The following is a 71,830-nucleotide window of genomic DNA, read 5'->3' as shown; positions in this document are numbered from 1 at the left end:
TTCAGGATAAAATTCACACCCGTAACCTAAATAGTTAAATTCATACAAAAGCTGTGCAGAGACCACCCTGAAAGTTACAACGGATTCTCTAATATGCTTACACTGCATGTCAGTCAATCCTTCACAGCTATTATCCTTCATGAGGGGCAAAAATGGAAGGTCACAAGGCTACTTGCTTTTGCATGTTATGCATCATATTAGTTCCTCTTTTAAAAATAAGCTAACTTTTGTTACGTTGGCAAGGGAACAGGGACAAGTCACCGCTGGTGAGTCAAAGCTGTTTCATTCAGCATGAAACTCTCAAAAGTTCTCTCATCCAGGGCTTCTCTTGTTTAAATTCAGTTTTTTCTCCCCTTTCCCAGTTCAGCTGTGGTTTTCCCTCCCTTGCTGCAGAGATTTCTAGGATCCATGGGCTGGGGAATCCATGGCTCTGTCCCATTCTGCACTCTCCCAGGCCCTTCCCTCCTCAGGAGACAATTGCGAGAAAAATCAGTAATGTTGTTTGCCCTGTGCCCACCTTCCATGGGAGAAGAGGATCTAACTTAGCTGATTGTATTTTATGTTCAGCTATGACCATAAGAGATTGACCCTGCCTTACTCACAATTCCTAAGCTCCCAGTAGAATCAATTTAGAATCATGTTCTCAATGTTTCATGATAGAATGAAGTTTCAATAGGGTGACCAGACATCCCGATTTTATCGGGACTGTCCCGATATTTCCTTGTTTGTCCCGCGTCCTGACCGATGTGCGGTTGGGACACTGGACAAACAAGGAAATGCTCCAGAGCCTGGAAGTGCTTGCGCCCCCCCTCCCCCCGCCCCGACTCCACCCCCTCCTCCCCCATTGGCTCCCTCCCCGAATCCCCGCCTCTTCCCCAGGCTTGCCATTCCTCCTCCCTCCGCAAGCGCTGGAGGGAGGCCCGGGAGACACAGGGGAAGCGTGGGGCCGGGGTGAGTGAGAGTCCGGCCTGGCCCCGAGCAGTCAGGACTCAGTTGGGTGGTAGGGAGAGGAGGGGGGCGGCCCATGGGGCCAGGCAGCGGCTATTCTCCCCCCCGGGCAGCGGGACTCGCGAGCAGCTGCTGCTGCAGCTCCCACTGCCGCGGGGGGAGAAAGCGGCTGATGGCCAAACTCGGCGGCTGTGGCTCTGGCGCCCGGGCCCGAACCCCCTGAGCCGGGGCCTGCTGCGGGGACCCAGCAGCGCGCACACTGCGCCCAGCCCCTGGCCAGTCGTGTCTGGGCTGCTGCCCAGCTGGTGCTATCCCACGGCGGCCCCGGAGTGGGGGCATCGGCAGCCCAGCCCCGTTCGTTCCCCTGCGGGACCCAAGCGGGACGGGGGAGCTGGGGCCTGCTGCCCCCACTCCGGGGCCGCCACGGGATAGCACCAGCTGGGCAGCAGCACAGACGCAACTGGCCAGGGGCTGAGCGCAGCGTGTGCGCTGCTGGGTCCCCGCAACAGGCCCTGGCGCCAGAGCCGCAGCCGCCAAGCTTGGCCATCAGCTGCTTCCTCCCCCCACGGCAGTGGGAGCTGTAGCGGCGGCTGCTCCTGAGTCCCGCTGCCCAGGGGTGGGGGAGAACAGCCGCTGCCTGGCCCCGTGGGCCGCCCCCCTCCTCTCCCTACCACCCGACTGAGTCCTGCCTGCTTGGGGCCAGGCCGGACTCTCACTCACCCTGGCCCCGCGCTCCCCTGCGTCTCCCGGGCCTCCCTCCAGCGCTTGTGGAGGAAGGGTGTTTTTTGGGTTTTTTTGTCCCGCCCCCCCGTGTCACCCTTCCCCCCTCTCCCCGCGTCCCGATATTTGACTTGGGTGATCTGGTCACCCTATGTTTCAATAACCAGGGGAGGGTTTGGACAAACTGACTGTCACGCTATCTAGAGTGGCTCATGAGCGAGAATACCAACCTCAGGTACACCATCAGGGGCTCGTTCACCTGCACATCTACCAATGTGATATATGCCATCATGTGCCAGCAATGCCCCTCTGCCATGTACATTGACCAAACCAGAGAGTCTCTAATCAAAAGAATAAATGGACACAAATCTGACATCAGGAATCATAACATTCAAAAACCAGTAGGAGAACACTTCAATCTCTCTGGTCGCTCAATAACAGACCTAAATGTGGCAATTCTTCAACAAAAAAAAACTTCAAAACCAGACTCCAACGTGAAACTGCAGAACTGGAATTAATTTGCAAACTGGACACCATCAGATTAGGCTTGAATAAAGACTGGGAGTGGTTGGGTCATTACAAAACCTAAACCTAATTTCCCCAATACTAATTTCCCCCTACTGTTACTCACACCTTCTTGTCAACTGACACTCTCATTACCACTACAAGTTATTTTTCCTCCCTTGGTATCCTGCCGTTAATTGAATTGTCTCATTAGACTGACCTCACACGCGGTAAGGCAACACTCATCCTTCCATGTATTTATACCTGCTTCTGTATTTTCCACTCCATGCATCTGATGAAGTGGGTTCTAGCCCACAAAAGCTTAGGCCCAAACAAATTTGTTAGTCTCTAAGGTGCCACAAGGACTCCTTGTTGTTTTTGCTGATACAGACTAACACAGCTACCACTCTGAAACCTCAGGGCAGACTGTTAAGAACCAGGACACAAACCCCCAACTGGTTGTGAATTCTATACTTAGATTTCACCAATCAAGTCACAAGTGTAAATTCTTCAGGCATTATACAGCCTTACCATGGAGTCTCAGACAGTACCCTTGGGCACACTGGTCTATCTTGTCACCCAAGCATGCCTGATTCTGTGATAGATGGTCACTTTACACCAAAGATCACTAAATAGTGAGAACCAGTCACTTATCCCAGGTCACCTTAGATCTCATACCAAAGATAACACTGGTAGCCAATCCTGTAACAAACTAACTAAAAGTTTATTAACTAGGAAAAAGAAATGAGAGTTATTTACAAGATTAAAACAGATAAACATACACACAAATGAGGTGCAGTCTTAGGTTTCAGATGGTGATAGAGCTGTTGAAATATGTTACTCCGTATTTCCATTAGGGCTAACCCAGGTTAGTCCTGGGGATCTCTTGCTTATGTTAGGAATCTGTGCCCATTAGAGTCCAAATAACATAAAAAGACCCCAAATTCCTTCTGTCAGGGATTTTTTTTTTTTTAATCACCATCACCCGAGAGTGCAAGCTGATGGGATGTGGGGTTCTGCGTGTAACCTCATCATGGGTGGGTGAGGGGAGCAATCAACAAAGTCTGATTTACAATGGCCCATTTGGATTCAACAGTCCTTCCTGCTAGGCAGGAGAGAACACTTTCTGTAGGAATCCAGCATTTTGCATTAGGTGAAGGGTTGGTCCCCCCACCCCCTTTGGTGAGTTACAGAGTTTCAGAATAAACATTTTACAGTTATAGAGCAAACACCTTATAGCATGGGACCCTGATATTATAAGTAGGATTAATACATGCAGCATCCTACAAGCATTCCATAAAGTCTAAACACATTCTTATAACACTAATATCGGTTTTAACTATAGTAACACACAGGTAAGCCACGCTGGTTTCCAGCTATTCTTTTGTCAGTGTTCAGTGAGGCCCAGGGCCTTGGCATGAGCTGGCACCTGGTCTGCCAGTGTCACACTGACCAGAGAAGAAAATGAAATCTGCAGAAGCAGGGAGGAAATTTTGATATTTGTCAGAGGGGAATAGAAAGGGAAAATTCTTCTAGTGTAGTCCATATTTTGAAGAAAGAAAAAATACAGATTACACTGCCCCTGCAAGTTAGCCAGTTTCATCTCAACAACTCACTTTTATGGTGTATTTTACAGTTTACGTGCTCATTAAATTCAATATAAAAAGGTTGGAAATGGTTTTAAAAATAACTATATATGTTACTTGAGTAATGACCTGACACCAGTCAAACGATGTGTGTGTATGGTGGGGACAAGGGGGTGTTTAGTCCAACAACTCATGCCCAAATTGGACCCATCTGTCACAGCCTGTTATTTAACTGCCTTGACTGTTGCTAGAACTGCTAGTTTCCTCTGGAAGAGACATTCCAGTAATGGGGAACATCAGGGTATGCAAGGCTATGAAAAACATGGTCAAACACTCTTGCTGAATGTGTCTAATGTGGGGGTTTTATCTGTGCAAGAACTGCAGGACAATAGTGATCTTACACATAGGTGGTCACCACGGGCAGCCAGTGGAGCCCCTTCTGCCCACACCCCTCAGCCAGAGTCCAGGGAGATTACTGATGAACCTGGGAAGCTGAATAGCACATACCGCCTCCTCAGCTGCCCCAGAACCTGCATGGGACATAATAAAGCAAAAACTTGCCCTGCCAAACCCCTGCAACTGGGCATTTGGTGGCAGCCTCCCCTGGGGGTCACATAGGCCTCATCTACTCTAGAGAAAGTTGGTGTAACAACTGGATATGCATCAGCATGTGGTGACTCAGGGAATTTCCCTGGGAATTATGGACTACGTCTCCCACAAACCTCTGATGCTATTGGCGGCTTCCAGAAAGCCTCTAGAAATTTAAGAGCTACTGGTTCAAGGAATCATACCAGGAATGGTGGCAGAGTAATAGCATGGTTCAGCACAGCCGTGGACATGGGAAAAAATATTAACTGAACCAGCACATTTTGAGCAGGCCCTGCCTTGTTGATAGTTACATAGCAGGTTGGTGCTGTCCTAAAGATTCAGTTCTCTAGTGGAGTCCTATAGTTGGGGCCTGGCTCATTCAGGAGGACAACCAAACCATCAGCTCCAATGCCACTCCAGTACTCGCCAACAGCACAAACAGTTTGAGGCTGTTCTCTTATCCAGGGCTTGTCAAGTTCTGTTTGTTCTCATCTGATTCTCCTTTCCCAGTTCAACGCTACTGGCAGGCCTCGCTGTTAAAATCATGAGTCAGGCTCCAAGAATTATGAGATATAAAAGAAGGTTGGGTTCTTTTTTATTTGCTTTCTGAGTTTTAAGCCTTTAGGATTCACATTTTCAAACTTTTAGCTGCAGTCTGGGATGGGGGTTGGTAGTAGTGTTGCCAAGAACTTTCTAATCGCATAAAACCTAACACCGTGGCCTCGCCTCAAGGCCACACCCCTTCTCCAAGGCCTTGCACCCACTCACTCTATACACACCCCTCGCTCTCCCTCGCCCTCACTCACTTTCACTGGGCTGGGGCAGATGGTTGGGGTGCAGAAGGGGTGAGAGATCTGGCTGGGGGTGTGGGTTCTGGGGTGGGGTCAGAAATGAGGGGCTCAGGATGTAAGAGGGGGCTCTGGGCTGGGGCCAGGATGATGGATTTGGGGTGCAGAAGGGGGTTCCAGGCTTGAGCCGAGGGGTTCAGAATGCAGGAGTAGGCTCAGGGCTGGGGCAGGGGTGTGGGCTTTGGGGTGGGGCGGGGAATGTGGGCTCCAGGAAGGGGCAGGGGTTGGGGTGCGGGTTGGGATTCGGGATGCAGGCTCCAGCCGGGCAGCGCTTACCTTAGGCAGCTCCCGGTCCGTGGTGCAGAGAGGCTAAGGCAGGCTTCCTGCCTGCCCTGGCTTCGCGCAGCTCCCAGAAGCAGCCAGCATGTCTGGCTCCAGGGTCCCTTTTTGACCGGACGTTCCGGTTGAAAACTCGATACCTGGCAACCCTAGTTAGTAGGATTGGGGACTTACTTTTTTGAAAAATGAAAGCTGACATTCTCAACAAATATCCTTCACAGATTCTTGAATGTATTTATCACCTTCTAGCCTGTCTGAAGGGTGGAGCAGCTATCACAGACCAGAGAGCAAACGAACAGACAAAGTGGGCATCCCAAGCAAAACAAGGGCTCCCCCGAGCAATGGCTGCCAGTGATTATTGTATGTGATCTGCTCATATTAACTAACACAAAATGCTGCAGAACCCAGAGTGGGCTGTTCTTGACTCTGCCTACTGCTGGTTTACATTGGATCTTTACCAGCAGGAAAAGCAGAAATATAACATTTGAAAAATAAATAGCACCTGAAGAATTGAGTGCATGCACTTGTGGGGTCCCCTTTTGGCCTAATCTACCTTAGTAAAGATTAAATCTGTTAAGAGCAGGGTTACAAGACACTGTTAATGCTGATAGCCCATCTAAAGTAGGTTTCAGAGTAGCAGCCGTGTTAGTCTGTATCCGCAAAAAGAAGAACAGGAGTACTTGTGGCACCTTAGAGACTAACAAATTTATTAGAGCATAAGCTTTCGTGGACTACAGCCCACTTCTTATGCATCCGAAGAAGTGGGCTGTAGTCCACAAAAGCTTATGCTCTAATAAATTTGTTAGTCTCTAAGGTGCCACAAGTACTCCTGTTCTTCTTTTTTCATCTAAAGTAGGGTTCCCTGTATTCCCAACAGCAGGTTGAAAACCAGCGTGAGGAACAGTGAACGTTTTTAGAAAGTGCCCCTGTTGGTGCTAGAGCCTACATGACTACCGGGCTGAGAGTACTGAGGTTTTGCTACATTTATAGGTGAAATTAAGATATCAAGCCATTTGCTAGGAAAAAAAATATATAAAGGTCTTAATCAAGCAGAGAGGAAACAAGATACAGTTGAAAGCAAACCTAATTACAACATCTGAACTAGAACATACAGGTGATTTAGGAAGATTTAGTATAATCCAAACTGGTAACATTGTAATCTGACTCTTTTCAGACTATGGAACAAATGGAGGAGAATAGGCAAAAATATTAGCCAGAGTGTGCTCATGCCATCTAGCTGGGTGCCAGAAATGATCCAATATGGTTAGAGAGCAATGAGAGTTGCAACTCTCCACACCAGCAACATGCCTTCCTACCCAGCATGGACTGACTCGCTTTTGAGGCAAGACAGATGGCATTTCTGCCATCACACTGCCTCGGTGCCTTGGGTTTTCTGCCAGCGAGGGGAGGATTTAATTCCTAGGAGCTCTACTGGGGGAGTGAATGAATCAGGGAACTCCCTGGTTGCCCTGCGCAGTGCCTAGTACCAAAGCTGCCTGCTGCCCTAATAGACTTTCTACTGACAGTTAAACCCTGGAGTAAATCCATCATTTTAACCTCCAAAACTAGCTCTTCAGACCATTCCTTGTTCCTTTTTATCAAAGTTATTCAGGAATAACAAGCTACTTCAGTTAGGAGGATGATACAGTGGGAAATGAAATACAAAGGTGAAGCAAGAGGATTCAAATAAATCACATTAATCACTTTGCTCTTTTGTGACCAAAAGGTTTGTGGGTGTGGTGTTTTTGTTCTTGGGTTTTTCCATTTCATTCTCTCCAATGGAAACCTGCAATTGAGTAGGAGGGAACAGGCTTATTATACTACAGTACAGTGCATGTAAACTACTCAAATTCAAGTGGTGATAAGAGTCAATTATCTCAGGACTGGAGCCATTAAAACAACAAGGAGTCTGGTGGCACCTTAAAGACTAACAGATTTATTTGGGCATAAGCTTTCGTGAGTAAAAACCTCACTTCTTCGGATGCATCCGAAGAAGTGAGGTTTTTACTCACGAAAGCTTATGCCACCAGACTCCTTGTTGTTTTTGTAGATACAGACTAACACGGCTACCCCCTGATACTTGGAGCCATTAAGTTTGCAAAGAAAGGGGTGTTGGCCTCCCAGCAGGGAGGAGAAATTTCTTTCAAATGCAATTTCTCTACACAAGATGCACCAAACAAAGGGAGGAATCCATTCTGCTAACCTCATGTTGAATCTCACATAAAAGGGATGGATTAACCCCTTCTACATGATAATTGTTGTTCACCAAAATCTTGGTTTATAACAAATTCTTTCTCCGCAGAGCCCCCCTACAATTAATGGGGAATAAAGCTCACAAAATAACCTGGTCATAGATTCTAAGGCCAGGAAGGACTATTGTGATCACCTAGTCTGACCCCTTGTATGGCACAGGCCATAGAACTTCCCCAAAATAATTGCTAGAGCAGATCTGACAACTGGCATTTGTATAGGGTTTAGATGGATGGCCATATTAGATGATCCCTTAAGCTACAGGCCCTCAAAGGCATGCCTATTCTTTTCACAATATAAAAAAAGGCAGTCAGACACCCAGCCACTCCCAAAATCATGAGATTCCCCCTCCCCCGATTCAGTTGTGCTTTTTGGTCTGTTTTTTGATTTAACTTCCTCTGCCCTCCCCCAGTGCATGGGTGAGAGACAATGTGGGAGCTGGATATACTCAAACTCATCTCCTAGGAGGTTTACCAATTTTCCATTAGATAAGGAGAACTTTGAATCCCTGCTGAGATGGGCAGCAGTTGAAGTAGTGAGCTACAAGTGAAAGGCTTAGTGGCTCATTAGCAGCAATGAGAACCATTCCCCCATAAGTGCTAAACTTACACTGACAATGAGGCTTGCTTTCTAGAAAGGTACATTTATTAACTCACTTTTTGACCTTTAGAAATTTATGCCAGCAGGTCTTCTACTCTCTGGACAGGCAGCACAGACAAGAGCAGTGTGGGAGATTTTGTCTCAGCCACAAAATTCTGCCACACCTAGTTCTTAAAAGGACAACTCCCATCAGGCTACTAAAAGCAGCAATGCAACAGTAAAACAAATTAGCACATCATCCAAATACCATGCTGTGAAATACAAAATCAATCCAACAATTACTTCAAAGTTCTTACATTAACTTTTATGCACAGCTGTATATTCTTCAGTGTTGCCAACTCTCATGATTTTGTCATGAGTCTCATGGTAATTATTGTTTTCCTTAAAGCCCCAACTCCTGGAGTCAAGTGGATAAGTGATGGTTTCAGCCTTCATGCTTAAAGAAAAAAAATGTTTCTCGCTCTCATGGCTGTGGAGAAAGCTTCAAAATGTGAGCCCAGTGCACCCTAAAGGCTCAAAAAGCAGAAGGCAAATAAAAAGAACTCCAAATCTATTACTGTTACACAATCTCATGAGTTCAAAGCCCATCTCATGATTTGTGGTGAGCCTGACTCATGAGTTTTGAACATTTGGGATTGGCAGGACTAATTCTTGCACCTCATATGAAGCAGAAGCAGGGTTTGAACCTATAGCACAGATAACTTCCACACTAGATACTGGAGTAACTGGTAGTGGGAAAAGCATATTTTGTGGACACGGCCACATAGGGAAACACCACACATGTTGTCAGTGGATTAGACAAGTATTTGCTCATATCTTTTGCAGCATATCTGTTGAGGCTGTTTTTCATAATTTCACACCAGTTTTTATTAATTAGGCAGCATAATCAGGGACTTTGTCCAGCCACAACAAGAAACTGAGACAAGTCACATGATACTAGTCTCCAAAATTGACTGTCTGAAAAGGCACTGGCACTGCAGCAACTACACACAGATATTCAAACTTTGGCACCGAAAAAGTGTCCTGATTTGCAGAGCTGCTCCTATTAGCTGAATTTTATGGGATTTACAGAGTTACTCAACTTAAAATATCATGCTCTGTGTGGGGAGAAGTACAGAAAGGAAGAAAATGGAATAACTATGTTAATTATGATAATCTGATGCCTAGCACTACAACAGGGAAATCAGTTTTTTCATCAATTATTTACTGAGCAGTGCAAGAGCGTCTGCCAGGAAGTTATTTTGTATTGCAATACAGGTTTGAACAGTTATGCTCTCATTCATTCAAACCTTCCATTTCAATTATCTTATTTTGAAACACTCTTTTGTTGCCATGCATTTAACCCTTACCTCTACATCTTTGTTTTCCCATTTCCATCAAGCTGGCCCTTCGAGGGATCTCATTTCCTTATCCCACAAGCTGACCCTGCCAGTGGTGAGGGCAAACTTCCACCCTGCCTTCAAGAGTTCTGATGAGTATATACTCAAGGGACTCTTTCACAATGTGAGAGATCAGCCTGCTTCTCTGGAGTCCTCAACAGGTGGTACTGCTGTAATGGGTTCCTCCTGGGTGCCACCTGGAACTGGGGTGCCACTTAGCCCTCTGACCCACCAGCCTGGGCCCCCTCTCACACTGTGCTGCTGTGACAAATTGCAACGCCCTCCAAGCTTGCACTTTCACCAGCAGTCACACATCCAGCTTCCCAACCTAGGATGCCAGAGCAGTACTGTCCTGTGCTGGTCAAATTTGGCCAGTATATGGGTTTGACACCCGGTCCACCTTTCCCTCAATGTGAAGAGGACCATCCACACTTGTGGTAACCAAGCTGAGATTTTCCCGAGACACTTCAGTCAAAATGCACACCGATTTGGATTAAAACATAAAATAAGTTTATTAACTACAAAAGGATAGATTTTTAAGTGATAGCAAACAGATCAAAGCAGATTACCTAATAAATAGCAAATAAACTGCAAACTGAGGTTAACATACTAGATAGGTAGGATATGAATTAGCAAATTCTCACCCTGAGCTATAAACAGGCTGGCAGATTCTTAAGGCAACAGCTGCCTTGGCTTTTCAGCTTGGGTTTTCCAGGTTTTCATACACAGGCTAGCAATCCCTTAGCCTGGGACCATCACTTCCCACAGTTCAGTCCTACTTCCTCAGGTGTTTCCAGGTGTGTTGTAGGGAGAGTGAGGTACCATCATGATGTCATTGTCCCTCTTTTATATCTTCTCCCCACTTGCTGAAAAGCTCTTTTCCTGTGACCTGGGTCAAACAGTTCCCATTGTGTAGTGCTATCGCGGAGAGGTTTCTATTGTACACAGTTCCTTGGGTAATCCTGGTGCTTGTGTGCATTTCCTCAGTAAGCCATTGTTTGGTCTTTTTACTGTTGTACCTGAAAGGCTGCTTGTGGGTGTTTTCAACCTCACAATATGTTTCGGTAACATACATAGCCAAACTTCGTAACTTCACATACGATGATAGCACATACAATCCAATGGGATATTGTCTAGCAGATCAAGACTTTTAGAAGGATTCCTCAGAAAGCAAACTTTGTGCAAAACATATCCTAATTACATGAAAATGATGAATATTGGGGTGCCAGGGTGTACAACTGCATTTTGAACTACTCAAGCCAACAGCTGGTATTTGGGTCCTTGCTTAGCTCAGCAGAGTCAAGGATGTCCCAGCATGAACAGGAAATTCAGATATTCAGTTGGCCAAATATTTGCTTTAATTCACATGAATGTATTTAGCAGATTACTCCCTAAGGGAATTCTGCAACAAAAAATTAAAAATTATGCACACAATATTTTAAAATGCTGCATAATTCTGCAAGTTTTATTTGTCAATAAATAAATGTGGCTCTGGTATAGCAGTGGGGAGCATAGGCCACTGGCTACACTGGGGTGGGAGATCACCATGAAGCTCCCACCTCCCCCAGTACAGGGACTCAGCAGTGAGGCTGCACCTGACCCTGACACAATGCAAGGACCGGGCCTGCCCCAGAAACACCCCAGGGCCCTGCCTCTCAGTGCTAGGTGCACCAGCTGTGGGCAGGCTCAGCCCAGCAGGATCCCAGTGTGGGGGGATCCAGGTGTGGGGTGAGAGGTTTCTGTGTAGGGCAGTCTGGCTGTGGCCAGCTCAGTGGGAGATTTGGATGCACAGGGGCTCATTGGGGGGTTCCAGGTATGGGGCAAAGGGACTCTACAGGGAATCCAGGTGAAGGTGGTTGGGGCTCAGCAGAGGCTGTGTGGGAAGATGGGGCTCAGTAGGGGGGTCCAGGTGCAGCTGGTTGGGGATCAGTGGGATGGGGGTCTGGGTGTGGTAGGGCATGTTAGGGTGAGGGTTTTATAGGACAGCTTAATGGGGGAGCCCCAGCTGCTGCATGCCAGGATCCCGCTTCCCCCTGCAATTCCCCTATCCCCCTCCCCCATTCCACCCCTCCCCCTGCTTTATTCCACCCTCCTTCCTTCCCCACTGCCTCTTCCCCCCAGCCCCTGTTGCCCCCCTCCCTTATTCCACCCTCCTTCTTTCCCCACTGCCTCTTCCCTGATCCCCCCCCTTAACCCAGCCCACCACAGGCACTCTCTGTTGCACAGAAAACAGGAAGGCTCCCAGCACACAGAAGGGGAGCACAACTGGCATTAGGATCCAGGAGGCAGCGTTCAGCTGCAGAGTCAGCAGAGACAGAGCCTTCTGCAGCTGGGCAGCTCTGTGCTTGCAGAAATGAAGGGGGGCAGTGGACTGTCACCCTGTGGGCCCCCCAAGCCCCCTCTGTTTGGGGGGCAATCCCCCCAAAAACTGCATCCATGGTTGTTCCTCCCCCACTCTCCCTGCATGTCTTCCCTTTGCTTTTCTGCCGGGAAGCACAGAGTGGGGGTGGTTTCTGCAGGTGTGCTGTCATGCAGAATCCCCCCCCAGAAGTAGCAGATGTAGCTAGTCAACACCCAGGCTCTCTCCCTACCTTGTCTACTGCTCAAAAGCAGCAGCCCTTTCCAGCAATCTTCACACCATCTACAAGGCCCAACCCACAGCTGATAAACACCCCAAAACAATGCAGGGACTTCTTCATGGTGAGAAGGACAGGGTAAGAATGACTGGGTTGCTCGAGGGTTTTGTCCACACTAGAAAAAAAGCTTTTTAAATAAAAGCAAATGAGTTTTAAAATCTTACAGAAGACCATGCTGCTTGTCAGGTGAAACCCAGCAGGAACCTAGTATTCACCTGGATCAGCTACAATGTTAAAATTACAAAAGGCCCCCCATCAGTACTAGGGTTAAATGTGGCAGCCAACATACCTTCTACCCTATAAATAGATATACCGAACGGAGGAAGAGAAATGATGGAGATCCTATTCCACTGATCTACAAACTGGGGGAACCCTCCCATGGAGATACAGCAACTAGGCCCCTCCTTGAGAAGGATTCTAACCAGAAGCAGGCATCCCCTACCCCAGCTGTGGGGATAGAATAATTCTCCAAGTACCTTTATTCCATGAATCCCATTCTTCTGGTTTATACACATAAAAGATTCCCTCAGAAGCTTGGCAAGAAGGGCAACTGCCTGCTATAAGGAATGAAAAGTTGTCTACTCCCCCAAAGAAACCTGGAGAAGATGCTCTATATGCCAGCATTACTCTTCTCCCACTGCTACATGCAATCTGACTCTCAAATTCATTGGTGCTCATGTGAAACCAATGTGCTTTAGCTAAGTAAGGTTATCTCCATTCTGCACCTAAACTAACTGACAGGGCCCCATTTAAATCAATCTTTTTCCAAACAACACAAGTGTCAAGAGGCATTACTTATTTCACCAGAGAATGTTTCCTCTTGGGAAACTGACTTCCTGGCCATGGCAGTGTCTTCTGGCTCATGTGCACCTGCAACAATTCCTCCTCATCATGCAGTGCAAAATAATCTGGAAGTGGTTTGTATAATACTTAGCACTTCAGTGCTCTACAAACAGTGTTTACTACACCTAAGAGGTGGGTATTATCCTCATTTTGCATCCTACTTTTGGCTAGAGATTTAAATTTCAGAACAGTATGTGGGACCTGAAATCCAGCAGGGAGCAGTAACTACCTCAGGGAAGCTAAATCCAAAGTGAGTTTATAATAGAACCTCCCTTCCCACACAGTATGATCTCAGAGAAGTGCATCTGAGTATATGCCTGCTACAAATGAGAGTGTACAGCCATTTGTTCCATCAGAAAGCTGAACCTGTAATTGTTTAGTGTACAGTAAGTTCTGTTTTTAGAACAAAGTAACTTCTGAACAGAAGTTCACTCAAACCAAGTGTTATTAAATATGAATTTCTATCTACATAGGGAATCCATTAAGTCTTGGAGGAGATCTACAGCTAATTTAAAATTACTAGTGGTCAGTACACAGTAATACAGGAAATACAATTATTTTTTTCCCTAGTGTTTTCTTGGGATGACTGAATACTGTACTCAGTTACATAAACACCATATCGTTCAAATATGAGTCATAAGCAGCATCATATAGAGGTCTGCCACATTACTCTTCAGACATCCCTCCATTCCTTTTTAAACGTACTGCAGCTCTATAGGCTGCAAGGCCTCCTTGTTTCATCTCCTTAGCGTTCTATTCCAAATATTTGTATTTCTTCTTTCCAATAAGTTGGTTCTTTTGGAGGATCAAATCGAGGAGTACCTCCGTGTAGTTCAAAACTCAGCATGGATACACCTGAAGACTTTTCAAGAACGTCTGCTACGAGAACATGTGCACACTCAGTTGTTATTGCATTGGCAGATTTAACTGGAACAAAGTTAACACACTGTGGCATCCCCTTATCTCTAGTACAGATGGGTGGTAAAAACTGTATATGGGCTAACAAACATTCATCTGCACACAGGCTCCTCACCTGGGGCTCTCTCCTAGAGTAGGGTTTGCACTAGCATAGCACTTCATTCAGCAAAGCCTGCATCTCAAGTTAGTCTCCTTTATCACCATAGATTCTTCCTATAGTTACTACACAAGCACATTTCAAAGTAATCATACAGCAATCCAGTTCAAAGAATCTTGCTCTTTTTAAAAAATATATTTATTCAAAGAGGAATAGGTTTAATAAAACACTCCACATGGTTTCAGCATTGAAATATTAAGTTTCACATTTTACACATGTAAATATATTACAAATTCACTTTTCATCAAAGTTCAGTTAATGTTGCAGCATTTTCCCATTGTCTTGGTCTTTCAGGCCATTTAATCATCATCATCATCCACGGTAATCAAAAAATCAACTTTTTTGGTAATCCTGAAAAATGGTAAATTAATTTTATAGTGTAAGTATTTAATTTGTATTAATACTGATAAATGAGATAAAGGTCCCAATCCCCCACTCAAAGTTTTACTAGTTATTTAGGGTATGTTTGAACAGCAAAAGCTGTGAACAGGCTAGCTTACCAGAGCCAGCTTGAATCCAGCTAGCACAGGTAATAGGAGCAGTGAAGACAGCACGGACGTCCATATGGGCTCATGAGCTGAGTATATACCCAGCCACTGTACTCAGCTCTTGAGCCCACACTGCTCCCTACACTAGCTGGATTCAGGCTAGCTTGGATAAACATGCACAGCGTTTGCTTGTAGCTTTACCCTAACTACACTGTAGGCCCTGTCTAGTCTTGGAGCAGGCTCATGTAAGAGCAGCTAAAATAGTGCATGAAAAAAAGTTGTCCAGAACATCTCTCTCATGTTTACATGAAACATGTAATCCAAAATTAAACTATTTATAGAAAGCCGTTTTGTACTCCTAAAAAGTTTCCAAGCTATCTTTGTGCAAGGCTGTGTGACATGAAACATTTTAGACACCACCTGTCTTTCCTTCCATTTGATATAAAAAGTTACAGGTTTAAAATAGAATTAAGCTTAGGGGAAAAAAAAAAAAAAAAAGCAAGTGTCAGTGGGGTGGGTGGTGGTATTGTAATAAAGATAGTAAGTTTTCTAGTTTCGCAGTAACTGCAGCATGTTGGTACAGTGGAGGAAAAGAAGAACCTTTCAATGTCTACTTAGCGGTTTTACTAGACTTTTATTTTAGGTTCTGCCCCAGAGCCTGGCAGGATAGCAGCACTACTCCATTCCTCTTTCCTGAGGTCCACCTACACTACAAATGTGACCTACTAAACCTAGGGTTACCATATTTCAATAGTGCAAAAAAGAGGACACTCCATGGGACCCCGCCCCTGCCCCAACTCAGCTCCCTCCCCTGAGCACCCCACATTCCCTCTCCTCCCTCCCACCCCCCAGCTGCTGCTGCGCTGGGGAAGTTGCTTCGGCCCCTGCCGCGGTGGAGAGCAGCGGGAGCCGGGAAAGTTGGAGCCCGGGGAGGAGGCGGTCCCCATACCAGGCCTCCTTATTTTCCCGGATATGTTTGGCTTTTTGGAAATTCCTCCCGGACGGGGATTTGAGGACCAAAAAGCCGGACATGTCTGGGAAAACCCGGACGTATGGTAACCCTACCTCTGACACTCACCTCTCCCTCCACTGGAGGGACTCTCCTGTCCATACCTGTCCCGGGGCCTTCCTTTAAAGGGGCATCCCCATATCAGTGGGGTCTACTTGGAAGAGATAATATTTACTCCCTTGTGGGGCTGAGCTGGGCTGTGACAATCCAACCCATCATGAGTACTGTGAGAAATGGGGCACAACACTAACCAAGGCAGCGTCATTTTAGGGACTGTATGGGCCTCGAAGTTCAAACAAACAAGCTATATAAAGTCATTTTCTTTACTGGGAAACCAAATGGAAGTTTTTCTAGAAGGGTATTTTTAGAAATCTCAGTATAATGACAAATTTCAAGCTCAGTTAAATAACTTTTTTGTGAAATGATGCAGAGCACAATTAGTACAGAGACATGAATAGTGAGAGATCCAAGCTGGTTTGCCTGATATTGTGTAAAAATGTGTGTAACTTTGATATAGAAGGCCTTGCCAAACTAATTATCGAAGCATATGCAATCATCATCGTAGACAGGGACTTGTTTATACTGCTCTATATACTATACCAGTGTTTCTCAATCTGGGAGTCATGATTTATTTGATAATTTATATGGTAAAAATGAGAAAATAAGCAATTTTTCAGTAATACTGTGCTGTGATACTTGTATTTTTATGTCTGATTTTGTAAGCAAGTAGTTTTTTAAGTGAGGGGTACTCAAGACAAATCAGCCTCCTGAAGGAGGTACAGTAGTCTGGAAACATTGATAACCACTGCTCTAATTGACCTGGATCAAGAATGTCTTTGTTTTACTTTCTATTTCTATAGTAAGGCTATTGGGATCTCAGCATTAAAATACAGTCTCAGAAGGATTTTTTGAATCATGTTTTTAAGAAATTTAATAAATGGACCACTGCACTTCCCCCAAATTAATGAGTCTGATGTTTCATTTTTTAAGACCAAAGGTCCCTGCAACTTCGAAGTATTAGAGTGAGCTGTTTTCCAGAAACCCAAAGATGGAAGTTCATTAGCAATCTATTTGTGTGTAATCCTTTTTATTTGTTACTATAAAATGTAAGTCACAACTGGTCTAGTCAAGTTTGCTTCCTGCCCCTCTAGTCAGGGACATATCTCCCTGCTGTCAACAGTTCTCTCTGGAAACAGCAAAAGAAAGATCCCAGATCAATCTATGAAGCTGAAAAGGGTATTCCCAGAAACACTGAGAAAATGAATGCCAAGTGCTTTTGTTACACTTTACTAGGGAGATCAGGAGTGAATGCACCAAACCGAAAACTCACTGCTGCGGAAATAAACATTCAGGGATAGACTCTGCTTGGAGACAGCAGAATCTGCTACCATTTGCTGCTCTGAGGTGTACAGTGCTTCACAAAGCTGGAGAAAGGAGGCAAGACCGTGGCTGGCAGTGAAGGAGAGAGTAAGGTGCATCGCTGGCCTCCCCTCTGAGCTGCTATGGTGCCAAGCACCCCCCTCGCCGGGCCCCCCAGGCGGGGGGTGAGGTGACACCCCCACGTGCCCCAGGCCGGGCCAACCTGCGGTGGGGTCCCTGTCACTTTAAAAGCGGGGCTGGGCTGAGCCGAGCCGGTGGGGATTGCTCCACTCCCGGCTGATGCCGGAGCCTGGGCTGAAAGCCAGGCTTGTCTCCTGCACCAGCTCCGGGTGAGCCTTTGCTGCGGCTCCCCCAGTCCCCCCAGGCTGGGCCGCCGCATGGTAGGGGCGGGTTGCATGAGGCAGGGCAGGACCCGGTGGAGCCGAGGGCTGAACAGGCCCGGCAGGGCGATGCGGGGCTGCTGGAGGGGGAAGCTGGGGAAGGGTGGCACGGCCTCAACCCCCTGGGGCTGCCTGCCCCATGGAGGAGGCAGAGGGGCGCAAGCCGCAGCAGGACCCCAGCCCCCTGGGGGAGGGGATCTGGGGACAGCCCAGGGAGGCAGGAGCAGCCCCAGGGGTTCTGGGTGTGTGCAGGGCAGAGCCCCGGGAGAGCCCCAGCCCCCCAGTGGGCAGTGCTGCAGAGGAGGAGCCCGCGCCCCCTGGCAGGAGAGGGGAGCCCCAGGCAGGGGGAGCCGGGCCGCCCACACCCGCCTCTCGCGGTCGCTCCATGCTGCTCCCAGTACCGCTTTCCGCCGGCGCGGCTGCCCTGTCAGCCGCTTTTGGGTCTTTAAATAGCAGTCCGGGGGGAAATCCCAGACATTTTTAGCTTTTTACAAATTCCCCCCAGATGGCTATTTAAAGACCCAAAAGCCGGACATGTCCGGGGAAACCCGGACATATGGTAACCCTATTAAAACATGGTTGTCTCCTAGCATCCTATAAATAAGCTGAGGCTTTGTTTAAAAATGGTTTGGTCCCATCTATGCTACAAGTCACTGACAACCATGCTCACCAACTTATTTAATGCCAAACTGCACAAGGAGTTTTAGACAAAACATTTTCCCTACCACTGCTCTGAAGAATTTACAATTCATTAGTTGTATCTGTAGTATAGAATAGGCCAAGATATTAGATTGCTTTCCTACCCTTTGTTAAAGCTCAGAGAAAAGCCACAAAAGAACTTAGATCTTGCTTACACTATCACTTAGGGTATGTCTACACTGCAGTAAAAACCCATGGCTGGCCTATGTCAGCTGACTAAGGCTTGTGGGACCCAGGATGCAGGGCTATAAAACTGCAGTGCAGATGTTATTTTCCCCTATGCAAGACAAATAATGGGAATGTTCTTAAATCTACCATATCCAGAACTTCAGAAGCTTGACTCAAAATGACAAAGGTGCACAATTTAAGAAAAAGAGTCTGGAGACACAGGGACAAGGCCCATTGATTCTCAGCCGGGGGGGGGGGAGGGGGGAAGAAAAAGAGAAAGTGGTGGAGGCCATATCATCCTTTATGGTCTTAGCTCAAAACATCTGGTACTATAAGGCTTTGCTTGTGCAGCTCCAGAGGACACTGCTGCCCAGAAGGTTCTCAAAGCTGAGGATCTCTGAGCAGGTACATTTTACACAAAATGTGTAGAGGCCAGTAGTGGGATGAAGTTTGGCTATAAAATTAAGAATGTGCAGACTAGAGAAGTAAATATTTAATGTACATCAGAGTCCTAAAATGCTCAGCATTTCCAATGAATTCAATCAAATGTCAATTAAAATTTAAGTAATTCCCTTTATATAAGGATTTGAGAGAACATCTCAAACAGGTAATAGTCATAGGATAAAGTGTATTAATACTGTGAAATAGTTTTGGATATTGACAGAACTTGTGATACAGAAGTTTTTCTACACCTTAGAATCTACATGGAATAGAAGATATTTCTTTTAACAAGGTACACCTCTTGTAAAAAGAATACTACAAGTCACCAAGGGGCTTAGGTTGGTGTTATGGGCTCAGATTTGGCCAATTTACAGAGCAATATTTCATTTGGTAAGATAGAGGACTATATATAGGTCATATGTCCTTAAACACTGGAACAGTATCATATACTTACCATGCATCTTCAGTTTAAAATTAAAAATATAAAATGCAAAGATTTAGAAGAAAAATTACCTTGATCTATTCCTTCTGTTCTCTTCCTTTTTAAATTTAAAAGTGAATTTTGTTGTTCTTTTAAGGCTTCTGCAGGACAGTTTGGTCTTGGCAATTGACTTCCTGGTGTTGGTCTTGGTCGATTACTAAAATACTTCTGTTTCAATGCCTTAAAGATAAGGGGAGAAAGCTGGTCAAGTTAATAGTGTGCACAAATTGATCTGAAGGTATATTCTTTCCTTTTCTTAAACTCCTTGCTTATAACTTATGACATTTCTAGGGGTTCTAAGATTGCAGTTCTAAGACTGGAGTTGTACTCAAGAGTTGCTACAAAACCCAAGATTTCAGATTCTCTCAGCGACTTCCATACAGTTTGCTCAATTTACAAGTTGAGATAATTTGTCTAATCATCTGTATTACAGTAGGTGCCTAGAGTCCCCAATCAAGATCCCGACCCCATTGTGGCAGACGCTATACATGTACACTAAGACAGTTACAGCTCTGAAGAGCATACAGTCTAAATACCATAGACAAGACAGAAAAGGAAAGGGTCACAGAGATTGACTTTTTCAAGGTAATCAGCGACACCTCTGGCAGAGCCAGGAATTGAAGCCAGATTTCTGGAACACCATCCTTATGTTGATTTACAAAGTAAGTTGGGTTCTGTTCTACTCTTCCCTAATCGCTCTGATTCTGCAATGTCAAAAGAAAGAAAAGCTTGTTACTGAGTACACAGAGGACCTGAACACACAGGAAGCAGATATGTAAAACTGATACTTATTTTATGTAAGTTAAATTATATCCTCCCCACCCGTCCACTTTAAAGCAGATTTCAGTTCCACAGCTTCTAGAAGCCACAGTTCAGGAAATAAATAAATAAAGCAAGCAAGCAGGTGGAACTGCCAGGAAATGTTTTTGCTTATCCTAATTATAGTGTTCAGTCTCTGCTGTAAGTCAAGCTACATCAGGAAGAACTCAGGAGTTTAAAGCAGAAAACTTGCAATTTTTAAAATGGGTTATAAAATGTGTCTGTCACGGAGGTCAGGGAAGTCATGGATTCCGTGGCTTCTTGCGACCTTTGTGACTACTGCAGTGGCCAGTGTGGCTGACCCTAGGGCCACCACAAGCAGCTGGCCCTGGGACCAGCTGCTCAGGCGGCTCTAGGGACAGCCACACCAGCCGCTGCTTGAGTTGCCACAGCCCTGGGGCCAGCCACACTAGTCAGTGCTCTGGCAGCCCTGGGCAGCTGGCCCCGGGACCACCTGAGCAGCAGTCCCAGGGATGCCAGGAGCAGCTGCAGCAAGACTGGCTCCTGACAAGATTTGATCAGGGTGTAGTTATGGTACACCTCTATCCTGATATAACGCAACCCAATAGAACACGAATTAGAATATAACACAGTAAAGCCGTGCTCCAGGTGTGGGGGGAGGGGGGGGAGGAGGGAAGAAGGGGAGGCTGGCTGTTGTGTACTCCGGCGGATCAAAGCAAGTTCAATATAACGCAGTTTCACCTATAACACGGTAAGATTTTTTGGCTCCTGAGGACAGCGTTATATCGGGTTAGAGGTGTATAAGTCAGACAGGTAACTGGCCGTGATTTTTTGTTTTTTGCCCGTGACCTGTCCATGACTTACTAAAAACACCCATGTTTAAATTGTAGCCTTAGTTATAACGGTCCTCCTGCTACAGTATTTTAATTCATATTTTGCAGCTTGATCCTTGAATATCAGCCTATGAAAAAGGACTTCGTAAGTAGCCTCCAGTATAGCATTCTATTTTACTAGAAACTGAACGCATACTAAAGCGTATATCTGATAAAGAGGCTATGAAACGCTATGAAAAAGTGTTGTTGAAAAGGCTACCTAAGGCAGTTAAAACTCATCTCCTGTCCTATCCCCAAAAATGTAATCTTTTGAGTGGTAAGGGGAATTGCAGTGATTAGGTGATGGGACACCTTTGTTCTTTGCAGCAGTGTTCCCTCTGGCATGCAACAGTGGGAGAGGGAGAAGAAATAGGTATACACTACATTTTGGGTTTATTGTGTGAATTGTTGTTATTCCCCTGCCCCACCCCCAACATACTCAGAACAGGAGCTGACTGACAAATAGCAAGAGCTTTCTTGCAAAAGTATCAAAAAAGTATGAGGAAATTTGTCTCACTTACCCAGAATTCTGGGTAGGGGGATGGGTCCATAAATTCAGTAGTGATGGGTTCTTCAATCAGATGTTTTAACTGGCTGGGCTGACCCTCCAGATAACTTCCCCCACTGAAAAGCCCCTCTGAAAACTTGCTTCCAAAGCTGCTATTATGAATAAAATACTCATTCAGATATTAACAATAGCAGAAAATCTGCCCAACAATTAAGAACTGTCCAATCTGGAAAAAAACAAACTGGGACAATCCTGAGGGTCATCAATTAATTTTAAGAGCATGGTTATCCATCCACTCTTCCCTAAAGCGAGATCAAGCGCACAATTGACCAATCACCTTCCAGAAGAAGTAGATAAACTACAGGGTCGGGATGAATTTATGAACCCATATGCCCTACCCAGAAAGAAAATTTGTCTCACTTATCTGGAAATTTTCATTCTCATTTCAGGGGATGGATCATAAATTCAGAAGTGCTGGGGTTTTTGTAAAAACAACAAGGAGTCTGGTGGCACCTTAAAGACTAACAGATTTATTTGGGCATAAGCTTTTGAGAGTAAAAACCTCACTTCTTCGGATGCATGGAGTGAAAGCGTAGTCCTGCCCTCGCTATCAATTGTTGAGTGGGCTAAGGGTAGGCTACAGCTCACAGAACTCCTGTCAAAATCTGCTTCATCTGACCAAAGTCTATCAGTCTTCTAGAATTTAGTAAACATATGTAGGGAACCATCAGCCCATGAGGCTGCATTATCTTATTGGCTTTAATCTTGAATGGGGGAGATTACCTCTTCTTCCCCCATTCCCTTCAAAATCACACACACTTTGCTGTGGAGGATCTCAAAGCTTTCTGTCCCCTAGCCCTGTATTAGAATGAACTAAGCAGATGTTTTACTGAGAGACTTTGTTCTCTAAATACAGATGCTGATCCTGCTGTGTATCGCAACATGCACCAGGAATAAAATCTTCTATTACTGTATATCAAGAATTGGCTGAAAACTCTCTGGGCTTGAGTAGGATTGAGAACAAATCACTGGAATTTACTAGTTTGTGGGTAGGGGGTTATGTTTATTTATTATTTTTAAAGTGACCTCTCAATAATCAGGCTGCCAGCTTCTGAGATGCTGTGATGGAGCAGATGTTCCTATGATAGCAGATCCTGAGTGGATCGTAATGTTGATGAAGGGGTCACAAACATTTCCATGATGTCTGAAAACCAGGGAAGTTTGGGCCAGAGCGGTGCAATCAGAATTACAGCCTGTCGTCTCTGTTAGATGCTGCATGTTATAGGAAAAAGAGGGAATGCAGAGCTGTTGGCCATATTTAGGAGGTCACTGATTCCCCTGGCCCGACGATCTCATTTCCTGGTATAGGAGTTGTTTTTGGCATTGGAGCCTCCATGTTAGTTTCCCAAAGGTCTGGGCTATGGGTTTGAACACCTCTGGTGAAGACATGATTAAGGCATAATTTCCCCTGCTCCGAGCTTTTGCAGCTGAGCCAATCGCTGGCATTCAGGTGCCCTTTCATATGCCTGGTTCAAAGTGACAATGTTTTTCGCAGCCCATTGGAAGAAAAAATGTGGCTTCTGCTTGTAGCAGGCTCAACCATGTGCCCCATCTGTTTACATATGCTATGGCAGTCAGGCTGACTATGAATACAAGTATGTGTCTTGAGTTTAAGGTGGGGAGGAATGCCTGAAGGGCTAGGTGAATCACTTGCAATTCCAAAACAGTTTACGGCGTAGTGAGATTCTGTCAGTGACCCTGACTTTGTACCATGTGTTTCAAAAGATGTGTCAGCTCCATACCCTTCCAAGCTGGCATCCATCATTATTGCATCTCTGTGGTTCTGCCAAGCAGATACAGTCTGTGAATCTTGTTGTAATTGCCATCTAAGGGTCCTTTTACTGTGGAGAGAAGTTTTCTAGTGAGAGTTGAAATTGTGAATGGTTTCAGAGTAGCAACCGTGTTAGTCTGTATCCGCAAAAAGAACAGGAGTACTTGTGGCACCTTAGAGACTAACAAATTTATTAGAACATAAGCTTTTGTGGACTACAGCCCACTTCTTCGGATGCATATAGAAGTGGGCTGTAGTCCACGAAAGCTTATGCTCTAATAAATTTGTTAGTCTCTAAGGTGCCACAAGTACTCCTGTTCTTTTTGCGGATACAGACTAACACGGTTGCTACTCTGAAACCATTCACAATTTCAACTCTCACTAGAAAACTTCTCTCCACAGTAAAAGGACCCTTAGATGGCAATTACAACAAGATTCACAGACTGTATCTGCTTGGCAGAACCACAGAGATGCAATAATGATGGATGCCAGCTTGGAAGGGTATGGAGCTGACACATCTTTTGAAACACATGGTACAAAGTCAGGGTCACTGACAGAATCTCACTACGCCGTAAACTGTTTTGGAATTGCAAGTGATTCACCTAGCCCTTCAGGCATTCCTCCCCACCTTAAACNTACTTGTGGCACCTTAGAGACTAACAAATTTATTAGAGCATAAGCTTTCGTGGACTACAGCCCACTTCTATATGCATCCGAAGAAGTGGGCTGTAGTCCACAAAAGCTTATGTTCTAATAAATTTGTTAGTCTCTAAGGTGCCACAAGTACTCCTGTTCTTTTTGCGAAATTGTGAATGTGAGCAGGGAAGCTGAGTGGGCTGTACTGCAGGCACCAGAGATGAAATTTTGCCCATGACAGTAAGTATATGCATGAAATGAACATGCCTAGAAAATCTTCACAGAGTAGTATTGACTGTGAAGGATCTTATAGGTTTTCTCCAGAATCTGGACTTGCCCGTTTTCAGGGAGGAAGGTCCTGTGAAGTGTAGTGTTCAGCCCCAATCCCAGGTGTTCCATTGTCTGGGTAGGGACAAGCTGTCTTTTCTTCACATTGATTATAAATCCATGTTTCTGCAGGGTGTGCACTGGTCATTTGGGTGTACTTGAAAGACTTCTGTAGGAAGGAGGCTCTTTATCAGAATGCCATTGAGAAAATGATACAGATACTGTTCAGAGATGCCCCTAGTATCTGTGACTACTCTGGGGGCAGTGGCAGTGCCAAAAATGGGCTTTGTACAGCATGTGCAAACCTCAGGTACCATCTGTGTAAGGATGGAAAAGTGACGATATGGTTCCTTGAGGTCGACAAAGATTAGGAAATCCCCATTGTGGTAGCTAGCATGACAGACAGGAGCAGTGTCCATTTTGAACCTATGGAAATGGATCAGCTTGTTGAATCTTTAAATCCAGGACATCCCTGTCCTTCATGATTGCCTCACAAATCAGGAACAGTATGGACTATAAGCCCCAATACTGATCCTGGTCTGGGACAGGCTCAATCACCCTGATATGGAGAAGGCTGTCTATTTGCTGGAGCATAGCCTTCCTCTTGGATGGACTGGGCAGCCAGGGGAAGAGAGGGTCTTTTAGACCTGCACCCTCACCCCCAGGGAATATTGGCTGGAGGGAGTCACTTACTGCTCTTAGAGACATTCCTGTAGAATGAGTCACCTCTGCATTTAATAGGCCTGGTATTCTCCCATCTATTCTTAGAGAATCTGTCATCTCTCCTACCATTATCTATATGAAGCTCCATAACCCCAAAAGGGATGCCTAAAATGGTTTAAAGTTTGTACTGTGCTTTAGATCTCCCTTTTTATACTGCCCCGCCCCCAAACATTTTGCTCCCACGTATAGGCTTGCTACCAAAAACCTGTCTTGAGGAAATATCTACCTTCCACACCCACAGTCATAGAAGCCTTCTTGCCACTTGCTAGAGTCCTCTATCTGGTGGAGGACCTGAAAGCATCAAGTGAGGTGTCAAAGTAGAGCAGATGTTAGGGAAATTCTCGAAGGATGATCCCAACTCCTTGGCCCTTTTCACCTTTTTTGGAATGTCAGAGAGCATGTACTCAGAAGAACGAAGTACTGCTCTGGCAAAAAAACCTGACCATTGTCAATTGTACTCTATATGCTCCTGAGAATTATTTATAGTCTCTTCAGAGAGCTGATTCCACCCTTCTGTCAGTGAAAAATTTGGCGGGGGGGAGGGGGGAAGGAGGGAGGAGGAGAAGGAAGACTTAAGTCACACTCTGTCTTCACTAGGTTTATCATCCCACCTTAAACAGGATGGCCAGGAAGGGATTGCAAGGATCAGTTTTAGAGCCAATTGGAAAACATTTTTAGCAACTCCACACACTAAAAGAGTAGAGAGGCTCAGGAAAAAGAAGCTGGGGGAAAAAACAAACAACAAAAAGAGGAAAAGAAAAAAAAATCAGGTTTTGGACAGCCTACAAAGGCCCTCACTCTTAGCCTGCTGCATCTTTGGAGGCAGAGAAAATTCTGGAGGGGCTCTTTTTACATTTCAGGGCCTGAAGGGACCATTGTGATCATCTAGTCTGGCCTCCTGTATAGCACAGGCCACAGAACTTGCCCAAAATTGCCTAGAGCAGGTCTTTTAGAAAAGCATCCAATCTTGATTTAATAATTGTCAGTAATGGACAATCCACCACAACCCTTGGTAAACTGTTATGTTCCAATGGTTAAATACTCTCACTGTTAAAAATTTCCAGTCTGAAATTTGTCTGGCTTCAACTTCCAGCCATTGGATGGTGTTGTACCTTTCTCTTCTAGATTAAATAGCTCATTATTAAATATTTCTTCCCCATATAGCTACTTATGCCTAATCAAGTCACCATCTACCTAATCAAGTCACTTCTTACCCTTCTTTGTTAAGATAAATAGATTGAGCTCCTTGAGTCTATTACCATAAGGCAGTGGCTCTCAACCAGGGGTCCAAGGTCCCCAGGGGGGCTGGGAGCAGGTTTCAGAGGGGCTGCCAAGCAGGGCCAGCGTCAAACTCACTGGGGCCCAGGGCAGAAAGCCAAAGCCCCTGCCGCATGGGGTTGAAGCCCAGGCCTGAGCCCTGCCACCCGAGGCTGAAGCCAAAGCCTGAGCAATGTAGCTTTGTGGCGGCTCCTGTGGCACGAGGCCCCAGGCAATTGCCCTGTTGCTAGCCCTGGCTTTTATATGCAGAAAACCCATTATTGTGACAGAGGTGATCTGTGGAGTTTTTAATAGCATGCTGGGGGGGCTTCAGAAAGAAAAGGGTTGAGAACCTCTGCTACAAGGCATGTTTTCTAATCTCGTCTCTAAACCCTCTCCAATTCATCAACATCTTTCTCAAATTGGGGGCACCATAACTGTACACAGTATTCCAGGAGAGGTCACCCTAGTGACCAATACAGAAGTAAAATAACCTCTACTTCTACTCCTCATTCCCATTTATGTATCCCAGAATCACATTAGCTCTTTTGGCCATGGTGTCACACTGGGAGCTTATATTCATCTGTTTATCCACCACAAGCCCCAAATCATTTTGGGTCACTATTTCCCAGTGAAAGCAGTTACCTGGAGAATCAGCCCAGCCAATCAAAACATCCGACTCTGCCTCATACAGCACGGAGGCTGAAGAACCCATCAGTACTAAATATATGGATCCATCCCCCGCAAAGTGACAAAGAAAAGTTGTCACAGCTAGACTTTTAGCAACAGATTTGATATGAAAATTCTGGGATAAGGCTCCCACTGTAAAAACCAAGGAGGGTCAAGAGTTTCAACAGAAACTGAGAAAAACTGAATTTTAATATGAATTTATTATTTGAACGTTTACAAAATAAGGGATGGAAGGTCCTGTATGAAGGCATGTAAAGCTCAAAGTTCACCAGGTAGCTGAACAGTGTACTGATACCACAGACTACCAAGCAGACCCATACTGTCTCATGGTTTCCTTGTACTCCCTCATCTGTCTGTATCTATCGTCTCTTGTCTTATACTTAGACTGTGCATTTGGGGCAGGAGCCATGTTTATGTTCTGCGTACAGTGCCCACCACAATAGGGTCCTGACCAATGACTAGGGTTCCTAGGAGATATGGTAGTGGTACTGCAAATAGTGTTGCAAAGGTAGGGTGTAATGAAAGTGTCAAAAAAGCCTAGGAGCCACAAATCTTTCGTCTTCATAACTTCAACCTAGATCCGTAGGGGGAGATTTTCAAAGACAAGTGGCTGACAGACATCTAACTTCCAACTGCCATTTATGCCTTTGAAAGTCTCTTCCATAGCATGAGAAGGTTTTATAGTAGTTATATGCTCAGAGCAAGATGACGTTCTGGTCCATGCCAGGGACTCCTATGTGCTATAATAAAAGTGTCATCTTATTTATTCGATCTCAAAACCTCAACTATCACTCCTTGTATCCAAGAGATATTGAACTGATGTTAACAAGAGGTGTTAGAATGTACACAACCTATAACATACAATACAAACATTCTACCATACCTGTGTAGCTGTGACCCTAGTACAAGGATTAAATATGAATAGACCTTGGAGAAGATCTAGCAAGTCATCACCAGCTGCACTGAAGATATGTTGAAGTGGCATTCCAGGGAAACTTTTAAATGTTACATAATCTGGAAGACTAGACATGCCCTATGAAAACAAAATGGGAATCAGATTTTAAAACAACAAATAAAGGAAAGCTTATACCCCAACTGAAGGAATTGCCACGATCAAGCTTATGGATCAGAAGTAACATCAACTTTTAAAGCATACTGTCAATATGAAATTGAATCAGTTTAATAAAAACTATTACATTAGTTTCAGGTAACAAATTTATCAATGTTGTGGTTTTACAATCACACTACCCTTTCTAAAGGATTTTTCCTACTATGCAGGGTAAAGACCTCCACAAAGCGGGAAAGTAAATGACTATAGAACGGAAACAACAAAAATGACTATCCCTAAGAGGGTCAAATACACTAACAAAATAGAAAAAAAAAATTCCCCTCTAGTCTCTCATTATTGTAATCCTAGGAGTGATTTGCAGTAAAAGAACACAAGATTTTCAGACAAAAGCAATTTAAGTTGGCCTCTCTAACATGGAAGTCATTTGCATCAACAATGTGGGAGACTATGTTCTGCATAAGTAATACTCTGCAACTGCTTCTGCAGTGGGAAACTGAAGAACTTTTGAAAAAAGAATTGAGCCAAATAGATTAACACCTGTTCAAGTTGCAATAATGCACATCTTACTGTTGCTTTCATCCAGTTTGCAAGTCACCTCTCTTCTTCCCCCAATATCATACAAAGTTATATTGATAGACTTAAAATAGCCAAATGATGCTAAATATTTCTAGCAACATAATTTATACTGCAATAAGTTTTAACCAAGCACACCACAGCATGTTAAAGTGGCAGTAAACATGATGAATGAATGAATGACATCTCTCTTGTATAGTCTATACAAGTGAGGGAATTAAGGTTCTTAATTTTGAAGAGTTACAAGATTTGTGAATTAATTTCAGAATATATCCGCTCTTTTGGCCAAGTATCCTACAAACAAGAATTTCTTCAAGGTTAAAGTTTTCATTAAGCACCAAGAATATGATAAAATATTGCAAGATTCTTTAAACACTTCCTTTTGAATTCTGGTATGACCGCATACAACTGTTCTGAATCAAAACACATTTGCAAATGCCTACAAACTACGTGGCTATATCAAACAAGATGAAACAAAAAAGCATTAAATTATCACTCCTCTGTGTCCATGGCTATCATCACATGATGAAAGTCTATCATGGGAAGTTTTATTTTCACTCTTAAGTTACCACATGCTATTATACTAGCAGGTATCTGATCCAAGTAAGTTTTGGAAACCCGGACTAGCTGCACTTTGTTTTGTAAATTCAGCTAACAGCCTTTTTGAAGTAATTTCCAAATATTTTGGTACAACTTTAAATTTAATTCAAACAGTTAACAGTAATATAAAAAAAGAGAATGTTGAGATAGGTTTGTTAACTAAAGGACTTACAGGCCACTGTTCTTCTGTTGGAGTCCCCAGCGTTTCAAATATTTTTGTCAGCTGATCAAGATCAGAGTCTCCTGGCAAAAAAGGAACCTGTAAGAAGGCAAATGCAACAGCCATTCTGATTTAAAGATTTAATCAACATCTGAACTTGGACTCCCGGGGAACAATTTTGATTTTTCCCTTTGTGAAAAGTATTCTACTGTTATAGTAACATGGCTTTGGATACCAACTATCTGTAGATGGGCACTGATGGAATGCTTGGGGCTTCACCATAACGTCTAAATAGGTTTCAAATGCCATTTACATTTAGGCATGACATCATTAACCTCATCACTAGATTTTCCATTATGAAAATGAATAACCATTATGTAAGTGAGATAATACAAAGGTATGCCTCTACTAAAGATTTCTAACCTACTAAAGATTTTAAACATACCATGTAAAGTAACCTAAATCTGTATAGTTGCATGTTTTAAATTTTTCCTCAATAACTTTGTGATCGTTCCAATGCCCACAACTAGTGAAGAAAGAGAAAGATTGATATTGGAGACCATCTAGGTTTTGTATTCAGAATGAATTCGGTGATGACAATACTAGGAATTAAATGATCTCTACTTAAGCAAAAATAATGGGGTACTGATTCACTGGGTTAGAACTTGCCTAACCAGTGCTTGTCAAGTTTAAACTACATTGGAAGTAGTGGGAGGAAATTGGCCTAATTCAGTCTACCATGTACTTACAATACACAAAAGGCAGAAGAGAGTTCTGGGACAGAAGTTGAAGAATAAGGTGACTATTAATGTGTTAAGCGTGAAGAATTAGATAACAATATTAACAGTGAGGGTAACTGAAATCAAAACTGAAAAGCCAGTGTAACTAACATATTCATAAAAAAAAATCAAGGCAAAGGGGACACCCAATGTTTTTGTGAAATTTAGTTTATATTTTCCTCTCAATGTTATCTGTTTAAGAGACATTTTGGATAAAAGTCTCTTAAAATAGTCTAAAATTAGACAAAGTAATAGCAAGTGTGCTGTAATGCAGTATCCTGTATTGCAGGATTGGATTAGATTGTCCAATAGGACCCTACCCTTTCCATCATTAACCCTCTTAAATATCAATATCATTTCTCTCAAGCTTATCCTACTTTAAAGAGAGTTTAGCTTTTTGAACAGAAGTGGAAAGAATTTTACTCTCTTCCTCTACCTTTTTTCCTAAGGAACTTTATTGTAAGGGGCCCACTTAAAGGAGTTAGTCACTGGGGGTGGGGGGAAGGATGCAAGGAAGAGCTATGAGCCATACACAAAATCTGAGAACCACCACATTAAAGGTTAGACAGATGTTGACATTAAACTTTGTTCTACCGGTCCATGGTTAGTAGGGGAAGGACAACACATGGAAAGTTAGTACATACTTTTAACGTTGCTAGACATTGTACTTCAGTGCATATGGAACGAGAGTCACTAGTGATATACATCTCTACCCTGATATAACAAGAATTCAGATATAATGCGATAAAGCAGTGCTCCGGGGGGGTGGGCTGCACATTCCGGCAGATCAAAGCAAGTGCGATATAACGCGGTTTCACCTATAACGCGGTAAGATTTTTTGGCTCCCGAGGACAGCGTTATATCGGGGTAGAGGTGTACAAGCAATTCATGACTTTTCCAATAAAAAAAGTGATGTGAGATGAGATGTCAGATTTCTGTTGATTAAAATAGATAGTATGAGGTTATAAATGTCAAAGGTTAAAATACAAAAGATGGAAGTACATAAGAACCTATGTACAAGAGCTACATTATGTTATAGATAAACACAAATATTTGTGTTTGAGGCTTACCCTAAGAAGCAGTTCTGCTAAGATACAGCCAACAGCCCACATATCTACACCTACACCATACATTCTAGCACCAAACAGTAGCTCAGGTGCTCGATACCATCTGAAAAGCAAGCAGGAACACTTTCAAGCAAGGATAATTTGTATAACACAGCATGCAAATCAAGTATTTAACTGAGCAGAAGTGTTACAGAATGTTTATTGCTCACTCCCTGGATATTTATCATCAAGTTAATGTCTGAAAAGATCTATATCTTGGAGAGAGCTTTTTCCCCCCCTTTAAGGATGTGGTTCAACATCCTGATGTTGTACACACTTCCCCAAAACAAAGCGAAATGGCAGAGCATGTTTGCACTTAGCAAACAACTGGACTGCAAACTTGAAAGACAGAAGATGTAACTGGCAGTCTGAATAAATGAAAAACAATCAAGGTTATTTGTCAGGAACCAAAATAAGTAGGCATTAAAATTCCTGCCAATATCTAGACACCTCAAAAGTGACAGTGACAGCCACTGATTATTTAAGTGCTGAGATTCTTGTGTAGAATGAATCCTAGCAGTTACTATTAACGCAAAATAGCTAGTATCACTGCTTAAAACAATTCAGTTTACCTTACACATGAAGATAACACTTTAATTAGATTCCACTTGCAGTGATGAATACACTAGTATTCGAGAACAGCTTAGTAGATGGAAGAAATGAGATGGTTCCAAATGTTGGCAATTATGCCATTCATGAAATATCTAACACAAATCCAGCTTCATTTCTTCCATTAGAAGAAGACATTTAAAATAAATCCCAACTATTCATATTAGTATAGACAAATGAAAAAAATATTCTGGAAGTTCAGTTGTGCTTTGCACCCCACTCTGTTTTTAGAAGTGTGTATTAAATATTACAAAAAAAACCAACAGATTTATCTGATGTCAATTAAGACCATTTAGTTACCCTAAGAGACACATGAGTGAGTGGTTAGGAATACTACATTCAGGGCAAATAATTTGGTTAATATACAAGAGAAAGAGCCTAAGCCTTGTTGTTTAAGAAGTTAATTACAACCAGGACTTACAAGACTAGTGTACATACTTCCTTGTGTTTCTGGAGAAAAGGCAACACCTAGAGTTACAGAAGATCGTATACAGGCGTGTATTCCATAATCCTTTTTACACAGACAGTGGGTGAGGTAATATCTTTTATTGGACCAAATTCTGCTGGAAAGACAAGTTTTCTAGCTTACACATATGACCTGAAAAACAACAAGGAGTCCAGAGGCACCTTAAAGACTAACTGATTTATTTGGGCATAAGCTTTTGTGGGTAAAAAAACCCACTTCTTCAGAGGCACCTGCATGTGACCTGAAGAAGAGCTCAGTGTAAACCCAAAAGCTTGTCTCTCTCAAGAGAATTTGGTCCAAAAAAAAAAAAAAAAAGAAAAGGTATTACCTCACCCATCTTGTCTCTCTAATAGTTCTGAAAAGCAATTAGATAACCTTGCAAAGCACTGGGGTCAGCTTTTATAGCAGTTATTCAGGTTCCCATTGCCACATTCATATAAAGTTAGCTCTTGGGTTTGTGCACAGAGCTGATTTTACAAGATACCCATCTATCCAACAGCCAAGCAGAGTGCTTTATATTTCTTACCTTGTTACTACCTGGTGTGTATAGACTCTATTTGGGCTTCCAAAAGATTTTGCCAAGCCAAAGTCAGCCAATTTTAGAACCCCATTTTCATCTAGTAACAAATTGTTTGGTTTGAGATCCTGTCAAGAAAGGGACAAAGACAATAAAACTGACAGTATCAATAAAAGCATGACTAATAACGAGCTCCCCTGGCACTCTTGTATTAAAGTTATTCTAGGAGAAAAACTTCTATCTTTATAGAAAGCCCTTTTTGCAAAAATAAACTCTGCATTACACCTGTGTGTGTGTGTGTGTGTGTGTCTTTGGCTGTCGTACTTCTACTACTTGACCTGCAAATTTTCCAAACACCTTTAAAAAGCTGATTTAAGTGTGGCCATATCTTCGCTGCCAAAGAGCCACAGTTTAGTTTTGTGGCATTACTCTGATAGTTACAATAAAAGTTTTAGAGATGCATTTGCTCCCTGAAGTGCAGTACACTAGTTTTATTTAAATATATTAACTAGAAAGTGATATGCAATTTAGCAGCCTTCCACTACACATTTGAAACCAGCCCTTTTTATTAATCTCCATTTTGCCATTTATTTCATCACAATAAGTTGGTACTTCCTAGTTCAGCCAAGATAAGAGTTGCAATCAAAAGATTTAAAGTACCATTATATATATTAATGTTATTCCACAGTACTCTATTGCAATTTTGAAATGGAAGGCTTTCATAAGTAAATAGGAATACTTTCCTAACTGTACAGTGGATTGGTATTGTATTCTTACTTACCCTGTGCAGAATCCAGTGCTGATGTAAATATTCCAGTCCTTGAAGTGTCATCAACATATATGCTTTGATGTGAGATTGTGTCAGCACAAGACTACTATCCTTTATTATAACCTGGGAAAAAGCAGGTTATGAAACTTTTTACCAAAAATCTAACTATGTTTAATTATCTTATTACAATTCTCTTTGCTTAATGTTACTATTTTCCTTTAAGCAAAGTTGAATATTACATGGTGCAATTGCTAATAAGATTCTATGCCACTGGGTTGTGTAAAAAGTAGTGGATATTCTTAAGTTTCTTCAGAAAAAAATATAGCTATTTACACTGGAGAATGGAAATTGAAATGGAGACCACGGATATTCCAGATACCATATTTGTGTTAAGTTTATATTGACTCCATGTTTTCTCTACCTGCATGACCACATAAGCTTGATCTGAAATCTCAACTTCTTCCAGCTAGTTATTTCAAGAGCTAAAGTGCCTCTCTTAGGCAAGAGGAATATGCTTAACTATAACTCTACCACCTCAACAAAATATACTGCATATGCTATTGTGGCAAGTCCTTCTTCACAGAAACCCTCATTTATACTTTTGTGTTCTCTGTCTGAACTATTTTACCTTCCTTCAATATAGCTCCAAGACTCTAGCCTTGGCAGAGCACAACAGCCCTCTGAACACACATGAAGGTATGACATGAAGGTATGACCTATTCACTACCATTAACAAATCCACTTGTTTCAGAATCCAAGTAAAAAATGGCCTCTTTTTTTTGTATAGATCTTTCATGAACTTGCTCCATCCTATTTTTTAAACATTCTCTCTGCCTCCACACACTGCTCCCTCCACTGGTTTTCTACTAATAATGCTTTGCATTCCTACAATAGCTTCCATTTCCCAACATGCTTAAAAAGTCAAGTTGAAATTTGTAAAAATATCTATAATAGTTATCTTAGATTGCATTAAGTTTTCTATATGTCGTACAATGCTAATCGCTACCGATCCTGATCCCAGCTGGGTCTTCTGGATGCTACCAAAATACAAATAAATGCTTTGTTTTGCCTTGTCCTAGTTTGTCATGACATCCTAGGTCATAAAAATAGATTTTACTTAGTTTTGAATTATATAGATAAGTAAAGTTAACATATTAGGAAAATATATAGAGCAAACACTAATAGTTGATATTTTACAAGTCTCAACTTGAATTCTTATGAGTATTTGGAGCACATCATCAAGGAGAGGGTAAACATTGCTATCAGCAAAAAAAACAAAACAAAAAACTTTCATTGTTTAGTAATCTATTAACTTTGTTTTGATCTTGTATTCCTCTAATTTAAGCACCTCTTCCTTTATGACAGGCATTACAGATATTAGCGAAACATACAACTATTCTTTTAACGTTTGTATATGCTCTTCCGGTTGCTCACTGCATTCTATACTGACAGATTACCGCCATTAAATTAAGCTCTTTTTCCCTGTAAAGCATGGATAGTCATTGCATATGCACAACCATCATTGATTTAACATGCACTCTTGCTTACTACAGTCTTTATTTTGAAGAATGCATAAAAACCATGCAATATCAAATCCCCTGCAAAGATTTACTCATTTAGCTACAACATAATATGTTATAGTTCTTGTAATGCACCCAATTCACAAGCTAACAGAACTGATTCAAACAGGATTGCATGCCTATTACTACTAATTACAAAATAATTACAAAAAAATGTTTGTACATTGTCTAGCACAATGAGGTCCTGGTCTATGACTGGGGTCTCAAAATTTTAATTCTACACAAATATGAAATTAATAAACTATTTCCTGACAAAAGTCTACTGACACTCTAGAGTAGTATTAAAAAAAATAAAGCATTGTATCTAAAGAATGCATGAATGTTAATATACTATAAAACCGATTTTAAAAAGATACTACCTTAACTGACAAAGTGTTATAGAGTCTCATCTCTTACAAATACAAATCACTAATCTTTCTTGATTTAAGTATTTTCAAAATGCATTTACTTGGAGATACCATCTGGATATCAATATGAAAAAGTAATACATTATCACAGTTTCCAGTATTTCAATGGTTTTGTGCAAAATATAGAAAATTAAAACATTCCAAGTATTGAATCAAAAGAAGGCAACAGCGAAAGCAGTCTTACCTCTAGATCTGTTTCCATAAAATCAAAGACCAGACTAATATTGGATTTGTGTCCAAATGCATCAAGAAGCTGGAAAACCAAAATATACCACAACATGGAAAATATATTTGACTGCAGAGTACTTTTAATATCATCATTTTAATGTTGTGTCACTTTGGTATGTATTGTAATGGTTTTCAGGAAGGGGGAGCAGAGTTGCATATACTGGGAAGAGAACATACTGTAGTGATTAGAGGGCAGTGTGGGGAAATCTGACATTCAGCCTGGCTCTGTCTCTCTTGCTATGTGACCATAAGAAAATTACAAACTGTGTCTCAGTTTCCCCACCTGTACAGTAGAAATGACCAGTCTTACCCACTTCACAAGGAAGTTAAAGGGCTTTAATAATTTGTCTTTGTAAAAAACAGATCCTGAATGGAAGGCATAGTAGTTGTACAGAATTAATTTTTATTAAAACTAATGTTAAAAAATTATATAATACACAGGTTAAGAAGAGTGTCTGTATGTCTGGGTATAGTGCTTAGATTATCCACATATATAAAGTTTGTTTAAAAAGTTATAGGCTACATGTAGTACATAATCAGCAACCCAAATTTAGGTGAATAAATTTAACAATACAGGTTAGATGTTAGCATCCAAGTATTTGGGTACATCACTCATGAAAAGTTGTACAGAGAGTTGGTTGTGGAAAGCAAAATATATATCAATGAATTACTACTATATTTTAAAAACAGAGTTAGACACTCCTGTAAAATAGGATTACCTTCACAGCCTGAACTACAGTGGGAGTTATATCACAAACTAACAGAGCAGACAAGAGCATGATGGAGTCTCTTCCTTGTTCTTGCTCTTTCAGAAATGCTTTACCTATTCTTGTGTGCAGAGGGGAGACGGGGGGGAGGGGGAGGTCACATGCCTCCCCGCCCGATTTGCTGCTTAGCTTGTACTGAGCATGCTCAGTAACATTGCTGAAGCCACCTGTCCTCCCCCTGCCCCCTCCCCCTGACTATTGTCAGGTACCCGTTGTCTGTCTGTGTGGATTCAGCTTTGTATGTTTTTGGCAAACTGTTCTTGGCCATAATACAGCATTTAGAACTTCAGTTCATAAGTGGATGATTGAGAACTTCTAAGTTTTGCAAGTTATCAAAGACTCAGACAAACTCATTTTAGCATCTTTACTAGGATGAGCAAAACTGTTTTGCGAACATACAAGCTGTCAGGGTTCTCCCCCCTCCTTAACTCTAGGGTACAGATGTGGGGACCCACATGAAAGACCCCCTAAGCTTATATTCTACCAGTTTAGGTTAAAAATTTCCCCAAGGCACAAATTCCTTTCCTTGTCCTTGGACAGTACTGCTGCCACCACCAAGTCATTTATAGAAAAATTCAGGGCAGGGTCACTTGGAATCCCTATCCCCCCAAAATATCCCCCCAGGCCCCTTCACCCCCTTTCCTGGGGAGGCTTGAGAATAATATACCAACCAATTGTCTTCAATGTAAGTACAGACCAGACCCTTTATTTTTAGGACACTAAAATTAATCAGGTTCTTAAAAGAAGAACTTTATTTATAAAGAAAAGGTAAACTAATCACACCTGCAAAATCAGAATGGAAGGTAACATTACAGGGTTAAATAAAAAAAGATTTAAAACACAGAGGATTCCCCTCTGGCTCAGCTTCACAGTTACAAAACAGGAATGAAACTCCCTCTTAGCATAGGGAAAATTCACAAACCAAAACAAAAGATAACCTAACGCAGTTCCTTGCCTTACTTACAAGGTTTCAATTTTTGTAATTTTAGATGGATCATTTCAGGTAAGTTTTCAGGAGATGATGTACCTGCCCGGAGAGGGAACAAACAAAGAGCCACAAACAAATCCCCCCCCCCCCCCCCGCCCCACACACACACAGATTTGAAAGAATGTTCTTTCCTCATTGGTCCTTCTGGTCAGGTGCCAACTAGATTTGAGCTTCTTAACCCCTTACAGGTAAAGCAATTTAGTACAGCTGTCAAGGAGCGATTTTATGCTATCCTTTTTATATTTATGACAAGCTAAAGCCTTTTTTGAATGTTTGCAGTCAAGTTAACTGCTTTTTAATTCATGTGTTTCAGCACCTCCTGGTTTCAGCTACAAGCATGGAAATGCTGTAAGAATGGGCTTGAGATCCAGCAAGAACAGTATACTTCCAGGGAAAATATTTAATAAAGCATCTGAACTTTTGTATGTCTATCTGAACTAACTGTTCAGAGAATCAACCATCACTAGTATTTACCTTTACAAACATTTATCTTGAAGCTGAAAATCAAACTAAAAAAAAAAAAAGCATGCTCTGAACTACAAGTATTACTGCAGCCCACTGGATTTTAAATAGCATTAGTGAAACTGAACAGACCTTGTCGGTTTCACATTGCTGTTGCTTAGGAAAGCTGAACAGCAACAGAGGCAAGAGAACAACATGCAAAAAAATCAGGGAAATGCCACATTGCATTGATTCACAAGCAATTTTATTTTTAAATTTGAATTTTTCAAGATTTGAGACTCTCTCCCCACCTAAACAGCAAAAGTTTCCAACTACCACTTGGCAAAAATGCAAGTGGATTTTGAGACCTGCCTTTTTATTAAAGTTATTTTATCACGGTTTGCCAACTTGCAAGACAGCCAGTATAAGAATTAAGATAAAAATCTCCATGATCACAGCAGACTAGATCTACAGTATTCAGGGACTGACTTACAGCATATGCCACAAGTAGTATTCATGTTATACTTACACCAATGATATTTGGATGGCTTAGCTCCTGTAACAATTTTATCTCCCTCAGGGCTGTTCTGTTGATTCCTAGATTGAAAGGAAGATCACATTAAAGGCAGGAGCAGCATATAAAAACTTCAATTTAGCTACCAATAAGAATTTCTAATTCAGCTTCTTTTGTATGTTGTTGGTCATTTACGATTGTAGTCTAGTTCATAATTTCTCAAACAAAGTGAGAAAAAATGCATTCAGTTTGCAGAATGGCAACTAAGTACATCACTGAAATTCAAAGTTGGGACGCATCATTATCATAGCAGACAACAGTAAATACTTCACAACTAACAAGTAGGTGGAAATTCACACCTTATGATGCGACTGTTTCTATAGCAGTGTATGCCCCCTTTTGGCAAAATAGAGAAGTTGTGGCATAGACCTAGAAGAGTATATCAAATCTTGTCCTGTCAAACAATTTTAAGGCTTTTTTAAAAAATGGTTACTTATCCAGCAACAACTGTGGATCCCACGGTGGTTGTACATGTGCATCATCCTTTTGAATAGCAATGTCCATCGGGGCAGCATATGCACTCTGCCTCCTCATGCTCCCATGTGAGAGGGGGATAAAGAGTGGTATGTGCGATCCACACCAACAAGATACCAAAGAACTAGATTTATTGTAGTGTATGTAATATTTCTTCCTTCAAGTACATGTTAGTGTAGATCCCACTGTAGGTGACAGTCAAGTAGTATCCTCTTCAGGATGGTGGGAATAAGTTGCAGCTATATCAGTAAAACCGTGATTGAAATACTGCTCTCCCAAGCATGGCAGCTGACCTGGTGGCTAATTCCAAGGCATAGTGTTTGACAAAGGTCAGTGGGTTACTCAACATTAGAAATCTGAAAGGCAGCAGTTTTGGAACATTCCTAAAGCAAGTGGAGGATGTTGCTTGTGCTCTGGTGGAGCAAGTCATGATGTTTAATGAAAGATACACCAGCCAGCAAGTAACACAGCAAGATATATTGTGTTATCCATTTCAATATTCTTTGTGAAGAGATAGATTGACCTGTAGAGTGCCCACCTATGTCTAGAAAGATGAAGTGCACAGTTTGGTGCGGTCAATATAATAAAGCCAAGTCCTGGACACGCACACACTCCCAGTGCTGAGTGTGGCTTTGAGAAAAAACAGAAGAAGGTTGACTGACTGGCTTAGATAAAATTCTGAGACACTCTTAGGAACGAACTTCAAGTGAAGTTGCAACATCACTTTGTGCTTATGTAATGTGCTTATGTAAGGTTCAGATATAAGTGCCTGAAGCTCACTCAATCTCCAGATTGAAGCAATAGTCTAAGAAGATCATCTTCAGAGATAGGTGGTGTAAGCTGCATTCTGTGAAAGGTTGGAAAGAGGCCTCCATGAGACTCAGACTAAACTGAAATCTCAGGCAGGATTCTGTTCTCTGAACAGTGGGTAAGTGTGCAGCAACCCTTTGAAAAATTTAGATATTGTGGGGTTAGAAAAGACCAAGCATCACTGAATAGGTGGACCCCAAGAGATTAACAAAAGGCCAGCCTGTTTTAAATGCAACAAGTAGTAGAGAATGTTCAGTACTGAGACCTGGACCAATGCTCACATTGAGAACCTCTTCCAATTAGATGAATTCTGTATCTGTGGTACTTAGTTAGCCAATAGCCATAGAATAGGTGCAGGGGTTTCAGGTCTGGATGGAGTATCTTGTCATGGTGTTGTAAGATGAGGTCTGGGAGCTGGATCTGAGACTGGATGGACATTTGTAGCAGGTCTGTCAGTCAAGACTGCCTCAGTCAGCACAGAGCTAAGAAAATAATCATGGCTTTGTCCCATTTGATTTTGGAAGTCATCCTGAGGGTCAGGATAATTGGTGGTAAGGCATAAAATAGGCCTTGGGACCACTGCAGAAAGGCGGCATCTGGTAGCAACCCCAAACTCATGCCCGCTCTGGACAAAAGGTTAGCATGCGGCATGGTGGTAATTGCCTGCCTGCTTAGGAAGTCTGCCAGGTTGATGCCGACACCTGGGAGATGAAGAGCCACTGATGTTCTCCAGTATTGGTGGCACCATGCCCAGCACTTGATGGCTTCCAGGCAGAGAGGAAATGAGCATATATCTCTTTGTTTGTTTATGTAGCATATTGCAGAGCTGTTGTCCTACAAGAAATGCACTGTTGGATTACAGGCTAACCTGATGGCTTGATGTGGAACCCCAGGTCTTCTGAGGACAAAAGCTCTTGAATTTGTAGATTGCCCAGGTGGGCTTCCCAATCAGTACTTAACACATCCATGATTAAAGTCTTTGTCAGGGAGGAGGGAGAAGATGGTACCACTCCATGAATGTTTCTGGGTTCCTTCCACTAACTCAGTTCTGCAACAGGAGGTGGCATCACAAATTTCTGATCATCTGGCGTGGGAGGACAGGTCCCAGTAAGACCAATATGGCCAAGGTGGGACATTACATGGGTACTGGCCTTGTTAGCTGACCCAGTGTCACTCCCATGCCATTTGGTGCAGCACTCAGTGCTCCGAATGGGGGCTTCCTTATGCCCTCTTTGGGATCATTCTCCATTGGCAGGGGCAAAGGATCTCTGCTCAATGCTGACAAGAATATATAGGCAATGGCAAGGTGTGTATATTCCCTTCAAAGGGCACTGGCAAGGCACCAGTCCTGGTCCAGTCCACCTCATCAGTACCAGGAACATTTGCGGATGGTATATGGGTTCCTCTACTGAAAGTGTTAGGTCCTTGCTCAGCTCCATCACAGGTAACAGTAACAGGATCAGTGTCAGGGCTCTTGCTCTGCCCAGCTGCTTAGGGACTGTGTTCTTGGAGGACTGACATTTCATGTGCTCTAACTGGGACTTCTCTTTGGTTTCAGGGCTATGCTTATGCTCGGTACAACTATGCAAGTTGGAGTCCTGTTTATGAGCAGGCATAGGTGTTATTTTATTGTCTGAGGTGTCAAGGTAGCTTGCACAGGAACCAAAGTCACTGGTTCCAGCATTGTCAGTGCTAAGGTCTCACGCACTGGGGACTTCAACATTAAAGTGGTCAGTATCATCAGTACCAATACTGCTCTCTCTTCCATCCCCTGACCACAGAACATGGAGTGCTCAAGGGAATGTTGGCCAATGTTGCTTTATCCAGCCCCACTCTGGCTGTAACCATCATCTCTTGGTCTGAAGTAACCAGTATGGACTGTTCAGGGAGATGCAACTTGAGCCAATTGTCCCTGTACTGGATCATGGCACATAAAGACTTGCACACAGAGCACCTGTCTGGGATGTGGCTCCCCCTTAAACTGAAGAGGCATCATGTGTATCTGTCACAGGATGGCCAGAGATGAAATCCTGAGGATTTGGATTCCATCATGAAAGTGTGGTTGGCACAAAGTGCCTCACCCCAGTGTATAGTGGGGTCAGTTGCTTTCATCTCTCTTTTTTGGGAACATCATTTGCATGAAAGTGTGAAGATAATTTCTTCCCCCAAAAAGTTTAAAAAAACCTGTTTAAGGTCTCTGAAGAGAGTAGTGGGTTGGACACTCGCTAGGTTCCATCTTGCTGCCACAGACAATAAGTGATCTTAGGGAGAGTTGTGCCTGCCCTACTCTTTATGCGCTTGCATGAGAGTGCAAGGAGGCATAGTGTGTATGACAGGCCCTGGTAGACACCACTATTCAAAAAATCTGATCTTGCATGCATGAGGCACATATGTACCTACAATGAGATCCACACCAACACATAGTTGAAGCCTAATTCTTCCTACAGTCATCTTCCTTCTGCTAACTATGATTGAAATACATGAATGATATTAAACGGGGAGACACTGGGGACACCAGTGTGAAAAGAAATACAAGAGGACTAGCTTCTTACCAATCTAATATGCCATGCACATCAACAGCACCATGATAAAACATACAACAGAAATGTGGGCAGGAAGTCAAAGGAGAAAGAAGTTAAAGGCACAGTAAACTCAATGTTGTAAACTAATATAATTATGTGACTAGCCAAAGATTATTAAAAACTGAAAAGTTTTAAAATTCAATGTATTTGCCGCTACTTATATTTCATTTACATCTACTTATCTTAGATAATGGAAATCAATTGATTTGACACTCTAGGATTTTATATCATGTTCAACACTGCAAAGTATATGAAGTTTTCTATTTGTTTCTCTTTCCATCCCCCAGCATGTGTTGAAGTATTGTTATTGTGGAAAAGTTACATCAAAGAAGTAGGATTAAGTTAGTCAATATAGCTATCACTTTTCCAGCTAGGACAGACGAAATAACTAATTCACTGCTCTACAGCAACAGTAGGAAGTTCACAGTCACACATTAAAGGCAAAAAGACAAAACAAGTTAAGGTGTACAAGTATTTTAAGTACTTACCATCTTTAGCTTCCGATCTATGTCCAAGTTTAATCTAAAGAAATAGTAAGTGCTGCATTATCTGTAATTAAAGTCACATTCCTCAACACCTGCAGACAACCTCAATAAGTTTCTCAAAGATAAACTGAGTTTTAATGTTAACAAAAAATCTTAAATAGCTAAGTAGTTTATTTTTAGAAGTGAATTTGTAGCTCTGGCATTTACAAAAGGAACAGGTGTTTATGTTTCCCAAAGCCAGACATAATGCAATCTTACCAAAGTTTTGTAACTGCAACCTCAGTCTGGGCCTGCAAAGCCATATGACATCAGTAATGGGCTTCTCCCAAGAAGGTGAATCATACCAAGTACGAATTTTATCAAGACTGGCATCCACATGGTTGTTGCAAACCACCTCAAATGTACAGGCTATTCTGATTTTACCAGATTGATCCCATGCCCAACATTTTTTCAGTCCTGAAGTTATTTTTTAACCAACAAAACTTCAAGCGATCTTACAGCAATTCTACAGTGCAAACCAGTTTGTTCTCCATGGCAATTTTAAACAGCAACAGCCTTATGGGAGCAGTAGTAGAGAAGTAGTAGTACAATATGAATACTGAACAACCTGACTGCATTATTGAAGTGGCTCAACTTTGCTTATTAGGCAAAGCTGAGGGGTACTTGCTTATTCATTATGGTAATCCCATCATAGTAAGATTCCCTCAAAGCATATCTAAAACATTTATGTTCAATATTACAATTTACTGTAACCTCATCAGGTTATGGTGTTTCAAATCAGAAAAGAGCAATCGCACTGTAAACATTTTACTCCAAAGGCTAAATTACAGAAATCTATGACTGTCAAAAGCAAGATTTCCCCCAACACCAACAGCCAGACCATCTAAAAGGGTTATCTGGAAACAACTTTATCTGAGGGGGACAAACATTAGACACTCCTTTTGAAGAGGACACAAGTGTGTGGAAGACCCAAAGTTTAACACTACTAACATTATGTTTGGAAATGCATGTTTGGTTTTTTTTAAGTAATAAAAAGTAACAGCCCACCAAAATGTGGTCTGCAATATTTAAAATTCCAGCTTCTGAGCTGGGTGACCAATCACAAACCTAGAAATGTAATGGTGTTGAAGCCAGCGTTTTACATTATGAAAACATTTGAGGTGGCTGATTCGGACTAGTCAACCACCACACTGTTGGTGCCATAGGAATAAATAATCACAGCTTTCCTTTAAATTGATAAAGCCATTGAACAGTTTCAAGAGCAACTAGATACCTGATTGCAGAGTACATACATAAAAGAGCACACAAAACACTCACCTTTTTAATAGCAACAATCTGATTGGTGTTCTTATCCCTTGCTTTATAAACAGTGGCAAACTAAGACAAGAAAAAACAGTAGTCCTTGTTTACAATATTATTATTAACCATATAACAGGTAAGTGCAATAATGTAGTGTTCTTCATAGACATAGAAATTGCCATAATGGATCAAACCTATAGTCCAGTAGCCCATCTTCAGCAGTGGCCAACATAAAAAAATCCTGCCCCTCATGACTATGCTCTAACTGCTGTTGGAGATTGGCTTAAGCACAGAAGCATGAAGTTTTATACCCCCTTCGAAGTCTCTTTAGCAGTAGCTATAACAATTGTGCATATTCTTATCCAATCCAGGGGTGTCTAACATATGGCTAGCAGGTCAGATCTAGCTTTTGTGATGTGTTTGTGTGATCCAAACAACACTCATTGTGCAGAAACAGCTTTCACATTTAAAAACTCTCTCATAGGGAGCAAAGAAAGCCTTCCAAAACACAACCATAACCAGTGTTGTGGTGTCTGCCTGAGTTTGCAGACAGCCTGAAACAGTGACTGAGACAGATGAACTCCCTCTCTCCCCCCCTTCGCCCCCATTGGTGTGTCAACTCTAAATATCAGTGAGACTTCAGTGTCAACATTAACTATTTCATTGCTGATCATTTTAGCAGACGGACTGGGAAAGTGAGTGGGCGTGAAGACTGACCCAAAGGCAGAGGAGGGGAAAAAAAATACAGGGCAGGATTAGCAGCCTCCTATGGGGAGCAGATCCTCATTGAGTGATACTGAATGTGTCAATTAAAGCACTGAATAAATAGTAAATTTTAATTACTACATAAAGGCTGTGGTTCCCCCAATGACCAACTGAGTGAATTCCATTGTTGGCAAAATAAGAGGTTATGATCAGCTTCTTTTTACATGAGTTGTGGTCTTTGACTGTTAGCTAGTTGCTTCAAGTGTCTTGGTTAGGCAACGTTTGATGAGCCCTGTGCTAGTTTTACCTAGAGAGGTGTCATGTGTGGCAATTTCTTGCTAGTTCTAATCCAAGCAGAATATTGAAGTTTTCTGAGAACTAACAAAGGGGAATACATTATTCTAGGTGAGAGCAAACCACTGATTAATACAGAAAATATTACAATGGCATTTTATAACTTTCCATCTAATTCCTTATGCATCCTAATATTGTTGACTTTTTGGCCCAAAGTGCATATTGAACAGATATGTTCACAGTCCCGTTTTCCTCCCCTCCAGACTTCTGGATCCAGTTCAAGGTCCTGATCCTTATCTCTAGAGTGTTCTGTGAGTTAGACCTTTTCCACCTCAAACTATCTTGCCCTCAGTGCCTTGCCATGAGGGTTACCACCACCTAGGACATAGTGCCTAATAGTCTCTTATGTGAAGCTTGAAGGTTTGTGGGGGAGAAGGGTATTTTGGGTGGAGGGCCTTCAGCTCCAGAAAATCCAAAGAGTTATCACAATGGATCTTGCAATACTTGGGGCAAATAAGGCATAGCTCTTTCCTCTGCCGAAGCCCTTCTCCCAATAATGGAGTAAAAGCAGGAACCAGCGTTCTGGTAGATACTACCTACAATAAATGGATAGTGACTGGAATTGTCCACCCACAGACAGAAGCCTATATGACTCTCCATTATGTGTCTCGTATAAAGATGCCACAGATGTCAGTGGATTGCCTCAAGGTTCTGTTTAATATATTTGTTAGTGATCTGAAAAAGAGAGGTGAACAGTAAAGTGACAGTTTATACATGACAAGCTTATTTAGGTTAATCAAGACTAGAGAAGAGTGGGGCACTAATAAACCTAATTAACTGACCTAACAAAGCTAGGTGAATAGGCATCATAAGGATGAATGGAATTCACTGCTGAGAAAGGCAAGGCCAGTCACTTTGGAAGGAGTAACTATGTATTCACAAAGCTGAGTTCTAAATTAATTTTGTAACTGCTCAAGAAAAGTCACAGGTGTCAGCCAGATCAGTGCACAGCAGTGGTCAAAAAAGAAAATGGTAGGGTCTAAAGTATGGGATAGAATATCCTGAAAATATTTTAATATCATTATACAAACCAATGGAATGCCTTTACTTGAAACACTGTTCTGTTCAGGTCACTCTATATTAAGAGATCTACGAGAAAGGGTTCAGAAATTGGCAATGAAAGTGATTAGATTCATGGAGAGACTCCCAACTAAGAGACTGAAAAAAAATTAGAGAGAAGACCAATAAGAGCAGATATGATGGAGGTTTAACAAAATACTGGAGGAGATAGAGAAGGGAAGTCAAGGGCTCCAATTTATGCTCATGATACAAAAAGAGGACATTCAATATAATTGAAAGAACATATTTAAATCTGTTTTAAAAAGGGTTCCTTTTATCAATGTGTAATGAATATGTAGAACTCGCTGTCACAACAGGATTAAAAACAGAATTAATATATTTACATGGATACTGGAAACATCAAAAGATATTTATCCTGATATAAAAGGGATAAGAACTCTCAAAGTTCAGTGCAAAAGCCAAATATTTAATGAAGACAGAAGCTTCCCCTATGGGCTGGTCATTCTGTATTTGTCCTTTACAGAGTTTCTTGTACCTTCCTTTGAAGCATCTGGTATTGGTCTCTGTCAGACTGGATACTGGACTAGATGGACAAGGTACGCAAGGGGGAGGGATAGCTCAGTGGTTTGAGCATTGGCCTGCTACACCCAGGGTTGTGAGTTCAATCCTTGAGGGGACCACTTGGGAATCTGGGGCAAAATCAGTACTTGGTCCTGCTAGTGAAGGCAGGGGGCTGGACTCAATAACCTTTCAAGGTCCCTTCCAGTTCCAGGAGATAGGATATCTCCATTAATAAATAAATAAATAAATAAAAATTAAGTGTTTATATTCCTAGATGAATGCATCAGAAATCAGAAAAACGCCTTTAGACCAGAAGAAAAGGATAAAACTCCCAAGTATGATACTCATACCCTGTCCCAAACTACCCAAAAGAGATGCCTCCCATCTTTAGGGCACAAACACTGACCCCATACTCCAACTACAGCAGGTCTGCACAACCCGTCAAGCGGCGAGGGCCATATTACTCCAAAGAAAACAGCTGAGGGCCGAAACTCCTCGGCCCCGCCAAACTCCCCCCAGCGCCGCCAACCCCACAGAAACACCCTCCCCCCCCCCAGCGCCGCCCTGCTGAAACAGCAGTATTGAACCTTGATAATATGTTATAGCTGGCCCCTAAGGTAGTATAATTAAGGTAAAAGAAAAATGTCTTTTTGCTAGAGGTAGAGTAAGATCTTCCCCCCACTTTGTAATCAATTGCCCTGTTGAATGAATGAGGTGTGAATGAGGAAGGCGTGGAAGGAAGGCACCTCCAGACAGCTGCAACCCTTGGAGAGGGGATGGGAGCCAGACCAGACCAGTAGAACAGGTCAGCCACCGACTCGCCGCTTGCCTCCTCAGCCCCCCACCGCCCCGGTTCACGTACTCAGCCCCTTGCCACTACCGCCGGCTCACCTGCCCCCCCCGCCACTGCCTGCTCGCCTACTCAGCCCCCCCACCCCCCGCCGGCTCACTTGCCCCCCTGCCACTGCCCGCCCTCCTCCTCAGCCCCCCGGCTCACCTCCTCACCCCCTGCCACTGCCCGCCCGCTTGACTCCTCAGCCCCCGCCCCGCCAGCTCACCTGCCTCCCCACCACTGCCCGCCCACTTGCCTCCTCACCCCCCACCCCTCCAGCTCGCCTACTCAGCCCCCCTCCCTCACCCGCCACTTGCCTACTCACCCCCCGCGGGCCACACAGTGAGTCCACATGGGCCGCATGTTGTGCAGGCCTGAACTACAGCTACCAATAGACGTGATGATAGCCCCTCAAGTCAATGTGACTTTATTGGCATGACAAGTGTTGCCAGGGCATGAGAAAAACCATCCCTCACGTATCTCTCATATGATCCACCTAGGATAGAATTATACACTGTGGGGGATCTAATCCTCTGTCTATTTGTCATTACTGTTCCTTACTGATCTTGTGGCAGGGTACTACATAGCACAAGGCCACCTCTTATCAGCATCCTTCTCAATTTCATTCTGGGACAGGAGCTAACCAGAGTACAGACCTTAAACTGCCACCATCCTCACTCTGCGCAGCACCTCTCTGTTGCATAGGCTAGCCCAGGGCTCCACCATAGCATAAATTGAAGATGCAATAGACACCAGTTTCTTGTGGCACAACTGGAAAGAATTTAAACCAGAACAACATAACTAAAGCCCAGCCACCCAGAATAGAGCACTTTCAAGACCTATAAAGAAAGAGTCCATGAATAGACCAACTCTCTTCAATCCATACATCAATGACCTACCAACTCTAGTGGAACAATTCCCAAATTCAGAACTCCCACTAATGGACTCATAAGTTGACTGCGGTATGCTGGGAACCTAGTTGTACTATCATCTACTCAAGATGATTTGCAAAGAATCTTACTCCTTCTTAGAAACCTACTATAATACAGGTCAACCTTGGCAGGGGCAGGGAGAGAATCAGTTTTTTAAAAATAAAAGTACCTAAACAGGCAGAACAGGGGACATTTTTCTTTGAGAGACTTTAAGATTGAACAGACTTAATTATAGATACCTAGACCTTATTATAAATGCATCAGAAAGTTTCAGATGGGCTATCAGAATTAAAGAAATAACCTTCCAGGCCTTCCATTCAGATAGAAACACACAACCCCATTCTCCCCTCCCCACAATAAAACTAACCACTAAAAGCTATTCAACAACACAAGCCATTTTACTTATGGGAGTGAAATTGGGGGCCCAACTTAAGTTACATTAACTGGGATGAGCCCCCCAACAAAAACCCTACATCTGCAGTTCTGCAAACATACTCTTTGTGTACAGGAACAGAGCAGAATTGGGATGATTTCCTCCTATTAATCAATATACAGAAAAGAATATTCAAATTCTAATGCCACCACAACCAAACACTACCCCAATCTCCTTAGATTTAGGAGAGCTAAACCTAAATGAAAGCACAATTTACTTCTATATGTCATCATTTCTTAAGTGCAAGACCTCCAACCCACTGACAAGCAAAGCAAGCAATGAAAACGAAAAGATGCTCAAAATACTAGAGCAACACCTCCAACACACCAATGAAGGACAAACAAACAGCAATAAAGTGGACTGCTTCAGATCCCTGCATGGAACTTCCTACCTGCAGACCATTTTACCACAATGAAATGTGTATAACCAAGGCAGATTCTCCCTAATTCAGTGACCACAAACTAGAAGTGCAAAGGCACAAAATATACTCTTGTCTAAACCCAAAGAGAAGTAACTTCGCATTCAATAAGACACAGGAGAAACATTTCCTACTGAAATGTGTCAGGTAGTAAGCAGTAAGATAAAGATTTTTCCTCAAGTTATTGTATCGAAAAGCAACTAGGACAAGTTGCCCCTGACCCTGGGAAAAAGGAGAAGAATGAACAGAAATGACATTGTGCTATAGAGCAACTTGCTATCAGAGCCAGAATGGAGAGTACTTGACAAGTGAATACAGGAGAGTGAAGCCCAAACAGCGTATAACGCTATCCCAGTGGGTTCATACCCTCCCCTGAGATCCTAGTGAAATCTTTTTTTTAAACTAATTGAAACACTCCTACAGCACATGAGCGACACAATTGTATAATTAATATGTAGCAGGTGGCCTTGTCTCACTCAGCTTGTCTCTCATATCCTGGGAGCACAAGGCAACAACACTGTCCCGGACCCCCTGATCCCCAAGCCGAGACCCCCCCCCCCCACTCCACAGCCCCCTCGCGCCCAGCCAAGACCCCACCCCACCGGCAGGCCTAGCCCCTCTACCCCCAACCGAGCCCCTACAGGCCAGGCCAGGCCAGCCCCCCTGCGCCCAGCCGAAACCCCCCTCCCAGCACAGGCAGGCCCAGCCCCTCTGCCCCCAACTCCGCAGCCTCCCGCGCAGACCTCACCTGCCCCTCGCCCAGGAAGTCGAGCTTCTCGTAGCGCTTAGCTCGCGCCCGCGCGTCCATCACCGCCCAGGGGGATTTAAAACCGTCACTGCCTGAGCCGGCCGCTGCTTCCGGCCCCGCACACGGAACCCCGCCCCTTCCCCGAGCTCCCTGCGCATGCGCTTTACTAGCGGCGGCGGCGGCGTCCTGCTCACGACGCCATCGTCCGGCTCTAGCAACAGTTACTAAGCGACGCACGCTCGTCGCCCTGGGCTCCAGCCCCGAAGCGGTGTCAGCCCCTTCCGAGCCTGCCCCGTCAGACGCCTGCCGCAGGCGGGGCAGGACGGGAGGCGCCGCGTGGAGCCGGCTCAGGGTTCCTGGAGGAGCTAGGGCTGAGTCGGAGCTGCTACAGGGGAGCGCAGCATCTCGCTGAGCAGGGCGGGGTGAGGCGGCTGCGGGCTCCACGGTACCGCCCCTAGAGCTGCACCAGCAGAGGAGTTTGCCTGAAGCACTGCCTGGCAGACTAGGCCGGATACAGTCCGACCACACCAAGGGGCTGGGCCCGTTCCCCTGAGTGAGAGGCAGGGACACCAGACTTTGGGAAGATGGGAACTCGAGCCTGAATGAGACAGGGACCTTAAATTCCTCCCTGACATCCACCAACACTCGCTTCAGCTCACCCAGAACCGCTAACGGGTTGCGGCTGAGACACAGCTACAGCAGGCTGCTGCAAAATGCACTCTCTCTAATTTCTAGAGAGGTGTGAGCCCTTTGAAAAGTGCATTGCAGTGATATGGGCTGGACGTGACAGGCCCAGATCACAGAAGCAAGGTCTGCATCTGACTCAGTCACAATCTCTTGCTCAAGGGTAGAGATAAAAGCATTCCCGAAGAGCACAGAATCATATTAGATTAGGATTGGAACAGACCTCCCAAGGTCATCTAGTCTAACCCCCTGCTCAAAACAGGCCCAACCCCAACTAAATCATCCCAGCCAGGGCTTTGTCAAACTAGGCCTTAAAAACCTCTAAGGATGGAGATTCTGCCACCTCCCTAGGTAACCCATTCCAGTGCTTCACCACCCTCCTAGTGAAATAGTTTTTCCTAATATCCAATCTAGACACCCCTCCACTGCAACTTGAGACCATTGCTCCTTGTTCTGTCATCTACCACCACTGAGAACAGCCTAGCTCCATCCTCTTTGGAACCCCCCCTTCAGGTAGTTGAAGGCTGCTATCAAATCCCCCCCTCATTCTTCTCTTCTGCAGCCTAAATAAACCCAGTTCCCTCAGCCTCTCCTCATAAGTCAGGTGCCCCAGCCCCCTAATCATTTTCCTTGTCCTCTGCTGGAATCCCTCCAATTTGTCCACATCCTTTCTGTAGTGGGGGGCCCCCAAACTGGACACAATACTCCAGATGTGGCTTCAGTGCCGAATAGATGGGAATAATCACTTCCTTCGATCTGCTGGCAATGCTCCTACTAATACAGCCCAATATGCCATTAGCTTTCTTGGCATTCATATCCAGCTTCTCGTCCACTGTAATCCCCAGGTCCTTTTCTGATGAACTGCCGCTTAGCCAGTCGGTCCCCAGCCTGTAGCAGTGCATGGGATTCTTCCATCCTAAGTGCAGGACTCTGCACTTGCCCTTGTTGAACCGCATCAGATTTCTTTTGGCCCAATCCTCCAATTTGTCTAGGTCACTCTGGACCCTATCCCTACTCTACAGCATATCTACCTCTCCCCCCAGCTTAGTGCCATTCGCAAACTTGCTGAGGGTACAATAAATCCTATCATCCAGATCATTAACGAAGCCGTTGAACAAAACCAGCCCCAGGACCGACCTCTGGGGCACTCTGCTTGATACCGGCTGCCAACTAGACATTGAGCCATTGATCACTACCCGTTGAGCCTGACGATCTAGCAAGCTTTCTGTCCACCTTATAGTCCATTCATCCAATCCATACTTCTTTAACAAGACTACCGTAGGAGACCATATCAAAAGCTTTGCTAAAATCAAGGTATATCACATCCACCACTTTCCCCATATCCACAGAGGCAGTTATCTCATCATAGAAGGCATTCAGGTTGGTCTAGCATGATTTGACCTTGGTGAATTCATGTTGACTGTTCCTGATCACCTTCCTCTCCTCCAAGTGCTTCAAAATGGATTTCTGGAGGACCTGCTCCATGATTTTTTGGGGGACTGAGGTGAGGCTGACCGGTCTGTAGTTCCCCAAATTCTCCCTCCCTTTTTTAAAGATGAGCACTATATTTGCCTTTTTCCAATCGCCTGGGACCTCCCCCGATTGCCATGAGTTTTCAAAGTTAATGGCCAATAGCTCTGCAATCACATCAGCCAACTCCCTCAGCACCCTCTGATGCATTGCATCCAGCCCCAGGGACTTGTGCACGTCCAGCTTTTCTACATAGTCCTTAACCTGTTCTTTCACCACTGAGGACTGCTCACCTCCGCCCCATACTGTGCTGCCCAGTGCAGCAGTCTGGGAGCTGACCTTGTCTGTGAAGACAAAGGTAAAAAAAGCATTGAGTACTTCAGCTTTTCCCATATTATCTGTCACTAGATTGCCTCCCCCATTCAGTAAGGATCCCACACTTTCCCATATCTTCTTGTTGCTAACATACCTGTAGAAACCCTTCTTGTTACCCTTCACATCCCTTGCTAGCTGCAACTTCAGTTGTGCTTTGGCCTTCCTGATTACACCCCTGCATGCTTGAGCAATATTTTTATACTCCTCCCCTAGCCCTCTGTCCAAGTTTCCACTTCTTGTAAGCTACCTTTTTGTGTTTAAGCTCACTGAAGATTTCTCTGTTAAGCCAAGCCAAGCTTGCCATATCTGCTATTCTTTCTGCACATCGGGATGGTTTGTTCCTGCACCCTCAATAAGGCTTCTTTAAAATAAAGCCAGCTCTTCTGGGCTCCTTTCCTCCTCATATTAGCCTCCCAGAGGATCCTGCCCATCAGTTCCCTGAGGGAATCAAAGTCTACTTTTCTAAATCCAGGGTCCTGCTATAGGATTATCGAAGAGCAGTGGAAGTAGAAGAATAAAATTGACTTTGAATATTCAAAGTGTTTTGGTTTTTTTTTGCTTTGTTTTCAGAACTTTGGAGGAAGATGGTGATTTGGAAGGCAGAAGAAAGTCTTTTTTTTTTTAATCCAGTCACTTTGTTGTGCGCTTTTGGGCCCTCAAACTGGTTTGTAGAACAGAACTTCATGGTTAATATTCCAGCTCAAGTGGAATCATTTTCAGGAAAATTTGGACAGATTATATAGTATACTCCTTAGACTCAGACCTACTTACATCCATGCTTCATATTCTGGATATGACTTTCCATCAATGCCAGGACTAGTGGACTGTGCAATTGATTTAACAAGTAAGTTCATTAAAATAAGCTTTTGTAACACAATGCTCTTTTTCATTGCCTCCTCTGCATTTTAACATGGTGTTATCCTTTCTATGCAACATATTCCATTGATTTAAAATTATTCTTTTGCTGCCACTCCTTCAATTAATTGAAGTAGTTGCCAACCCCCAGTTAGAACTGTTCATATTGACACATTAAATAACTAAGGCCTTGTCTACACTTGAAAGTTATTTCAGATTAAAGTGTGAATTTAAAGCACAAAAGAGAATCCAGAATAGCTCACTGTGGACAAATTTATAGTGTTGGTGAGGGGAAGCTATTCAAATTAATTCTCCCAGATAGACAAACCTAAGAGTTTAACTCTCTTTTCTTTGTCCATGTGTAGGTAATGCATAGTAATAATATGAACAAACTTCTCTCATCTTTCTCTACTATACTCTGCAGTATGTTCTGGCACCACCATTTTGTACTTTGGGAAAAGAATGGTCTGTGATGAGAGCTCATGACTGGGAATCAGGAGATCTGGCTTCTATATTCCTTGTTCATTCAACCATTGTGTATCTCAACTCCCCTCTTCAGTACATTTATTAGTATTTTTCTGTCAGTAATATTACCATTATCACTGTGATAAAAAAAGTATTGTTGTACAGTGTACACAATTCACCAATATATTTAAAATTCTATGAGATAGTTGGGAGAGATGGGTCTCTAGGAGGACCTGAAGATGCATTAAGACCTGGTTGTACCTGAATATTTTATTTCCTGAACAACGTTGTCAGTGACAGTTTAAGTAGTAAGACAGATTGGTAGTGAGTTGTTGGGGGTTTTTTTGCTACCCAAAGAGAGCTGATAAAGAATTGCCCATCCCTATCTGTAGATATGGCATATTATTTTAATGTGGGTCTTATTTGTCAGCAACTACATTTCAAGGCTTTAGTGTTTAAAATTACTGTGAAACATACAGAACCAGTTAATCTGATAGAGCACTCACTGGTCTAGTTGGCAACTGAACCTGAAAACTATACTTGTATACAATCTTGAAGATAGGAGGCAAGCCCTTTCCCCAGCATGAGCCTGCAACTTTGCAACTCTGCCCCTCACACTGTTTTTGTATCTTCTAAGAAAGGACTGAAGTCCATTTTTAATAGGTTAAAAGGTATAAAACAAAAGCCTGATTTCTGCACTAGTAGGCATCAAGGGACTGAAAGGAAGTTCTCCACCTTACCAGGCTAATGGTGTAGTTTAACCTACTGTATTTTCTGGTGTATAAGACTACTTTTTAACCCAGGAAAATCTTCTCAAAAGTCGGGGGTCGTCTTATACGCCGGGTGTCGTCTTATAGGGTGGGTGCTGAAACTTCCGAGCCAGACTGGAGAATCTGCGGTCGCTGCATATGGTGGGGGGAGCTCAAAAACGGCCGCGGCCGCATCCCCACCTGATGATGAGGTGAGGGGGCGCCTCACTGGGAAGGTGTAAGTGAAGGGCGGAGCAAGCTGCTGGCGTCCGGGACGCCCGGGATATGGAAAAAAGAGAGAGCGGCGCTGTGCCCAGAAAAACACGCCTCTTTCACCCGTCTGGCCTGCCCTTGTATCCTATTACTGTACCTCCTTCTCTGCCTCTCAGATCTCGCTCCTGAGGACTGCAGTGAAGCGGCGCAGGTGCACATGTGCGAGATCTGAGAGGCAGAGAAGGAGGTAATAGGATACAAGGGCGGGCCAGACGGGTGAAAGAGGTGTGTTTGCGCTACCGCTCTGATAGTCTTGGAGACAGGGAGGGCTGGGCAGGCAGGGAGAGCTGACCAATCCAAGCAGGCTTTGTATACAACAACCAGCCAATCGCCGGTAAGGTACATCGCTTGCCGTGATTGGCTGGTTGTTGTATACTGGTACCACATATAGTAAAGCACCAGTATCTGTACCTGTTCATACAGTATAGCACCAGTACATACAGTACAGTATACAAATGTCCAACAGTCAAAACCCCATCATGGCTCCACCAGCAAGAAGAAAGAAATATGAAGCCAGTTTCAAACTTAAAGTTGTAAACTTTGCCATGGAACATAATAACTGCGCTGCTGCAAGACAATATGGAGTAACAGAAAAGATGGTTCGGGACTGGAAAGCAAATGAAAAAGCATTGAAGAGTATGCCAAGGGGTAAGTGTGCATTAAGAAGAGGCACTCCACATTGGCCAGAACTCGAAAAACATGTAGCAGACATGGTGAATGAGCATCGCCAAAACGGTTATGTAGTGACACGAAATAAATACATTTGTTTGCACTTCAGTGGGCCAAATCTAACCCAGATCACAGCAACAGATTTAAGGCCACTGTATCCTGGTGTACTAGATTCATGGGAAGGCATAATATGGTACTGAGGCAAAAGATGAAAATTGCCCCAAAATTACCTGCAGATCTTGATAGCAAAGTAAATAGTTTCCATCGATACGTAATACAACAGCGCACTAAATATGGCTATGCGTTAAGTAGTATTGGAAATATGGATGAAACTCCAATGAATTTTGATATGGTTGGAAATAAAACTGTCCATCAAAAAGGTGAAAAAACAATTTTAATTAAAACAACAGGACATGAGAAGTCCAGTTTTACAGTGGTACTAGGATGCACAGCTGATGGCGCCAAACTGAGACCAATGATTATTTTTAAAAGAAAAACAATGCCGAAATTCAAGTTCCCTGTTGGTTGTTTTGTACATGTGAATGAAAAAGGCTGGATGGATGAAGAAGGGGTAAAGCTATGGCTTGATAATGTATGGAGCAGGCGACCAGGTGGACTTATTCAAAAATGTAGTCTACTGGTGTGGGATATGTTCAGGGCTCATTTAACTCCCAGCACCAAGCAAATGCTTGCAAGACTAAACACAGATGCGGCAGTTATTCCTGACTTGACATCGTTGGTACAGCCACTGGATGTGTGCCTAAACAAGCCATTTAAAGATCGCATTCAAGAACAGTGGAATGAATGGATGGTTAGCGGCGAAAAGTCATTCACAAAAGGTGGAAACATGCGTGCTCCACAGTTGGATGTTTTGTGCAAGTTTGTCATAAAAGCCTGGAATGATATTGATGCAGAAACAGTAATCAAGTCTTTCAAGAAGTGTGGCATATCAAATTAATTAGATGGTATGGAGGACGACTACTTGTGGCAAGATGAAGAGGAAGCCGAAGCTGAGACCACACCATCTGATACGGAATTCGATCCATACGATAACTGCCTTACAAATGTATCACAAGATGTCATTGATGTACTTATGATATCAGATGACGAACAGGAGGATTTTGAAGGCTTTTAAAGGGAAACTGTCACGCCAGCAAAACCTGTAAAAATACCGTAGCTTGCAGTTATGATGGGCGTTGCTAACTCGCCAGGGACTTGCCCGGCACTTGCTCTCTCTCTCTTGTTTGTTATCTTCCTCCTATCATCATCAGTTCCAGTTTGGTTGACAGCTTAGAAAACAAACAGCATGGCAGCTCCCATGGGTTTATTGTCTTATCCTTCCTTTCAGCTTTAGAGTGAATTAGGAAAAGTTTAATCCACTTGCACTGTTTTATGTTTACATGTTTGATGACAAACAGCCTTATGTTTATAAGTGACAGTTTTCCTGCTAAGTACCTGCGTGTCATAAGCATTTGAATTAAAATTACCATATTGAAATAAAATCTGATGTTTTTTTAATTTTCTTTTTGGTGTGCGTTGGAAGAGGGGTAGTCTTATACGGCGAGTATATCCCAAACTCTATATTTTAACTGGAAAAGTTGGGGGTCGTCTTATACGCCCAGTCGTCTTATACGCCGGAAAATACGGTATTAAAATGGCTCAAGGAGTACTTAACAGATGTGGCACTCAAGTTAATTTTTTAGTCTCCCTTGTATCCAGATTATGGTTAATTTGTCAAAGAGAAGAAAAGGCTACCTGTAGTTCTCTTCTTGAGGCCAAACCCATCAGCCCCATGATATACCTGAGCTCTAAAGCTCAGGAAAGCAAGAATCAGTTCTGAATGGTAGTTTTCTCTAAAACTGTATGCAGATGAGTAAGATCTGTTCCAAACACAATTTTAATTACTAAAATTAGTCCAAGAATAAGCTGATCACCTCTATCTTAATGCTGTTCTCACCCTAGGAAGCATTTAAACTGTCAGGGCAAGCAGCCACCATGCAGCTGGATGCCAGAATCAGAGCTTATTTTTAATATAATATCTGTCTGAAGTTGAAAAGTAGGAACATTAAGATTGCTACTTTTTATTATAAGAACTTTACAATGCTCATCTTATGGGCTTGAGAGATTTCGCACTAGATCTGGACCTTTGTTTGTGGATCAACAACGGCTACAAAAATAGATATTCTTGACAATTTTATTGCTTAAGTTACATTTTAATAGTGTAGGTTTCTAAAGGGGATTCAGACAATTACCGTAGTCAGCCTTTAACAGAAAAGCTGGCCCAGAATCATAAATTAGAAGACAAGTGTCTAAAGTGTCAACTTTCTCACCCCTTTCTACAGGGCCATTATTAAAGCTATTAAACTGTTTATAACATTCATAGAGTGAGGAAGGCCTTTAATGTGAATACAGTAATTCATTCAGCAGTGGTGAACAAGTATCTTCTGTAATTATTCTGGACCTCCACGCTGTAAAAGAAAAAACAGACAATTACATGTCTTCTACTAAAGGAAAGGGAAGCTGACATGCTGGTTTGCACTTTGTTACTGAGTAGGGAAGTACTGTTTTCAATACAGGGTTATTTGCACATTTAAGAATTCTACTTTTTATTTCTTACTTTTATGAGGGGACCACATTTCTATTGGTCTTAGATGTTGTAAAAAAAACTCACAAAATCTGAGAAATGTGTATGTGACTTTATATAGGTCAGTGTAAAAATTAACACTGCAGCATTACACTGGTGAATAAAAGCCTGCAAAAGAAACTGACTAGTTATTTTCTTTGTCCAAGTTCAAAAGTGCAAAAAAGACAGTAAAAAGCAAGCTTCCTGTTTAAACATTCTTTGTTTTAATAATCTAAGGTGTCCAGCAGATGTTTCCACTGTTTGCCCACTAGACTTTTACAGCTTAATACCTCTCATTGCTGGGAAACTTTTAGGCTGAATTTCACGCCTTCTTTAATTCCATTACTCCTAGTTATATCCCTCTTTCCACCCTATATAAAATTCCTCTCTGTCATCAATGTTTATATCCTTTGAATACTTGTGGACTTAATCATCACCTCATCAAGCTATACAGATTTAGTTCTTTTAGTCTTGTCTCAAACCCATCCCTCCAGCTCTTTAATATTTTTGATATTCTTCTCTAATCTCCCAATTTGTCACCATCTGGTGATGAAATGCTCAAAACTAAACAAATTACAGGTACAATGCCATTTTGTAGTCAATTAAATGTTCTGTCTCTCGTGTACTTGCATAATGCTGCAATATTAGTTTGCAAACACTATAAGGGAGCATTTAAACTCAATTTGTTTTCAGTGAAATAAATCATGAATATTTGTGTCTGTAATTTTTATTCTTAAACACACAACCTATATTTTGGGCATAAGCTACCTGTTTAGCCTCTTCAGTCTATGAATAAACTCATAATTGAAAGGGTCAATACTTTGTATTTCTATTAAAATTATATTTATTTATATTTATTGCACATTCTACAATTGTAAATACAATAGGTAATGACATTGAAGCAACATGGTTTAATGGATTAAGCGTAGTCTAGAACTTCAAAACAAATTCTAATCCTGATTTTGTCACTGGCTTTCTGCGTGACCGTGGGCAAATCACAGCCTGTGTTTATCAGTATCCTGAACTGCCAGATAGGGATACCTTATCTCCCCAACTTGTGTGTTGAGGAATATTTAGTTTGTATTTACTGCAAAATTAAGTTGTAACGCTCGATGTAAGTGCAAAGTTAACAAGAGTTTAAAAACAAGGATATTTATCATGTTGTCCAGAAGTTGTTTTGCAAAGTTTTCAACATAGTGAATAACTACAGAGAACGTATGTAGTAACACAAAACTTACTTGAATGTATTCCATCTCCTCATCGGACATCAGCTTTCTCCTGTACTTTTGAGGTAATGTTTTTACTAATTCTGTCGTGTCTGGTGTGCCTTGTACTCTGCTAATGGATGAAATGTTTTGAAGGGCTGGTGGTCTGTCTCCTACAGACATCTGTGCTGCTGAAGCATGGAGTGGTGGTACCCTTGCTTGTAGAGATTCCTGCACTGAAACCCAGATTTCAAAACCATGTATAGAAGTACAGAGAATATTTTAATACCTTAACGGGCTTGAGCATAGTTATTCATTAGTGCAGTCAGTAGAAGTTAGAAGGTACTGGTCGTGCAGTTGAATTTTTCACTATAAAGCTACTTGCATGAATTAAAATCCCTTCCTTCTCAACATATACTTTTATTTTCAATGTTCGGGATTAATATAGCAATGAGAACATTGATACAGTCAAATTTTGAAAGTAGGAGGAAGCACAGATAGAAAAGGATAGGTACTGATGTTGCAATGGTAGCTAAACCAGTACATAGTTTTACAAATACTTATATTGGGAAGCTATAACTGCAGATTAAGAACATACAGTGCCTCACAGTGTATTTGTATTTATTCAATGCCATAAGTGTGTGGGATTCTTTAAGGTTTGGTCATTATATTTCTACTCAAGTAGTTTACAATACAAGTTGTCCACAGACCAAGGGACAAGTCTATGAGAGGATAAAGGTTGTAACTGTGAAATATTACAAAATGTGGTTTGTATTATACCCATTTTTAATGTTTTGTTTGTATTTTTAATTAATTCATATACTATAGTTTGTAGATAACATCCAAAATGAAGGTCACAGGGAGGCTAAACAGGTAGTGGAGGTCAGTTGCTGAACATTGACCAAAATGGGTGAGTTTTGAGGAATTTGAGATGCACAGGATCAGGAAAAACATTTCAGGCATAGGAGACAGAGAAGGCATGGAATAACTTGTAGAAAAGTACAAAAACAGCCTTAAGTATAAATAAGCACTTGGATCATGAGCTGGGGAGTAGGAAACTAGGTGTCGGAAGGGCCTTAAAGCTGCAAGGGTAGAAGATTTTGAACGTGATATATGCAAGAACTTGATGATGAGGGCTAGATGGTCAAAACAGCCAATAATGAATTATTCTAGTGGCAATGTGTTTATATTTATATAGCATTCTTCCCTCTGGACAAAAAAAAGAACGATAAGCATAAATGATTTAGACTTGACAACACAGTAGACTACAAAATTATAATATCCTGTGGAAGTAAAGATTCCTAATTGAAGTCCCAAGTCTCATGGGAGCAACATTTCCCATCCTATTACACCCCCCAGCCTCAATTTGTGGACTAGAGTGAATGTAATGCAAAAGTCAAGGAAGCCAGAGATGAGGAGGCTGCAGTAGACCAACATTTAAGCAGCAGTGATAAGATAGGTTTCAGAGTAGTTACAGAAGTGGGCTGTAGTCCACGAAAGCTTATGCTCTAATAAATTTGTTAGTCTCTGAGGTGCCACAAGTACTCCTGTTCTTTTTTTAGTGATAAGACAGTTGCAGAAATGGGATTTAGCAATCCTAAATGAGTCAAAATGTACAAGGAGTCAAATGTGACACTATGCTTGCCAAGCCAGGTGACCAGATGGATGATGAAGTTGCTGATAAGATCAGAATAAGAAGCAGAGGAAGATTAGTTTTTCAATTTTAGCCATGTGGAGTTTCATCTGATTCAAGGATATTGAGCAAGAGATGTGAGATTGAACACTGTGGGTGACAGCAGCAGTAGGGAGACATATTTAGGAGTTGACAGTGAAGAAACTATACTTGATACCCTCAGTATAGGTAAAGCTTCCCAGAGACTGAGGGAACCAGGAACAGAGCCCTCAAGGCCAACCAGTCAAGTATACAGCCAACCACAAAAGCATCATGTGATAGTACAATACAGGCTATCATATTCTAAATCACTACAGGATGAATGGATTGAAAGTGTACAGAACAGTCTTGAGGTGACAAAGGCATGGCTCAAGGTAGGAAGGTCTAGATCTATCTATACACACACACACAAAAGAAACAGTCACAACCAAAACTAGTCCAAAATTTTCCAGGGAAGCTGAAGAGTCATGCTGGACCACAGACCCTGGGAATCCCAGCAGGGGCTTAATGAAACTGACATTCAGTGAACAGCATTCTGATTAGTTTCCCATATTTCATTCCACAAACACCATGTTTCAGTGTCTCCAAACTGAAATTTTGGATTTGTTGAAATATTTCAACAAATTTGGTTTGGTTATGATGAGAACAAACCCCCAACTTCTGAAAAGCTGAAATTTCTCATGAATCAAAAGTTGTGAGTTTCAGCCAGCTCTAATCAGAACTTGCACATCAGTTTTAGAAGAATAAGAGATGAGAAATGAGTTGTTTATTTAATCATTGAAAAAGATTTTTAATAGAATAGAGGGGATGGTATGATGGGATAGCCTAATTTTGGCAATTAATTGATCTTTGATTATTACCGTAGCAGGTAAATATGCCCAATGGTCTGTGATGGGATGTTAGATGGGGTGGGATCTGAGAATTCTTTCCTGGGTGCTGGCTGGTGAGTCTTGCCCACTTGCTCAGGGTTTAACTGATCGCCATATTTGGGGTTGGGAAGGAATTTTCCTCCAGGGCTGATTGGCAGAGGCCCTGGAGGTTTTTCGTCTTCCTCTGCAGTGTGGGGCACAGGTCACTTGCTGGAGGATTCTCTGCACCTTGAGAATCTTTAAACCACGATTTGAGGACTTCAGTAACTCAGGCATAGGTTAGGGGTTTGTTACAGGAGTGGGTGAGTGAGATTCTGTGGCCTGCGTTGTGCAGGAGGTCAGACTAGATGATCATAATGGTCCCTTCTGACCTTAAAGTCTATGAGTCTATGGGTGTTGGAACCGGATACAAATTAGATGGCGTGGGCAAACACTGACCAAAACACTGCTCAGAATTCTGTCAATATACTTCATTTTTTAACAAAAGTATTCAATGGAAATTCAAACTCAGGTCAAAACCACCAATAAAGCCAACTAATAGATATTTTGTGGCATTAACAGGAAAACTAAACTCTCAAGTCTCAATTGTGATTTAACTGGTATAAGAACTCAAGAGAAAGGCTAGTTTATTAGCAAATATGTAGTACTACTACTCAAGTAAAAAATGTAAATCAGTTCAAAGTAATACAGGTGACAAAAATGCAGCTGCATAATTAAAGTGGCTTCCAACTATATTTTGCAGGAAGGCCATCAACTGAAGATCAATCTCTTGTACAGTCACTAGATTTATTTTTTTAAATAAAAATATTTTTATGGAGGGTTGAAGCATTAGATTCCAAGAATTAAAGTTCTCATTTTTCAAAATTCTATAGTATTGTAATGTTCATTATATCTACCTCTACCACCACCAGTGAAAAACCTTAAAATGAGTAGGTGAGCTCTGGGGACATCAACAGGAAGGGATCCTTTAATTTTAGACGCGCTGAACAGGTTTGACTCCAATATTTAAGAACAGGTACTGAATTAAAAGAGGAATGAACCAGGAATTATCACAGCCTCCAGACAAAAAGTGAAGTATTGGGCCAGAATTTTATAAAAACATCTCCTATTTTTGTTTCAAATACTTTATTGAGTCAAGAGGAATGTTAGTCATAACAATACACAATCCCATTTTAAAGGAGCAATATGACAACTTTGATGTCTACATATGATGGTGATTGGTATCCTGTAAGCAATGTAGTAATATACAGATATACAGTAAAGTCAGATTGAGTACAGTTTTTTTAAATATAACAACTTTTTCCCCGTATGCATAGTGGGAGTAAACTGCCCTCCCAGGTACCATCAGGATTTTAAATACATCAGACAAAGCAAGGAAACTTCATTGAAAACTCATGCTGCTTAAAAGTGAATTTAGCACAGCCTCTCATAAATGGAGATTAGTGTTTGCAAAATGAGCTCATAGTATAAGATTAAAGTAGGAGGATAAAAATGGAGATCCTCAAAACTCTGCTTGAGCAATAGAGGAAATAAGGAAATCTCAGTTTTAAGCACTAAGTACAGTCTGTTTTCTAAAGCGTAAAATCAGGCAGCTCCCACCAAACTAGGTCAATGCTCAGAAATAATTGAGCCATATATAAGTCAAAAAGAAACAATGTGTCATGGTCCTTATGTAATTATTAAGGCAAATAAGTATGACATGGTATAAGTTTTATTTACAAACAAAATACTTACTTTTAGGTTTGGGACTATTTTTTCTGTCCGGGAACTTGATTAAGGGTGTATGTGGCTTGACTACCTAAAACAAGACACAGCAGTGGAAGGAGGCAGGGGCAGGGGAAGGGTGGGGGAGAGAAAGTTTGGGTAAATAAAATGTAAAAGTTCATGAGATTTTCATGGCAAGAATGCTACACACTAACCAATTATTTTGACCCTGTTGCTTTGTGCTTTCATTAACACCAGATTTGGGAGATTTACAATAATTTAAATTTTATTTTTTAATCAAGGCTAAGACTGTCCAAGTGACATTTCAGATTCAAAGTTGTACTAGACTGTAAAGCAAATGCAATGCTTTTTTAGTTTCCACACAACTAACTATGGCTTATAGAGGAGTAACTATAACTGCAGTATAAATTGGATTCTAATGTTTTTGTGCTACGATCATGGGACCTTTGGCTCCTTTCTGCCTTTTCACATTAGCTCAGATGGAGGGACAGAGTTAACTAGTCTCATAAGTAAACAGCTATACATTAGTAGGTGTGGAGTTCAACCCCCATCTGCATTAAAATATTTTTTGCATTGATTTTTCCAAACGTTTATTTCTTTAAAATAATTTTTTTTAAAAGGGCTTTCCCTCATTCCCAAGAACAGCAATTTTTGAGTTGCAAATAAGCATTTATGGGAAGGTGACATTTTGAGGGTGCATAATCTCCTTCTCATGAGGGCTACTGCAAGTTAGGCAATTTGCTAGCATCCCTATAGCAGTAGGAATAATACCACAAGAGAAGCAGGCAATTGAGCACTGGGTCCAAAGGACCAGGTGACTAGTCAACAGGGGTAGGGAAGAGTGGAGTCTCCTTCCCTGGAGGTTTTTAAGGCCCGGCTTGACAAAGCCCTGGCTGGGATGATTTAGCTGGGAATTGGTCCTGCTTTGAGCAGGGGGTTGGACTAGATGACCTCTTGAGGTCCCTTCCAACTCTGATATTCTATGATTCTATGATTCTAAGAAAGGGATGTGAGGAGATCAAGACATTGGAGAGCCCCTACTTGCTTGGTCCATGAAGCAGAAAAGCAAATTCTACTACACATCAAGTACTGTCAAAGGCACAAAGGAAACAAGACTGGAAAAAACTGAAAAGAATTTTTTTTCCTCAAATCTCTTTCATGTATCTTAACGGTTACTTGTACTAATAACAGGTGCTTAGACAGAGGTGTGATTTGCAAGCTGGTGTCACTTAAAGCGGCAGCTGAAGACAATTAGAGCAGGCTATTGCCCACATAGCTAAACCAGAATGGAAAGAATTGGAATACAGGCTCTTGAAAAAAGAGCAGCGAAGATTTATTCCCTCCCTCGATTCTGCGCCCTCTCTTCACCAGCTCCTCCGAGTCTCCCGAGGAAGCTCTCCCAGGGTGATGAGGCGCCGCCAGCATCTCCACGTACCTCACCCGTACGACCCCCCCCCCCCCCCCGGGCTGCGGTGCGAGCCCCGAGCGCTTCCATGCACCGAGAACGAAACGACGGTCGTGCGAGCAGAGCCTCGGGCCTTGCACCTTAACGCAGAGCCGGGCTGTGGGGACACGACAAGGCCCGCGCGTGGGGCGGCAGCAGCTCTGAAGGGAGCCTGGCTGCAGCCACTGCATGGCAAGTGAATATCACCCCTGGAAGCCAGGATGAGCTCGTGGGCAGCGGCAGTCCGGGTTCCGTCTCGACGCCCTCCCGCCGCTGCGCCGAAGCGTCCCCGCCCCCGGGGAGGTGAGGCCCCTACTGCTGTCACTGACCCCCAGCCTCACTCGTGTCCCCCCCGCAGCTCAGACCCGCTCGCCCCTTCTCCGAACTCGGGTCCAGAAGCACTTTGGCCCGCCACTGCCCAGAGCCCCCACCAGCGCCCCGGCTCCCCAACGGCACCTCCAGGCCAAGGGCATCAGCCCCGGCCGCTCTCGCTCTGCGGCTGCTCCGCGTCTCCAGCCGCCGGCGGAGGTGGGCAGACCCCACTAGCCTCCCCCCGGGCGGCCGAACGCAGAGCTCCGGGCCCGCCCCCTTCGCGGGGAAACAACTCTACTTACCTGAACGACCCTGCTGGCGGCCGCCATCTTGCTGCCCATGGTGACCCGCAGCCAGTTACGGCATCCTCCAGTCCGCGAGCACGGCGCCGGCGCGAGGACACGACAGGGGGCGGGGCTAAGCTGGAACTGCCTGGAGGGCGGGGCTGGAGTCAGGATTTCTGCGGGGGCCGGGCCAGAGCTGCCTGGAGGGCGGGGCTCTGCCGCCTCCTGGGCGTTGGTAGCTCTCTGAGGCCAGCGTGGTCCGGTCTTTCTTCTACAATTGTGGTAGCCACGTACACAATATTTATGGCTGTGTTCGTTCAGTTAGCAAGCAAAATACTACGCTGAGTACAATCTTATGCTGTACACAGAGATGCTGGAACAATTTGTACAGTGGGGGAGCTGAGCGCCATTGAACCAAACTGTAAACCCTGTATATGACAGAAACCACTTCAAACCAAGGGGTGCTACAGCACCGCCCCTCCCAAAACCCCTACTTCCAGCACCGATGGCTGTACATTCCCTATTAGACCCGACCTAGGTGTTTAAATACACTGCTCCAAGGAGTTGTGAACTTGGCTTCCTTGTCAGCAAGCTTGGCTTCCTTGTCAGAAGTATTATTAGAAGGCTAAGAGGTGATGTTATCATGTGCTTACACTGGGATAGGCTATCTGGTAGTAGAATGCTTATTGGTCTAGCAGAGTTAAGGTGACCATATTTTGCTGGGTACATAATTGGCATGTTAATATTTCCATAGCCACAATCTCCCATATTTTTGAACCATTCCTCTATAGTTGGACTATTTTTCTTTTCCAATGAGATGCTATCAGTAGCTGAGCAGCTACTAGCAAACAAAAGATCAATTAATTTCCTTTTGTGTGATCATTTCCAGTAGGAAGCCCTAGGAAGTTTACCAAAGGATCATTTGGTAATATATCCACCAAATAGTGGTAGTTGGTTACAGATTGCATCCTGTTGCTCTCCAATGACTGGACAAGTCCACCATATATGCATAAATCTCCTCTTTTACCACAATTTCTCCAACAGTTATCCCTATTCAATCTATTTGTTAGTCTCTAAGGTGCCACAAGTACTCCTGTTCCCTTTGCAGATACAGACTAACACGGCTGCTACTCTGAAACCTACATTTTAACGTGACTGGTGAGAGGTACCATTGAAACAGTATCTTAAATAAAATGTGTTTTATTGTGCTACAAACTAAGGTTGCTGGCCCTCTTTTCCATGCCTCTGGAGTAATTTGTCTATACAGGTCCTTTTCCCAGTGTCATATTGTGACAGTGTACCCCATAAGGCTTTATGGGGAGGGGGTGCTTATAAATGTATGTATAACATAACTGGAATATGTTTTGTGCTGCCTGTGCCAGGTAACATATCTCCGTAAAGGTTATGGTCTACTATATCTATTCATCCTATTTGTACATATATGTATATCATTTTCTATTTGAGGTTAAGAATATGGGCTGTATGCTTGCTTGGTTTCTAAGTAAGCTTTGGGAGGCATTTGGTCAGCTTCTTTAGGAAGGAATTCGCCAGGTTAAGTACCTGATCAGGAAACACTTGGAGAACAATGCATCTTGGAATGCTCCAATCCACATAAGAAGTCTTCCTGGAGACATGCAAGATACCATGTGGACAATGGCATCGGCCTGTAAAGACTGAGTCATGCAGGGGCATGTGACTTGCCCAGGTGACTCCAAAACTCCATCTCGGAGCTGGACTTTGCATAGGAGGGAGGAGGGGGGTCCCCACCCACAAGAGTCTATTTAAACCCGTGGGAGACCCCTCCATGTTGTCTTCAGCTGGCTAAAGAAGGAGCCTCTCAACCCCCCCAAGGATACTTGAAGGAGACTGAAACAAAGGACTGGTTTCAGAGTAGTAGCCGTGTTAGTCTGTATCCACAAAAAGAAGAACAGGAGTACTTGTGGCACCTTAGAGACTAACAAATTTATTAGAGCATAAGCTTTCGTGGACTACAGCCCACTTCTTCGGATGCATATATATGTTCCATTCTATATGCATCCAAAGAAGTGGGCTGTAGTGCACGAAAGCTTATGCTCTAATAAATTTGTTAGTCTCTAAGGTGCCACAAGTACTCCTGTTCTTCTTTTTTGTGAAACAAAGGACAGTAACTACAGGGGGTGTGAGTGATTGCTGGACCCAGGCTAAAAGGAGATTAGCCTGTAAAAGGGAGTGCTCTGGAACTGGTGAGGAAATTATCTGTATTTAGTTTGATTAGACATAGATTTATGCATTTTATTTTATTTTGCTTGGTGACTTACTTTGTTCTGTCTGTTACTACTTTGAACCACTTAAATCCTACTGTCTGTATTTAATAAAATCACTTTTTATTTAGTAATTTACTCAGAGTATGTATTAATACCTGGGGGAGCAAACAACTGTGCATATCTCTCTATCAGTGTTATAGAGGGCGAACAATTTATGAGTTTGCTCTGCATAAGCTTTATGCAGGGTAAAACAGATTTATCTGGGTTTAGACCCCATTGGTAGTTGGGCATTTGAGTGCTAAAGACAAGCACACTACTGTGAGCTGTTTTCAGGTAAACCTGCAGCTTTGGGACAAGTGATTCAGACCCTGGGTCTGTGTTAGAGCCAGACAGGAGTGGTTGGCTCAGCAAGACAGGGTGCTGGAGTCCTGAGCTGGCAAGGAAAACAGAAGCAGGGGTAGTCTTTGCACATCGGGTGGCAGCTCCCAGGGAGGTTTCTGTGATCCAAGCCGTCACACATATGTGGACTTTTGTTAGAAAAGTTGTAAAGATTATCAATTCAATATATAAATAATTGATAAGAACACTGTGTAGCTTGGCTTGACCAGACTGTATATGCCAAATAAGTTATAATGCCATCACTTCTGTTAAAGTTATCTTTCTGTATACAATTTTTTGCTAGAAAGTTGAGTCAGGCATTATGTCTCACAAAAGTACTGGTGCTACAAAAGAGTGGGCCAGTTAATTTTGATCTCTAACTAGGTTAGAAAAGTTTCTTTACTGAAGAGCTGGCCAACCATATGTAGTCTATGGCTCTTTGAATCTTTAAAATGCTCTAGTTTGTCACTTGGTTAAGATCTGGATTATTTAAAAGTGGCATGGGGAAGGAAAAAAAAACAAGAGAAGATGTAATATATCAAAACCATAGAGTTTTTGCCAAAAGATGTGTATACATTTCTGGAGGGTGTTGTTGTTTTTTAATTAATCCATGGTAGCCTAGTAAGGTTTACACTGGCACAACTTCTTTGTTCAGTAAAGACCCAGTCTTTGGCAGTGTTAGAGTGCCACCAATCCACTACTGCTTTGAGCTAGCTGGCTTTCATAGTACCATAGAACATTTTGTCTTCTCTTATTCCATATACATTCTAACAACATGTTCTGTATTCCTGCTAGGGTTTTACCTGAGATAATTACAGGAAGATTTTGAAACAAGATACTTAGCAAAATGTTCATTTTGACTGCAGCAATTCTTCCCAACCAAGAAATTGCAGACTTTCCCCAGCAATACAGATCTGTTTTAATTTGCTGAAGTCAGGGTTTGATATTTAAATAATAGAGCTTTTATAGTTTGTTTGAGATTTGAATTCCCAAGTATCTTATAGAATCTGTTACCTATTTGAACCCAGATATTTTCAGGAATAGTGACTTTTCAGAGTCTGGAAAACTTATAGCTAGCATTTCAGATTTGGTATAATGTATTTTAAATCCAGACACTTCCCCAAGTTCCTGGATTTCTTTAGAAACTAATTTGAGGGAAATATTTGGCTTAGATAATATTACATCATCTGCATATAAAGCTATTTTCTGATGTGTTCCTGTCCAAAGTTTTATTCTTATGACACATTAACTGTTCCTTAGCACCAGTGCAAAAAGAAAAGGAAACAGCGGGCCTAGTCCTTCTCTGTAATTCAAATAGGGGAGACTTAATCCGATTAACTCTCAGCTGCTTTTGGGGTGGTGTAAAGAGCAGTTATCCATTTAAGGAACTGAGACCAATGTCCATGTAGGACAGGACTTGAAACAAAGTTCCACGCCATGCGATCAAAGGCTTTCTCTGCATCAAGTCATAACTAAAGATTTCTTTTTGTTCTGGCATTAGGGATGATTGCAAGTACTTTCTGAATGTTGTCTGACATTTGTCTATCCTTAATAAATCCAGTCTGATCTGGATTTATATAAGGTGAGAACACTGATTGCAATTGGCTAATTAGTAATTTTCCTAAAATCTTTGTCATGATGCAGCAGTGATATGGGTCAACAGGAGCTGCATAACGATAGGATCTTTTCCAGCGTTAAGGAGAACCACCACAGTAGCTTCTTTCATAGGTTGTGGAAGTTCCTCCCCTAATAGAATGGTATTGAATGTTCCTCTCAAGGGACCCCCTATTACCTCCTAAAATTCAGCTGGAAAGCCATCAGATCCTGGAGCTTTACCACTTTTCACACCTGCTACTATTAAAAGGGAGGTGATAATTAGTGCAGTGCTCTTAAGGGTAAAAAAAAGTGCTTAGTTGAATTTTAATTTTAGCCATGTACCTTAGTAACATGAAGAACAGAAAAAGAGACAGTTACCTTTTCCATAACTGGTGTTCTTCAAGATGTGTTGCTCATGTGTATTCCACAATAGGTGTGCATGCTCGCCACATGCACCAGTGTCTCAAGTTTTTCCCCCTAGCAACCCTTGGAGTGGCGCCTCCATGGTGCTGTATAAGGGGCGCTGCTAGGGGAAAAGCTTCCGACACTGGTGCATGTGGCGAGCACGCATACCTATTGTGGAATACACATGAGCAATCACTCGAAGAATTTATCTTATGCTTGACAGATTTAACTTAGCTAACACTTCCCTCTTATGACAAGGCTTGTGCATTTCTTCCAGAGGAGCCTATGGCTAGAGGGTTTATGGCTTCTTCTGTGAAGCAGTCGCTTCCAGAAGGCTGAGAGAAGTGAAGCCTTATTGCCGTGAGCATTGGGCCAGTTTCCTTTCACAGGCCCTAACCAGCAGTAGGGTACTATACTTTCTTTCAAAGAAGGGTGACCTGTTGCCACAAATGGTGACAGCTGCATTTTCTCTCTGATTTAAGGAGGCTATAACCACTGACTACAGTGTTTTCACTCTGAGGTGGCCTTGCTCTTGCAGGGTGAGAATGTTGCTGCTGTCCCTGCTCTGCAATAGTGCTCTTGAAGGGGCTGAATCAGAGGAGGCAGATACCAATTTAGAGTGCACAGGCATGCTAGTACTTCAAAAAGAAGTGAACACCTGTCTATACCAGAGGCATGAACAAGGATAGAGGTGTGGGATAGAGGGGAGAAAGACTGGAGGTGATGGGAGAATAAAGGACCATAAGCCAGACTGGTAAACAGCCTTTTCTCTCAACAGAAACAAGATTGGTAATATTTTTTTTTACTGGACCAGCTTCCGTTGGTGGAAGGTATAGGCTTTCGAGCTACACTGAGCTCTTTTTCAGGTCTGGGATCTTTCACCAGAAGACACTGGTCCAAGAAAAGACATTTCCTCACTTCCCTTTTCTCTCTCATATCTTGGGACCAACACAACTGTAACAATGGAAGATACTGAATTTTGTCAGCAGTCACTTAAATATAAACTAACATGCCTGTCTGAGTCAACAGAAGGAAGTCAGTAAGCTCGAAAATAGCACCAAGTCTTCCATACATATTACTTCACATGGGAACATTAATATAGTAATGGTCTGTATTTTTTATCACCAATTCTGAAGAACTCCAAGATTCATGAGAAGACAAAGGGAAGCAGTCAGCACGAGTCATTTTATTGAGGTTATTACTAAGAAAGACTTTAAACTACAGTATATAGTTTAATCTATTTTTGCATTTTGAAGCTTAACAAAAACAGAAGTCATTCTCATCTTAAGAGTTTTGTCCCCAACTTCAGATCACCTTTGACT

The 71,830-nt window shown here is 42.7% G+C and overlaps 3 protein-coding genes across 4 annotated transcripts in view; all 3 read right to left on the bottom strand.

Moving 5' to 3' along the window:
• Positions 1-14,376: 14,376 nt before the first annotated feature.
• On the bottom strand, positions 14,377-53,539 carry CDK7 (cyclin dependent kinase 7). Of its 2 annotated transcripts, none has more exons than XM_034773204.1 (12): positions 53,513-53,539; positions 44,228-44,287; positions 42,914-42,947; positions 38,515-38,582; positions 35,746-35,814; positions 33,587-33,697; positions 32,815-32,933; positions 31,178-31,277; positions 29,341-29,427; positions 27,810-27,959; positions 19,335-19,482; positions 14,377-14,607 (listed from the first exon to the last, which is right to left on the bottom strand). In XM_034773204.1, exons 1-12 carry the CDS (start codon positions 53,516-53,518, stop codon positions 14,582-14,584), a joined length of 978 nt encoding a protein of 325 aa, XP_034629095.1. In that variant the 5' UTR covers positions 53,519-53,539; the 3' UTR covers positions 14,377-14,581. The 2 variants fall into 2 exon arrangements, with proteins under 2 accessions (XP_034629095.1, XP_034629094.1); XM_034773203.1 differs by lacking the exon at positions 53,513-53,539 and adding an exon at positions 50,213-50,363.
• Positions 53,540-57,932: 4,393 nt separating this feature from the next.
• MRPS36 (mitochondrial ribosomal protein S36) lies at positions 57,933-66,011 on the bottom strand. The gene is made up of 4 exons (XM_034773205.1): positions 65,905-66,011; positions 63,856-63,919; positions 59,614-59,816; positions 57,933-58,220 (listed from the first exon to the last, which is right to left on the bottom strand). Exons 1-4 carry the CDS (start codon positions 65,941-65,943, stop codon positions 58,203-58,205), a joined length of 324 nt encoding a protein of 107 aa, XP_034629096.1. The 5' UTR covers positions 65,944-66,011; the 3' UTR covers positions 57,933-58,202.
• A 5,668-nt stretch (positions 66,012-71,679) lies between these two features.
• The window catches only part of CENPH (centromere protein H), a 22,321-nt gene continuing 22,170 nt past the window's right edge, over positions 71,680-71,830 (bottom strand). The window contains exon 9 of the mRNA XM_034774412.1: positions 71,680-71,830. This exon is cut by the window's right edge and continues 1,110 nt beyond it. The gene's annotated coding sequence lies outside the window, so the exon portion shown is untranslated.

The sequence above is a fragment of the Trachemys scripta genome, chromosome 6, assembly GCF_013100865.1.
Source record: "Trachemys scripta elegans isolate TJP31775 chromosome 6, CAS_Tse_1.0, whole genome shotgun sequence".
Classification (NCBI taxonomy): Eukaryota; Metazoa; Chordata; order Testudines; family Emydidae; genus Trachemys; species Trachemys scripta.
This window is presented reverse-complemented; position numbering and strand designations above follow the sequence as displayed.

What these genes read in the sequence shown, in the direction of transcription:
- CDK7 (XM_034773203.1), bottom strand. Translation starts at nt 50,272, where the DNA reads ATGGACGCGCGGGCGCGAGCTAAGCGCTACGAGAAGCTCGACTTCCTG. An exon ending in TAGATCGGAAGCTAAAGATG is followed by an intron (nt 38,583 to 42,913) that starts GTAAGTACTTAA and finishes CTTTCAATCTAG; the next exon opens with GAATCAACAGAACAGCCCTG. An exon ending in TAGCAGAACTGCTTCTTAGG is followed by an intron (nt 29,428 to 31,177) that starts GTAAGCCTCAAA and finishes GCCTTCTTACAG; the next exon opens with GTTCCTTTTTTGCCAGGAGA.
- MRPS36 (XM_034773205.1), bottom strand. Translation starts at nt 65,943, where the DNA reads ATGGGCAGCAAGATGGCGGCCGCCAGCAGGGTCGTTCAG. An exon ending in CCGCCAGCAGGGTCGTTCAG is followed by an intron (nt 63,920 to 65,904) that starts GTAAGTAGAGTT and finishes GTCTTGTTTTAG; the next exon opens with GTAGTCAAGCCACATACACC. An exon ending in AAATAGTCCCAAACCTAAAA is followed by an intron (nt 59,817 to 63,855) that starts GTAAGTATTTTG and finishes TCTGGGTTTCAG; the next exon opens with TGCAGGAATCTCTACAAGCA.